At 42.1% G+C, this 72,089-nt stretch overlaps 2 protein-coding genes across 2 annotated transcripts in view; both read right to left on the bottom strand.

The window, feature by feature from the left end:
- LOC134611987 (discoidin, CUB and LCCL domain-containing protein 1-like) overlaps positions 1–4,405 on the bottom strand; it is a 15,532-nt gene extending 11,127 nt beyond the window's left edge. The window contains exons 1-6 of the mRNA XM_063456368.1: positions 4,154–4,405; positions 3,773–3,910; positions 3,385–3,436; positions 2,651–2,723; positions 1,283–1,416; positions 718–758 (exon numbers count right to left, since the gene is read on the bottom strand). Coding sequence (XP_063312438.1) covers positions 718–758; positions 1,283–1,416; positions 2,651–2,723; positions 3,385–3,436; positions 3,773–3,910; positions 4,154–4,340 — 625 coding nt within the window. The 5' untranslated portion in view covers positions 4,341–4,405. The remainder of the gene's footprint in view (positions 1–717; positions 759–1,282; positions 1,417–2,650; positions 2,724–3,384; positions 3,437–3,772; positions 3,911–4,153) is intronic.
- A 22,143-nt stretch (positions 4,406–26,548) lies between these two features.
- Positions 26,549–43,075, bottom strand: LOC134611986 (discoidin, CUB and LCCL domain-containing protein 1-like). Its single transcript, XM_063456367.1, has 11 exons — positions 43,012–43,075; positions 34,920–35,129; positions 34,539–34,676; positions 34,151–34,202; positions 33,418–33,490; positions 32,057–32,190; positions 31,492–31,532; positions 29,902–29,991; positions 28,625–28,709; positions 27,204–27,238; positions 26,549–27,120 (listed from the first exon to the last, which is right to left on the bottom strand). The coding sequence occupies exons 1-11, from the start codon at positions 43,073–43,075 to the stop codon at positions 26,549–26,551; spliced, it is 1,494 nt and encodes a 497-aa protein (XP_063312437.1).
- Positions 43,076–72,089: the final 29,014 nt, after the last annotated feature.

Raw genomic sequence — 72,089 nt, 5'->3', positions numbered from 1 at the left:
GTAGGGGAAACGCCACCGTGTTAAAGTTCTGACCAGCCGCACACGTGGTCCTATGCCCCAAATAGTTTCAGGGCATTTGGTGCTTTTGCCAGTCAGCTCCTGAGCTCCTGAGGCCGCAATACGGGTTGGTCCGTCTGGCTCTTAGGTAGCATTTGTTCCCTTTAGTCTGAGGCACTTTCCCTCCAAAAAGCGCTCTCTTGGCGGATTTCAAAGTGGTTAAAAACTGCGATCCAAGTTGTCTGGGAAACCATTCCATAACATTCGTGGCTAAGTCACCCTGAGGTGATCGAGAACCCACGAAGTTCCCACTGTGCAGTTATAATCAGATTGTCTAAGAGAAACCATCTGATTGGTGCAGCGTAGCGTTTTGCTGCATATTTGCACTAGCCCCCATTGCTTTCCTACGGAAATTAGAGCTCCATTGAGGAAAGCAGAGCTACGAGGGAGAAATTATAAATAAAAAGCCTTTGTTTACCCTGGCAGTGCTGCCCTGGCCACCTAAGCTGTGACTGGGACAATACACTGCTAGGAATACATACTGTATACATATAGTTATATATATTCCTAGCGTTACCGTGTTTCTTTAAGATCAGTATCTTATTTTTTATTGTACATTTTGTAATGCAGTATTTATATAAAGATTAAACATTGTCCACATGCAGCTTAGAGTGTCTCTTTAAGCACATTTTACGGGCATTAACAAGGTATTTTTCTTACCCGGATTGTTGAACATAAACTGGACATTTGAATCGGAGACACTGCAAAAACATAAATCAAATTAAAAAAGCTCCTTTTAGAATTGAGGTAGGTAACGCATCCTTTATTATAGCAGGACAGGTCTGGCACAAGCATCAAAATAAACTACAGGGAGTGCTTTGCTGTTATTTTCAGGTATTTAAAAGCATTGTCCAGCAGTAATAAGTTCAATTAAATAAATAAACTCAATCCTCACGTGTGTCATCATACAAACCCGTATATTTAAACCGCTCTTTTTAAGGGGTTAATATAAATGAACTTGATTTGACAGCCCTCTAGTTATGAAATATATATGGATTGTGTCCCTGTAGCATGAACATATGGGCTATGATGAACATGGAGGATTCTATAGCCCACATTAGGTCTATTAGGGTAGCCGGGCCGGCTTCTCCGGCTAATCAATCACACACAACCAATCAGTGAGAAGCTAGCATCACCTGTCCAATAGGAATTTTACAATCTGCTCTAAATAAGGATATTGTGTATAAATAATCATTTTTTTAATAGCACAATAATTCCAACTTACCCTTTTGGCAAAATCTGACTGGTCACCATCCCTTTGAATTGGAATGTGCGTTGTAATCGAGTTATAAGAACCTGACCGCCCAGATTGTCTGCGATAACGCCGGCATGGACAGCCGATTTGCAAACGAAGGACGACTGCAAAGAAATAAAAAGAGAAAGCTTAATATCTGTCAAATGTATTAACGTCTGTAATATTAACACAGATTGGTAGTAAACAAGCACTTAGATGCCTTGAAATGAAGTCCGTTTATTTGTACGTATTGATACTTGGATCCCTCCTGTAATCTGTGTGATGTGTTAGTTTGGGTAATTAAAGTAACTAATCCCTCACATAACTGGCATTTTATGGGAAAGATCATATTTTGAAATTCTATATCGCACAGTGTAATATCACAACGCGTAGTATGCGATAGCTGTAATTCCCACTGAGATACTGTGAATGACACTGCTGGGCTGCCTGGAGTGATGAGAGTTAGATCAGCTGATGACAATAATTCTTTCTTATTACTACGCGAGGTAAAACTGATGTAGATCATTTGTTTCTGTTGACAATTTATCAGTTTTCAGGAAAATAATAATGTCTGGAACAGCCTACATTTTCTAAAACAGATATTTGTTCCATGGCCTGCGTGCGGAGAGCTGCTTTCTCTCATTGGGAAGAGGGTAATGAAGCTCCTCTACCGCGGTCCACAATCCCACTTAACGCAGAGTGACAGGTGGAAGAAGGAAGGTCTGTGACCCAGGACGGACTCGCCCCCCCCCCCCCCCACTGCTTATTAGTGACTGCTCCGCGCCCGGGGTTCTATACTATTCACAGATATATTACAGCTAAAGCAGGGTCAACTTCCTCTTTACAAATATCAATGGTGTCCCTATCTAGACTTAATTCATTGACCGAGTGTGCCAGCTGACATTTTCAGCCAATGAATTCCATTCAAAAAAGCACCGCGTTGAGATCACTATTAATAGAAATGTCCACTTTATTGATATCTGTGTAGACCTGGGTGTCTATCTAACCATGTGAAAATAATCTAAATCTTAACGATGGCACAGCACAAGGAGACTCCCAACATAAGGACTATAATGGGCTGTGGTGGTTATGGTGTTAGAGTGTTAGAGTGCCCTTGTAGAAATGTTTAGTGCTATTCTATTGGTGATGTTTTTTCTCATGATAGTCCCCAAAGGTTAGTCACGCTCCCCACCAACTTCCATCGTACACCAACTCCACAAGCGAGGGGACTTTACACAGGACCCAGTCACTGTCAGATGGAACTATGGGCAGGGATTACCACTAATGCTTTGATTTAATACTTTGCCCAAAAGAAAATGTGCACTAGGAAGAAATGTTCACACAGCTCAGTTTACACACCTCTTGGTATCCATTAGTCACATCTCCAAATACGTTTCCAGCTACATCCCAGCAGCCGGCTGGACAATAGTTACTGAAATTGTAGAAATAATGTTATTGTTTATAAAATGCTAACTTACTCCGCAGTGCTGTACAAAGGGTAATCAAAACACAGAAGAAGAGATTACGTTTAATACTCGTACTATACACCGGTATATTATCACACTGACATATTGAATTCTAATTCAGATTCCCCAATTCACATACACTCTCCGCTCAGCTGATTTACTGCCTGCATTTTAAAGTTTGATTGACGATTCACCTCATTTCAATGTTGGTGAATAATTCCCTGCATTTACCATAATTTTCTCATAAAACTAATTCTTGTAAAGCAGGCTTGCCCAACAGGTAGATCCCCAGATGTTGTAGAACTACAACTACCATGATGCTTTGTCATTGTAAATGCATTCTAAAGGCATGCAACGCATCATGGGAGTTGTAGTTTTACAACATCTGGGGATCTGGGTTGGGTAGCCCTGTTGTAAAGTATTAGATAAGCGTAGTTTTTTTTTATTGGACATTTTTGGAGTGTCAAGCTTTCAGGAGATCCCCTCTTTGTCAAGCATAAAGTCTAAAGACAGGGATCTCAGAACGCTTGTTGCAGACCAATAGAAAGGTATTACAATATTCTATGATCACATTTTATTTAACATCAACATGTTCTATGAAGGTATAATTAGCCAAATCAAGCGTACCTGAACTCTGGGTCTTCTTTATAGTCACAGCGAGTCAAGCAGGTAATGAAATCTATCAATAAAAAACAGGAGCAGGGTGAGATTCCTGCACAAGTATTTTAACACCTTAAGAGCCGTATTTATTTAAAACGAATTAACTGGCAGCATTCTATAGCAGTAAGAGCCATAGCCGAGAGATCAAACACGGGTCACATTTCTCCGCAGGTAATGTAGCAGTAGTGTTCATGCCTGCAGAGTATGGTCAATCTTGAAGCTACTGTCAAAGAATTATGAATTTAATGCTCTCACTGTCAGTGACGGACAATATTGACAGGACATGTACAAAGGAGCCCCGAGACACAAACTGAATCCTTCGTAACACACATTCACAGTTTAGTAGACACAGTACCTGGATGATCACTGCTGGCATAATTAATCAGAAATCCTCGGCCAGACACGTGGAGGCCACTTTCAAAACGAATGGTGGCAGTATTATCATCTAAGAAAATGTCCGTCTTTGCCTTGCTCAGATCTCCACTGTAACTCACTGAAATAATATATGGAAGTGTCAGTAGCTTAGAGATGCAGAATATAATTTGTATTTTATATATATGGATAGCGTCTGTAATAAACTGTATTCTATAATGCTGCTGATCACGTCTGGTACTTAATCCTAATCTGAAAAAATGATTTCCAATGAACTGTGACAATTTTATAAAACCAGTACATGTTCCAAAGCCCCAGCATTTGCTTTCCATCCCACCATACTGTAGAATTAATAGAGACTCACCATATTCCTCAGTGGATGAACCCTTGTAGATTTTCAGAGATGCAGAGTCAATATCCAGGTCCAAATCAGCCACTTTGATGTACAGCTGTTTACCGCTCTGCACTCTGATGGTAATCTGGCAAACTGAGTGGTCGGGGTATGTTTCAGGGTAGTTCTTTGATGTAAGAGTTCCACCCTCATCATTCATGACCACGTGGCCACATCCATCCACTGTAGGAAACAGAGAAATGTCCCTTGTGAAAAAAATAATGAATATCCGAGGTGTCACCCTGTAATGGACAAGGTGTATACTGCGCGCTTATAAATAATACAGACTCACATAACAATATTGTCCATGTATGGTGTATTTTTTTACAGGATCCTGGGAATAACCATAAACCATCACCAAGGTCTACTAGACACATCATTTTTTAACCAGCAACGTGGGACACTGAGAGGGTTATTCACTAACCAAACTGTAGCCAAATTAAATCCAAATGGCATAATTCAGCCTAAAATGCCTGATCTGGAAATTGTTACATACTGTGACCAATGTCCAGATTTAGGAATGGCCTCGTACTGGATGGTTATGCCCCGTTCGTTACGCGATTCGGATGTTAGTAAGTAGACCAGATAACATTATCCCAACACCAGTCAAATCAGATAGTAGCACAGGTATCACACAATCTGTATGTTCGCTGCCCGCATACTCAGCATAAAGGCCATAGGAGAAGCCCAATTCCAGATAAATCGGTGCTGGTTAAATCATGTTCTCTCTCAGCATTGAGCTGAACAGCATAGCAAAGCGACCAGTACTCACCCAACGTTTCTGCCAGTAGTGATAGAGGGGCACCTAGCAGGAGCCCAATGAAAGACAATAATCCAGCCATTAGGCTGTACTGTGCTGTCTCAGTCCTTAGTCCTGTGAATAACAGTGCTTCCTAATTATTATTATAAGTAATTATCGCTAATATCTTAGCAATGCCTGAATGTTCACCAGCAGTTCGATATATGTCTTAATATCAAAAAGCTCCTTCAGAATGGCGAGTAATTATAGTGATGAGATAGATATTACATCATCACAGTAATGTCATAATGCACTGGTCAGGGCACTGTAACCTTAAGTCATTAACACACAAAATACCCCTAACCATTGTTATTAATATTCTAGCCTAATGTAGACACTGGAGAGGCTATAGAATGCAACTCCCATCACTCTCCAGCCAATATGGGGCATATAAGTTATCACAGAGTATAAATAACAATAAATACATGGTTTAAAGGCAAATTACAAAATATAGTCCGGGTAGATCTCTAAAAAAGAAACAGTATGAGATATAAATGAGTTAAAAGACACAAAGTAAATATTTTACCAATAGGACACCTATCTAGGGGGAGCATATAAGTCAACGCGGTATAGCTAGTTTTCTTTTCCTCAGTTTCTCAGGACATTTGAAACCATTTTTGAACATTTTTGTCCTATAACATTTTTTATTATGTATGTTGTAGTAGTTATAGTACTTGTAGTGTCCCTTTAAATGTTACGATTCTTGGGGGGCTGACAAATACCCCAGGTACGCACCTACTTGGTAACAGAAACAACTTGATATAAAGCTACGGGTAAATGAAATCAGGTACACTGTACTCCCTCCTACAGCCCAATGCACTGACCACTGCTTCGCTCCAGTAAACGTCCTGCTACATTTACAGTCCATTGTACATCGCTACACTACATTCAGAGACATTTACACTTTTTCTCCAAATTGTATACCTTACTAACTATTGAATCAAGCTGAAACTATGTCATTAATTTAGACATATAACATTATCCTAATGGCAGTCAAACTAGATAATAGTACAAGTATCACACAATCTGCACACGTACTCCACAAGCACTTACCCAGTGTTTCTGCCAGCAGTAATACTGGGGTACATAGCAGGAGCCCAACGAAAGGCAATAATCCAGCCATCAGGCTGCCCTGTGCTGCCTCTGTACTTAGTCCTGCGAAAAGTAGCGCCCTCTAATGTCCAATTTCGGGTAAAGATTAGGTATGAAAACAAGAACGTTCTCGAGCAATTTGATATATATCTTAATATCAAAACAGCTCTTTCACAATGGTGAGTAATTCTAGTGATGAGATATGGTTATTACATCATCACAGTGATGTCATAATGCACTGGTCAGCACAGCACACAATATAGAGGTGTAAATCCTGCACTGTAACCTTGACTTATTCCCACAAAGAATACCTCTAACCATCATGGTTAGTCTCCTAATTTAATGTTTACACTAGAGATACTACAGAATGCAACTTCCATCACTCTCCAGTCATTATGGAGCATATATGTTATCACACTATATTATAGACTCTTAAAATATCAGGCCACCTACTAACTCTGAACTCAATTAGTGATTTCCTATTTTAGGGCCCTGTCCATGTGTAAAATTCCAACCAGGAAAATACAATACAATATGGACAACAGGGGACAAAAACGATGAAGTAGTATTTTCAGATAGTTGGTGAGGTAAATAAAAGGAAAAGCACTTACACTTTTTTGGTGCTAGTAATTAGCTCCAAATATATGCGCTCGGGAGGTATAATCCCCGATTATGGATCTGTGGAATATCTTGATCTTGCGTGCGGTAGTCTTTCCGGTTAATGTTTCGTAGCTGGTGTGGTATGAGCTCCCTATCTCGAGATATTCAGCATTTGCGCTTGTCAGTGCCCAGGAGTATAGCAGCAAATGGTCACCAGGATATTCAACATATATAAAAGAATAAAATATATACAGTGATCTCTGTAGTAAAATAAATAAAGGTGATAAAAGGAGATATACTCACTAGTGGAGAGCATCAATGGGTTTTGCCGAATCCTTATAGCTTGGGTGGTATGTTCCCCCACAAGGAATCGGATGTCAGAATCTTCTGGATACAATCATCTGGATAAAATCAGGAAGGTTCAGATATGGTTAAAAATAACTAAATGTATTGAAAATAAAGATGAAAACCATAAAAAGAATAAACACTGATGCATTTCGCCAAAGATAACAGGCTTTCTCTAAGTGTTACAGAGTATGGACCAGTCCTGATTAAATAGCAGACATTTAAATGCCATCACAAAAATTCTGAATGCTTAAAACACATATAAGAGACAGGCATAGTGTAAAACCATCAAATATGTAAATAAAAGAAATAATGCTATGCACTTACAAATATATATGCCACTAAAAGTGGCATAAAAAGCACTTCACTTACAAACGTAGCCAGGGCCGGACTGGGAAGAAAATTCGGCCCGGGCATTTTTTAATTACAGCGGCCCACTAAAAAGGGGGCGGGCCAGATAAGGTGTGTTTTGTCATCACCAATGACAAGCACGCCCCATCACAAAGTAAACATGTTGGTTCAATGCTCTTCCAGGGTAGACCATGCGCAGAGCTCTGCTGAAGAGCTCTGGCATGAGAAAATGACCCTGTATTTGTTCTGCACAGCGCAAGCAAATTCAATAACATGCTTGCACTGTGTTTGCTTGAAATTTGTCTCTGGTGTCTCAATAGTTGGGATACCAGGAGACAAAAATGCAAGCAAAAGCATATTGTGCAGTGTGTGTGAGGGTGCTGTGTGTGTGTGTAAGGGGTGTAGTGTGTGTGCAAGAGGGGTGCAGTGTGTGTGTGTGTAAGGGGTGTAGTGTGTGTGTAAGGGGTGTAGTTTGTGTGCAAGAGGGGTGCAGTGTGTGTGTGTGTGTGTAAGGGGTGTAGTTTGTGTCCAAGAGGGGTGCCGTGTGTGTGTGTGTAAGGGGTGTAGTGTGTGTGCAAGAGGGTGCAGTGTGTGTGTGTGTGTGTGTTTGCGTGAGGGTGCTATGGGGGTAAGGGTGCTGTGTGTGTGTGTGCTGTGTGTGAGTGGGTGCTGTTTGCGTGAGGGTGTCAGGGGTTCAGTGTGTGTGTGTGTGTGTGTGTGTGAGGGTGCTGTGAGTGTCAGGGGTGCAGTGTGTGTGAGTGAGGGTGCTGTGTGTGTCAGGGGTGCAGTGTGTGTGTGTGTGTGTGTGTGTGTGAGGGTGCTGTGAATGTCAGGGGTGCAGTGTGTGTGTGAGTGAGGGTGCTGTGAGTGTCAGGGGTGCAGTGTGTGTGTGTGTATGTGTATGTGTGTGCTAGTGAGGGTGCTGTGAGTGTCAAGGGTGCAGTGTGTGTGTGTTGTGAGTGTCAGGGGTGCAGTGTGTGTGTGCTGTGCATGTCAGGGGTGCAGTGTGTGTGTGTGTGTGAGGGTGCTGTAAGTGTTAGGGGTGCAGTGTGTGTGTGTGTGAGTGAGGGTGCTGTGAGTGTCAGGGGTGCAGTGTGTGTGTGAGTGAGGGTGCTGTGAGTGTTAGGGGTGCAGAGTGTTTGTGTGTGCTGTGAGTGTTAGGGGTGCAGTGTGTGTGAGTGTGAGTGCTGTGAGTGTTAGGGGTGCAGTGTGTGTGAGTGCTGTGAGTGTTAGGGGTGCAGTGTGTGTGAGTGTGTGTGCTGTGAGTGTTAGGGGTGTCTGTAAAGCTGAAAGATATTTGTACTTGTTTGCAGGGACTAGTTACACTCATGGCAAATGATACTTTGAGAGCCAAGAACTCTGTTGCAGACTGCAAAATGCCAATTCTGTACATTGTATGCTAGCAACAGTTACAACAATCTTCTCTGTTGCATGCATCACACCTGCAAGAGGAAGCTTTCTCACACCTCCCTCTTCCCTCCATTACCTTTTTATTTATTTTTTATTTTATAAATATAATTATATATTTCCTTCCTCACTTCACCGGCTCAGAGTGCACATGCTCTCTGAGCCGACAAAATGGTCCAACCACAGGCTTCCCTATGAGCGCGCAAGGCTATATCCCCCCTCCCTGCTTACCTTATGCCTGGGAGGGGGGAGCCTGCTGCTGGCTTCCATCCCTGGTGGTCTTAGTGGGGAGTGAACTCTAGCCTGTGAGGCTAGAGTTTACTCTCGCGAGACCCGGAGCGTTGCCATGGCAACGGTCTGAATCTCGCGAGAGGAAGCCGGCGGAGCTGTAAGTAGGAGCTCCGCCGGGTCCTCTCCTGGCTCCCTCACTCTCTCCCCAGCCGGCGGCCGCAGGATACTGTATGTGGGCCGGTGAGGGAGATCTTTGATCTCCCCACCGGCCCGCCATGGACTACAGCGGGGCCGGCGTTCGGATAGTGCCGGCCCTGCAAAGACCGGCAGGGGAGATCCTGTGATCTCCCTGCCGGCCTCGGCCCCTGGCCACCGCGGCCCACCGGGCATTTGCCCGGTGTGCCCGATGGCCAGTCCGGGCCTGAACGTAGCCACTTTATGGCTACGTTTAGGTATTTGTACGCCTTCAAACAAATAAATGTGACCTTATGAATGTTTCTGTTTTTTGACAAGGAAATCAGTGACATCAAAAGGAGCAACACTGGAATGATGTCTAGACGGGGTTTTGTATATATACATTTGTGATGTTGACCAACAGTGGAGAAATCATTTGTCAAGTCCAATGTCATACACACTGCCATAATAGGGAGGTAGGTATGTTATGTAAAGGACAGATGTTAGGAGGTCTTTATCACAAACTTCCCGAATTCTTTGTTCTTGTTTAACTTTAATAAGCCATAGAAATTCAGAGGCAAGCCATGTATTTGGCTGTTTCTTGCTCTCACACAGTAACACATACATTTCCTGACTTTCTGATTTGCCTGACGTGATATTCACGTTTATATACTTCACAATTCAGTGTTGCTGTTTGGTCTTTGTTTGTTTTTAGGAGCTTTGAATTTTCCTGTACTTTGCCCCTGATTGCCCTCTTAAAAACCCATGTACATAGGCAGAGAGGTCGCATGGCGTCGGAGCTCCTAAGCAAATACCGCAAAAAACAGTGCTACAGCCCGACAAAACCGCTTAAAATCACCACGACCGTCAGCGCAAGAGAGCAGAGCGATTATGGGTCGCAAATCTAAAAAACCAAAACCGGATCGGCCAAGCCAGAACCATGACATTGGGGCAATGTGGAGACAGGCCCTCGAAACCTCCGGGCCCAATATGGCGACCTTCGCCGACAACTACTCGGACTTATCGGAAGAATACTCCCTGGAGGAAGACCCGATAGCAACACCGAGACGACCGGTGGCTGTGCCCAAACCCCAGGACCCAGATGGAGCACCGGTCACAACAGCGGTGTTAAAAAACCTGCTTGTAGGCCTGCAAACCACGCTCCAAGGGGACATAGCCGCGCTCCGCACGGAGCTTCAGGGCATCACCACGAGGCTGGGCACCCTGGAAGTCACCTCGACAGCCCACGAACTAACTATCACCTCCCTGCAATCGGAGGTTACTCACCTTAAACAAACGACCATGGCCCTCGAGCGGCGGTTCACCGCAGCGGAAGACGGGCGCAGAGCCACCAACATTAAGGTACGGGGGATACCGGACGATTTGCCCACAGAAGAACTGCCCCATTACGTGCGCAGGCTACTCACCGGCCTTCACACACCAAAAGCAGCCAAAGCCATGCCTCTGGAAAGTATATTCCGGATCCCAAAGCCGGCCACAGCCCCAGCGACGTCTTCCCGCGACCTCATAATCCGCTTTCAGTTCAGGAAAGACAAGGCCGCAACCATGGCAGCAGCTAGAGAGCAGGAGCCACTTACGTTTGAAGGACATTCATTAGCTTTCTTCCCGGATCTAACGGGCGACACATTGGCCCGGAGAGGCTCATTAAAGCCCTTTACCACGCTCCTTAGACAGAAGAATATACCATATAGATGGCGCCCAGACCGTTCCCTTCTCATCGTACGGGGCGAAAACAGGCATGTGGTCCACGACCTTCAAGATGCCCGAAACATGCTGCCAGTGCTGGGCTTACCTACGGACATCATGCAACAGGCGATGCCCCAGAAGAACGCGAGACCCTCACACGATTGGAACCCAGAGAAGGCTAAAATTTTCGTGCCACGACGATCGAGGCTGGAACCCCCTGAGGGGGCCGGTGCACGTGGACCCTGAAGGACTCTCAAGCTACATGTTGTCGTTATCAGGACTTTTGCATGTATTCTAGTTTACCTATAGCCCTTTGGCACCATGACCTGCCCGCATATAGCCCATCACTTAACTCTGAGATCGCAGATAATCTGCGGAAAACGGCCACAGGAGGCTATTAACACAGTCGCCTCTCTGCTCCCACCACTCACAGCCAACACGACAGGACACACACAGACTCCCCTCCCCTCCCCGTTGGTCTAGTGGCCCACGGGGCGACACGCGAGGAACAACGACGCACACCATGACTACTCATGCATACACCAACTGAGCACTGACCGGCCTGACGCTCACCACATAAGCACGAACCAACCTCAAACATATTGTAAATGTCAGTGTGTTAAGTTAGACCACCTCCCACGACAACCAGACAGGTTGACCAAAAGTGTGAAGTGCCTGGCCCGACTAAGCTTCGCTAGCCGACTACCCGACCGTGAATCTCTTGGGCCCCCACATTTACCCCCACGTATGGCACCAAGCTGTCACCTTACCCCAACGTCAGCTCCACGACAATAGTCTCGAATAACAAATGCCAAAAGTCGACAGTTTTTTTTCAAGAAGTTTTTTTTATTGTTATTGTCCGTTAATCTAATATAAAAATGTGCAATGTTTATATGCCACCACTATATCACAATGTGACATATTCAAGCTTATGACCGCTGTCGTGGCAGAGTAAGCTATGTTGTAATCCTCATGCACTCAAAAATAAAGAATTTAAAAAAAAAAAAAAAACCCATGTACATAGATATTCTTTTGAAACCTAGATGGTTTCATGGATTATATGAGTCCATGAACCTTGTCTCAAGACCTCATAGTTGTGGCCTTCAATATATCTGATGTCTTTACTGGTGAGATACCTACAACAAATGTTTGTCTTGTTGTAGAATTATTAATTCCATAATATTCCTTTAAGAGAAATGTTTTAATAGAAAGAAATGAGCATCAACGGAACAATAAAGTTCCTGTTGAATGAAACATTGTAGAAGCAAGGCCACATACTTTGGTCCTAATGAAATGTACATTCACTAAAAGCCTGAGAACTAACCTTGAAACTAACAGTGCCAAACTACTCAAAATGGCTGCAAAAGCACCCCTCCCATCGAGTAAACACCTCGTGCTAACAAGATGGTGCTGGAATCCGGAGGAGAACTTCATGACGACAGTAATGACATAAGATGGTACACCCAGTAGGGAGGGCATTTAACTAACCACTTAACACCTCAACCAATTAATTATGTTTACTTGTTGTTATCTTGAATTCTTTAGTGATGTAATTATGCCTTTATAAGGGTCTGCGCACCCATTTTTTAACAGATGCCATTAAATTTCCTGAAGTTCTTTCATTAACCTGAACCCTGTGTCTCAGTGTGAATTTACTTCTGCGTGCACGCAACTTTATTATTTTTAATTTGGACAGGAACAGATAGTCATTCAAACTTATTGGTTTGCATAAAATAATCTACTACAGTCTCTACTACAGTCTACACACATTCATAATGACATACAGACATACATACACTGACATTCATACATACACACATTCATAATGACATACAGACATACATACACTGACATTCATACATACACACATTCATAATGACATACAGACATACATACACTGACATTCATTCACACACACATTCATAATGACATACAGACATACATACACTGACATTCATACACACATAATGACATGCATACAGATAGACATACAGGCATACAGACATTCAGACAGACATACACACACAGATAGACATACAGGCATACATTCATACAGACAGACATACACACATTCATAATGACATGCATACATACATACACTGACATTCATACACACATAATGGCATGCATACAGATAGACATACATGCATACAGACATACATTCATACAGACAGACATACACACATTCATAATGACATGCATACATACATACACTGACATTCATACACACATAATGACATGCATACAGACATACAGACATACATACAGATATACATACAGACATACATAGTTACATACATACATTCATACTGGCATACATACATCCATACAGACACTGACATCCATACATACACACATTCATAATGACATACATACACTGACATTCATACACACATAATGCAATGCATACAGATAGACATACATGCATACAGACATACATTCATACAGACAGACGGACATACATACACTGACATTCATACATACACACATTCATAATGACATATAGACATTGTAACGGACCGTTTCAGCATACAAGGGGAAAAATGCGTTTAGGCGATAATCCCCTTTTCCATAGACAGGCACAGCTACTGCAGAACATCAGAACTCACGAGCTGGATACGAAATAACACTCCGAACTGGAACAGCTGAACAAGAAAAGCATACAATCGGCTTACACTCTTGGCAGTCAGCTTACAATCCAATCCCCCCCAAGAACGAGACGACACTTCATTTTGAGGGTTAAGCAGGAACTCTAGACTGGGACACCCAGTCTGGCTTTTATTTCCAACTCACACATACAGGCCACACCCAGGGGGAGGCATAAAAGAACCAATGACATAGATGTTACCTCCCACACATCCCCTCCCCTTAGTGTGACACATAATCCCATTATGCATACAGAGTAAAATATACTTTTACACAACTTTCATAACTTTAAAACCATACATCACATTCACATAAAAATACATATCCACAATCAATCCATTCAGGGGAACAACATATTAAAAAATGGCATGAATCCGACCAGGGGTTTAAAAGTTACTAAAAGTATCTTTTGGGCCCTTGCTTGCAGCATGGCACAATCTGGCCCAAACAGAAGTAAAACATCCCCCACAATGCATCCCGGCTTCCTCCCTTCTGCCCTGGAGATAATTGGAGAAGTAATCCAATTATCTAGGACTAGAGTCAGACTCCATTAACCACATGGTTGCAAAAAGACAGTAAAATACATAAAATTACATACTGATACATTTAACACATAAAACACACATTTCTACATATCCCCAGTTTAACTGAACACAAATACCTACATAATATTTAAGACAGTATTACTGTGATATGTTACAAAGTCTTAAAGGGACATTAGTCCCAAAATGTCCACCGCTGATTTTAAAGGGCCAGTAGCAGCAATATAAATTATACATGCCCAAATATAGTCTTTAAAGTGCAATATGTCCAGGGGCCATAGTCGCAGGGCAGGAGGCTAGCAGCCAGGCTTCTCCAGCCCACAGTGGCGAAGTTGGTTTCGCCACAATTCTCCCCTTTACCAATTAGACTAACAGGGTATCTGACCTCCTGCCGGTCAGTGCCCTGGTTAGTCCAGCAACCCACCCACAGAACAGAAGTAGTAGAGCAGCCCACCCATAATAAACAGTTACCACATCTGGGTGAGAGAGAATTTTGTCCGAGTTCAGGTGCCTCCCCACGGCTGGGTGAGAGACTGATAGGCTGCCTTGGTGGGTTGCTGAGGCGGCAGAGACCAGCGGTACTCTGTCCTGTTGCCAGCACTACCACGGGAGTAGTCTGGTGGGAGCCTGGCTGCTGGAGACCGACTGTCTCCCCTTTAGATATATCGCTCTGTGGCTGGGGGACAGGACCGACCGTCCCTACCCCTGGGGCTGTAAGTGCAGAGACTACGGTCCCATCTGCACAGATGTGGGGCTTAACATCTCCCCTTGGTGGGTTAGGCTGCCGCTTGAGAGAGGGTGTAACAAGCTCCCCTCTCTGGACGGTAAACTGCCGCTGGGGAGGGGGTTTAGCAGGCTCCTCTCCCTGCCACTCTCTCTGCTGGTGGAAAGGGGGACCAGCTGTCTCCCCTTTCATTCTCTTGTCCGGCTGCTGGGGTGCGAGACGACTGACTGTCTCTGCTCCCTGCAGGACACACTGCCGCTGGGGAGGATGGACGACACCATCAGCTCCCTGGGGCACACACTGCCGCTGGGGAGGGAGGACGCTGCTCTCCTCTCCCTTCGCTTCACACTGCCTTCTTGGCATCTCACTTTGCTGCTGGGGGGCAGGAACAACAACCTCTGCCCCCTGTAACTCAGCCTGCCGCTGGGGAGGAAGGACTGCACCTTCGGCTCCCTTGGACACACACGGCTGCTGGGGAGGATGGACGACACCATCAGCTCCCTGGGGCACACATTGCCGCTGGGGAGGGAGGACGCTGCTCTCCTCTCCCTTCCCTTCACACTGCCTTCTTGGCATATCACTTTGCTGCTGGGGGGCAGGAACAACAACCTCTGCCCCCTGTAACTCAGCCTGCCGCTGGGGAGGGAGGACTGCACCTTCGGCTCCCTTGGACACACACGGCTGCTGGGGAGGATGGACGACACCATCAGCTCCCTGGGGCACACATTGCCGCTGGGGAGGGAGGACGCTGCTCTCCTCTCCCTTCACTTCACACTGCCTTCTTGGCATATCACTTTGCTGCTGGGGGGCAGGAACAACAACCTCTGCCCCCTGTAACTCAGCCTGCCGCTGGGGAGGAAGGACTGCACCTTCGGCTCCCTTGGACACACACGGCTGCTGGGGAGGATGTACGACACCATCAGCTCCCTGGGCCACACATTGCCGCTGGGGAGGGAGGTCTGCAAACCCCCTGGCCCGCTCTGATTCCCGCGGCAAGTACTCTCGCACTGCTTTCTTCACCTGCTGTATTAGATCCTCTGAGAGGTTGGGTCCGCATATAGCCAGCACCGCGGTGACCTCTCTGTCATACGCCTCTTGAGTGTAGCTGGGTGCCATGCTTGCTCTGCTGCAGTTGGTTCCTTGTAGATAGGGGCGCTGTACGGGTACTGGCGTTGCCCTCACTTTGTAATCCAGGAATGGTGTTGTCTGTAGCTGTCCCTCTGGTTGTAGGAACGATCCCACCGCTGCCACCAATTGTAACGGACCGTTTCAGCATACCAGGGGAAAAATGCGTTTAGGCGATAATCCCCTTTTCCATAGACAGGCACAGCTACTGCAGAACATCAGAACTCACGAGCTGGATACGAAATAACACTCCGAACTGGAACAGCTGAACAAGAAAAGCATACAATCGGCTTACACTCTTGGCAGTCAGCTTACAATCCAATCCCCCCCAAGAACGAGACGACACTTCATTTTGAGGGTTAAGCAGGAACTCTAGACTGGGACACCCAGTCTGGCTTTTATTTCCAACTCACACATACAGGCCACACCCAGGGGGAGGCATAAAAGAACCAATGACATAGATGTTACCTCCCACACATCCCCTCCCCTTAGTGTGACACATAATCCCATTATGCATACAGAGTAAAATATACTTTTACACAACTTTCATAACTTTAAAACCATACATCACATTCACATAAAAATACATATCCACAATCAATCCATTCAGGGGAACAACATATTAAAAAATGGCATGAATCCGACCAGGGGTTTAAAAGTTACTAAAAGTATCTTTTGGGCCCTTGCTTGCAGCATGGCACAATCTGGCCCAAACAGAAGTAAAACATCCCCCACAATGCATCCCGGCTTCCTCCCTTCTGCCCTGGAGATAATTGGAGAAGTAATCCAATTATCTAGGACTAGAGTCAGACTCCATTAACCACATGGTTGCAAAAAGACAGTAAAATACATAAAATTACATACTGATACATTTAACACATAAAACACACATTTCTACATATCCCCAGTTTAACTGAACACAAATACCTACATAATATTTAAGACAGTATTACTGTGATATGTTACAAAGTCTTAAAGGGACATTAGTCCCAAAATGTCCACCGCTGATTTTAAAGGGCCAGTAGCAGCAATATAAATTATACATGCCCAAATATAGTCTTTAAAGTGCAATATGTCCAGGGGCCATAGTCGCAGGGCAGGAGGCTAGCAGCCAGGCTTCTCCAGCCCACAGTGGCGAAGTTGGTTTCGCCACAGACATACATACAATGACATTCATACATACACACATTTATTTTTTATTTTTATTTTTAATTCTTTATTTTCGTTGTGCAGGGGTTTACAATCATTTGACAATGCCACAACAGCGTGGTCCAACGTGAAAATAGAAACAGGTTTTGAACATACATGGCATGGAAGTAACTGCACATTTTTAAATATTTAAGCAAGCTTATATATGTGTCAGTAGGTATGTTGGTATAAGTGTTATATGGAAACAAGCTAGGTAACTGACCTCTTGTTAGCTATAATAGTAGATTATAACATGAGTAATATAAAGAACACAGGAGTATTGTGTTAAGGGGAGACAGGAAATTTGCCATGCTGTGTTGACTGACAGTTCTGTTAATGATGTTACCACCAAGTACGCGATATTAGGAAACACATTGGCGAGTATGGTTTACATGAGACAGATTTAGTAAATCGGAGGGCAGTGGACATAACAGGTAAAGCAGGGCTGTACATATTGTGATGAGAGTGTACATGTTAAGAATGGCAATTTAGAGAGCAGTATTACAAGGCCAGTAACAGACCCAGTGTCCTCTCACATATAGGTGTCTCAGCCTATGCCCGAGGCAGTCAGGCCCGATCCAGATCGCACCGTAGGGGGGCATGAATCTTCAAGCTTGTCTCTCTGGCTCCTTGCGTCGGCACCAGCTATAGCATTTCCCGCCCGTGGTCGGCAGGAGAGTCGGAGTCTCTATGGGTTCCATGTCGCGCTGCCGCCCGCCTCTCCGCTTTACAAAGGTGATTCCTCTGTGGTTTCTGGGGGTCCTTTTTTACTTGACGACGTGGTCCGTGTGTGGCTCGGTGGTGCAAGCGATATGCTAGTTTTGCAGAGTGTTGCTTTGCATCTGTGTCGGTCCGCCTGGGTCTCATCCGGCGCCCGTTTGTGGCACCATTCCCCTTTGGGAGGGTCTTGGACTGCTGGACTGCAGGAGGTGGGTGTAGCTTCAGGGCTGTGCTGCATTGCCTCTCCCTAATCTTTTGCCAAAATGCTTCAAAGAGTAAGTCCAGTTTTATTAGGGTTGCATACGACGGAGCAGCAATGTCGTCGCCCATTTTGTGCAAACGGCGTGGGAGCTGTTCGCCCGGGTGTGTTTCGAGGGTGAACACTATCTCGGTGGGGTCCGGGATAACCCCCACCGGACCACAGGGGGGGGTGTATAGGGCTCTGGTAGCACCTTCGGAATGCCCGGTCCGGTCCAGAGGATCGGCCGCCTCCTCCGCCAGGCCTCAGGCAAGGCCTTGAGTGCTGTCCGCCGGCCGATGCAGGCCAAAGCTAGATCTCGGTCTGCTGATTACTTGTAGTGATGTCTTTGGATGTTGGTTGTGCGCCTGGAGAGGCTATAAAGTCGTGAAATTGGGCTTTAATGTGAGTCTTGGACAGGAGCCGAAGTGAGTTGCGTCCGCTCGGCTTGGCGGTCAGGCCCCGCCCCCACATACACACATTTATAATGACATACAGACATACATACACTGACATTCATACACACATAATGACATGCATACAGATAGACATACATGCATACAGACATACATTCATACAGACAGACAGACATACACACATTCATAATGACATGCATGCATACATACACTGATATTCATACACACATAATGACATGCATACAGACATATATACACACATACAGACAGACATACAGACAGACATACACAGACAGACATACACAGACAGACATACATACACACAGACATACAGACATACACACAGACATACAGACATACACAAACAGACATACATACATACACAAACAGACATACATACACACAAACAGACATACACACACAGACATACATACACACAAACAGACAGACAGACACACACAAACAGACAGACATACACACACACAGACATACATACACACAAACAGACAGACAGACATACACACAGACATACATACACACATACAGACATACAGACAGACAGACATACACACAGACAGACATACAGACATACACACAGACAGACATACACACAGACAGACATACACACAGACATACACACAGACAGACATATATTCAAACACACACAGAGCTCATTTTCCAGCCACCCTCCTGTTTCTTACCTTGTCTTTGCAGGAGGGTGGCTGGCTGGGGCTGATGGGACTGGCAGTCGGCTGGCTCTCCCTCTTCATTGTCGGGCGGGCGCTGCGGCAGCATTTTTATTTTTTTTAAAGGGGCCCGGTCGCGCTATACCACGGCCACAACGCTGACCGGGCCCTGAAGATATGGGGTCATCGGGTGGCCCTAAGTGCATGGGCCACCGGATGGGCCCCATCAGCGTGCGGGCGCCGGTGCAGGCAGGTCCGCCGCTACATAACCGCCGTTATGGTTGTCACCCCCTGATGGCGGCCCTGACTCACTGTGCTCAGAGTTGGAGGTGCTCTTATCAGTTTCATCTTTTACTGTCTGGTCAGGGTCCTGTTTCGTCTGCACATTCCAAACTAAGGTCCTGGTCACAATTAAGATTTAATCTCTTCCCATACCTTTGCGGATGGCAAAGCAATTTTACTAACTTTTTCAAAATGTTTTCCCTACAATAAGTCTAAGAATTTCTTCCTTAGGAACCTTTGGTACCCTGGGCATTTGTAAAACAATATGGATATGAAATTATGTGATGTCACTTGGATGAATGTAATATGTTCAAATAGAACTTTTATTGATACCGTTTTTTTCTCTACAATTTAGCAATTTGCACTTTTTTGCAATTAGAACTCTTCTGATCTCCTTTTGAAAGTGTTTGCGTTACCGGATCGGCCAAGGTTGAGTAAGTGCGGTATGCACTCTCCCTTTACCTGATAAGACTGTAAACATCTAGGGGGTGTGGAAAGTGGGGGATGATGACAGGTAAGTATTATAAATTTATGTTTTTTATTTTATGTAAAAATGAAACTAGAGTCCATACAGATGTTCAAACAGCAACTAGATGCATACTTGCAAAAATTGAATATTCAAGGATATTGTAACGGAGCTCCGTGTACCCCGACCGAGTACCCTCCGTTGATGGATGCTCCTAGCGCTCTCAGAGGACTCCAAGCACTGCAGACGACACCACAACCACCGCAGGCTCCACAACCGCCGTAGCTTAACTGGAGCCGCGCCGTCTTCCTTCCACCCTGGAATGAACCTTCAGCATTCAGGAACGTGTGGGGAAGATCTCTCCTCCTGGAGAGCGTATCCGGAACAAGCTCTTAAAAGAGCTAAGTGATTAAGAGCTCAGGGGAATATGCAGCGCATAGCAATCCCCAGTGTGATATAGCAGTTCCCTCCAATAACGAGACACGGCTACGTATTGAGGGTCAGAAGAGGTCTGAGGACTGGAACACCCAGCCTGCTTTTTATTAGGATAAGGTACACACAGGACACTCCCAGGGGGAGGATGAAATTAACCAATAACAGCGTAGTACAGCCCACAGGTTCCCTCCCCTCAGATAAACAGTTAAACCAATTATTACATACAATAAAAATACAGTTTTTACACACACACTGTAACTTTAAAACCATACATCCAATTTCAATAAAAGTTGCATATTCAGACTCGGCATACATCAAACATAAACACTTCCAAAAATCAGCCAAATCCCCCCAGTGGATCAAAAGTTAGCTGGAAGTCCTTTATGACCGACCGCAAGCACAATTTCCTGCCCAAAACAGTTCCATAGATTTGGGCTGTGCGGCCGGTCAATTTCATGCGGAAAAACGACTAAGTCCCATTTCGACATAGTCTTAAAGGGCCATTGTTCAGCAAAGTCACAATATGTCCCCAGACGGTTCTTAAAGGGCCATACACACCCAATAAATGTTAATAAGTTTTCAGGGGCACAATCTTCCAGGGGCCATAGTCATGAGGCAGGAGGCTGGCAAACATGCTTCTCCACAATCCAGGGAAGCAGGGCAATTTCTCATTTAAAGGGCCAGTTACAAATAGCGATTTGTAACAGATATAATATTTCAATGTAGGGTAATAGCTTCTTGCTCCAGGGATAAATCTGACTGCCATTCTGGGGTCAAGAGGAAATTTTTTTCCTAGTTTGTTGCAAGATTGGAAGTGCTTCAAACTAGGCCTTTTTTGCCTTCTTTTGGATCAACCGCAAAAAACAAATGTGAGGAAAGCTGAACTTGATGGGCGCAAGTCTCTTTTCAGCTATGTAACTATGAAACAACCATCTCATTCCATTATAATGCTACTGAATTAAACAGTTTTTTGCTAGTGCCTAAAACTATTGGTCTACCTGAGGGTTCCAACAACTTTCTGTGGACCTTAAGTAGACAATAGAAAATTGGGTTGATGGGTCTCTGGTTCAGAAAAAATAAAGTTTGTCCCTGTTAACCAGTTTATCATCAAAGGCACCAGACAGCAGAACATTCAACTCATAAAGATATTGAACGGTAGACTCTTGTTTCAATATGTGATATGTAAATGGTGATTTAATAATTTTTTGGCCATATCAATATATTTCTTCTGATCCATAACCATGATGTAGACCCCTCAGAAGGTTTAGTGACAATATCAGAGTTATCCTAAATTTCCCTCAAAGCAGAGAACTCTCCATGTGTCAGATTCCCTTTAATGATTAGTAATCAATTTTGTTAGGCCACAACGATTCATTTCTCATAACAGATTCACAAATACTTTAATGTTGTGGAAATCTTTGGGGTCTGGTGCAAAGGGACCACGGGTGCATAGACTGATGTTGGGTAGATTGGGGCTGATTGTGCCTTTGCTGAGATCCATAAGATCCAGCAGAGTTTGTAAGCAGTCATAGTCTCATACTGATAGGCCCATAGTTTTGGCCTTATTTTCATTACATGTGAAATTATATTTGTGAAGAGCTAGTGTGTGGAAAATAAGTGGATATCTTATGTCAACTCAAACATGGGATAGTGTTAGTGGGGACAGATTGATAGCTCTAAAACTGGATGGTTTAGAGCCTAAAATGTCCGCCTTCTCCCCATTCTGGACCCCTGTCTTGTTTGCTGTCCCTGGAACTCATCTGGTTGTATCAGCCCTAAAAAATAAAACCTTTTTTTCAGGATGCTTTTGGGTGGGGGCGATCGGTGTGGGGAGTTTTTGTGACTGTGGTAGGTCTTAGTCCATGTCTGACGTGTCATATTACGATGTAGCGTAATGATCAGAGTTTAGTCTGGTGGTATGTTTAAACCTATGGTAGACACATACTGACTTATAGTCTTAGTTATGTCGTAAGAACTTCTGATGTTTTTTGTTCTTAACTGGTAAATCTATCCAAAAAATGTTTTAATCTTATCCAAATGATTTTTTTAATCTCACCTTATTTGTATTAAATGAAGGGTCACTCCTAAATAGTTGCACTTTATCTAGCACTTGTTGCAAAGTCGTAGGTTTCAGAGCTCATATTTACAAATTATATTCATTAATTTTTTTAGAGCACGCAGTCTCAGCCTCCTTCAATTCCTTCTGTCTGTTCAATTTGACTGGCTCATGCTACTCTCGGTATTAGATCTTTTTTGAGATAATTTTGCAATGTGTAAATTTCCCAACTGATTTACTTTGTTTCTTATCAGATCTCTCTCCCTTGTCTTGTACCTTCCTTAACACACATCTGAAACTGCTCTCTCTCTTCTGGCGTTGTCCCTGCTGACCTTAAACATGCCACTGTAGTACCTATCATAAAAAAAACATCTCTTGACCCGTCCTCCCACTCTAACTATCGTCCGATATCCCTGCTCCCTTTTTCCTCAAAGCTTCTGGAAAGACTTGTCTTTACCCATATGTCTCACTTCCTCAATTCCAACTCTCTCCTTGACCCACTTCAATCTGGCTTCCGCCCTCTCCACTCTACTGAGACTGCTCTTATCAAAGTTACTAACGACCTAATTGCAGCTAAATCCAAAGGCCCCTATTCCATACTAATTCTTCTTGACCTCTTGGCTGCCTTTGACACAGTTGATCGTGCTCTCCTTCTTCAAACTCTTCAATCACTCTGTCTCTTCAATCACTCTGTCTCTTTCCTAGTTTGTTGCAAAATTGGAAGTGCTTCAAACTAGGCTTTTTTTTTTTTTTGCCTTCTTTTGGATCAACAGCAAAAAACAAATGTGAGGAAAGCTGAACTTGATGGGCGCAAGTCTCTTTTCAGCTATGTAACTATGTAACTATGAAACAGCCATCTCATTCCATTATAATGCTACTGAATGAAACAGTTTTTTGCTAGTGCCTGTAACTATTGGTCTACCTGAGGGTTCCAACAACTTTCTGTAGACCTTAAGTAGACAATAGAAAATTGAGTTGATGGGTCTCTGGTTCAGAAAAAAATAAGTTTGTCCCTGTTAACCAGTTTATCATCAAAGCCAACAGACAGCAGAACATTCAACTCATAAAGATATTGAACGGTAGGCTCTTGTTTCAATATGTGATATGTAAATGGTTGATTTAATAATTTTTTGGCCATATAAATATATTTCTTCTGATCCACAACCATGATGTAGACCCTTCAAAAGGTTTAGTGACAATATAAGAGTTATCCTAAATTTCCCTCAAAGCAGAGAACTCTCCATGTGTCAGATTCCCTTTAATGCTTAGTAATCAATTTTGTTAGGCCACAACGATTCATTTCTCATAACCGATCCACAAAGACTTTAATGTTGTGGAAATCTTTGGGGTCTGGTGCAAAGGGACTACGGGTGCATAAACTGATGTTGGGTAGATTGGGGCTGATTGTGCCTTTGCTGAGATCCATAAGATCCAGCAGAGTTTGTAAGCAGTCATAGTCTCATACTGATAGGCCCATAGTTTTGGCCTTATTTTCATTACATGTGAAATTATATTTGTGAAGAGCTAGTGTGTGGAAAATAAGTGGATATCTTATGTCAACTCAAACATGGGATAGTGTTAGTGGGGACAGATTGATAGCTCTAAAACTGGATGGTTTAGAGCCTAAAATGTCCGCCTTCTCCCCATTCTGGACCCCTGTCTTGTTTGCTGTCCCTGGAACTCATCTGGTTGTATCAGCCCTAAAAAATAAAACCTTTTTTTCAGGATGCTTTTGGGCGGGGGCGATCGGTGTGGGGAGTTCTTGTGACTGTGGTAGGTCTTAGTCCATGTCTGACGTGTCATATTATGATGTAGCGTAATGATCAGAGTTTAGTCTGGTGGTATGTTTAAACCTATGGTAGACACATACTGACTTATAGTCTTAGTTATGTCATAAGAACTTCTGATGTTTTTTGTTCTTAATTGGTAAAGTTATCCAAATAATTTTTTAATCTTATCCAAATGATTTTTTAATCTCACCTTATTTGTATTAAATGAAGGGTCAATCCTAAATATTTGCACTTTATCTAGCACTTGTTGCAAAGTCGTAGGTTTCAGAGCTCATATTTAGAATTATATTCATTAATTTTTTTTAGAGCACGCGGTCTCAGCCTCCTTCAATTCCTTCTGTCTGTTCAATTTGACTGGCTCATGCTACTCTCGGTATTAGATCTTTTTTGAGATAATTTTGCAATGTGTAAATTTCCCAACTGATTTACTTTGTTTCTTATCAGATCTCTCTCCCTTGTCTTGTACCTTCCTTAACACACATCTGAAACTGCTCTCTCTCTTCTGGCGTTGTCCCTGCTGACCTTAAACATGCCACTGTAGTACCTATCATAAAAAAAACATCTCTTGACCCGTCCTCCCACTCTAACTATCGTCCGATATCCCTGCTCCCTTTTTCCTCAAAGCTTCTGGAAAGACTTGTCTTTACCCATATGTCTCACTTCCTCAATTCCAACTCTCTCCTTGACCCACTTCAATCTGGCTTCCGCCCTCTCCACTCTACTGAGACTGCTCTTATCAAAGTTACTAACGACCTACTTGCAGCTAAATTCAAAGGCCCCTATTCCATACTAATTTTTCTTGACCTCTTGGCTGCCTTTGACACAGTTGGTCATGCTCTCCTTCTTCTCTTCAATCACTCTGTCTCTGTGACTCTGTCCTCTCGTGGTTTTCCTCTTATCTCTCCCAACACTCATTCAGTGTCTCCTTTTCTAATGATACTTCCTCCCTTTGTCCTGTCCCTGTTGGAGTCCCCCAGGGCTCTGTACTTTGTCCCCTTCTAATTTCTCGTTACACTGCCTATCTTGGCACACTTATTACCTCATTTGGATTCCACTACTACCTGTATGCTGATGACACCCAGATATATCTCTTCTCCCTGGACCTTTCCCCTGCCGTCCTGCAATGGGGAATGCTTGCCTTTCTTCCATCTCTGACTAGATGTCCACCCGCTTTCTGAAACTCAAACGCTCTAAACTGAGCTCCTTGTCTTTCCTCCTCTCCCTTCAAGTTAGTGGTATCCACATAAGTCCATCATTGCAAGCGCGCTGTCATGGCATCATACTTGATTCTGGCCTCACCTTTGAGACTCACATCCAGTATGTTGCCAAATCCTGTAGATTCCATCCTAAAAACATAGTTCTTATGCAAGATACTACCAAGGAGCTTGTCCATGCTCTAGTAATTTCCCGCAGGGATTATTGTAACTCTCTCCTAATTGGTCTTCCCAATAGCCGTATTGCCCCGCTACAGTCTGTAATGAATGAATGCTGCTGCCAGACTGATTTTCCTCTCTAGTCGGTTCTCTCACACCTCACACCTCTGTCAGTCCTTACATTGGCTTGTGGTATCCTATAGGAGTCAATTCAAAGTGCTAACCCATATATATAAAGCACTGAACAATTCTCCTTTTATATCTCTTCACAGATCCATAGGTATGCCCCTTCTCGGTCTCTCTGCTCTGCCCGTGATCTTCTCCTGTCCGCTGCTCACACCCGTACGGCCAACTCACGCTTGCAGGACTTCTCGCGGGTGGCTCCCTTCCTATGAAATAGCCTGCCTACCGCCATCAGACTCTCCCCTAGTCTTCAATCATTTAAGAAATGCCTTAAAATCCATCTCTTTAGAAAGCTTATGGCCTCCCAGGAAATCAGCCATTACTAGTAACCAAGTACAGGAAAATGGAGTAGTGACTACAAATGGGTGCTAAATACACCAATAAAAAGAGGACAAACATTAGGTTGCCTTAAAGCAATATAATGTGTGAGATGAAGTGAAACAAAGTGTGCTTTAGTGTATATACAATGTGACTAATTAGGTGTCTGGGGAATGGATACAAGATATCTTTTTATTATTATAAGTTGTTTTATTTTGAGTTATGTTTTTTATTTTTTCCTTCATCCCACCTTCCAAAGACTGGATTGCACCAATCCTAGTTCTTTTTATATAGTGTTTTGCTCTTTCACACTAATACTGTTCAAAAAGCCACAAGTAATGCAAATAATCATCTTTATTGTATTCAATGTTCAGTGGTCACAGTAGTCAGTTGGTATGTACACTTGTGTATCTATGTCACGGGAGATCTACTGAACTCGGTGGGGGGGGGGGATCATCACATCTGGTCTCTGAACTAGTGGACATCATGATGATGAGTTGGAGAAAGAGGACGAACAGGAATTTGGGGATAAAAATTATAAAGATGGGAGGGATGATCATGAAAATGGGGATTAGGATGATGCCGTTGAGGAAGATGATGAAGAAGATGATATTGAGGACATTGAAGTTGGCAATAATCAATGGGAAGATGGTGATGACGACTAGGATAATCTGAAGGGAATCTGTAGTCAGTATATACTGGTTTTCTTTTTGCATCGTCTTCTAAGCATGGCTTTTCATATTGAGGCACAGAGGACGTGACGCACGTTGCATTGTCATGGCTACTGTGACTTGACTGATTATGAGCGAGGCTCTCAGTCTTCCCACTTCCACAAGAATCCTTGATCACTTTATCTATGTACTTGGTGGTGGGCGCCTTTCTTATCAGGAAGCCAGGATCAATCATGGGGAGATGATGAGAATATTGAGGATCCAGAAGAGAGACATGTGGTGTTGGCCTTTTATACTTTTTATCCTCATTCTCGTAGCTGAGATTAGATTCTGTCAAATCCTTTCTTCCAAATGACTTTAGTTGCATATAGACACCTGCAGGAAACAGACAATATATTTGATCTTTTTCTGTAATCTTTGTCCAGACAAGAGCAACATTACACATAGTCTGTACTTACCTGTTTCTATGTCATCACCAAAGTCTCTTCTTTTCCTGTAAATAATGAAAATTCACATTTAAATTATCAGCATCCATCAATGCACCTAGTCAACTGCCCTTACTCTGAAGCATGGTACTTTTCCAAAGCATTGTGTACATAGTATTACCTTAGAAACACAATAGTCCACATGTGATAAAATAGATATGCACTGATCAATATCTACGAAGGATCTGTTGGCTTTCAACAGGAAAGGAAAGAAAATGTGCTTTCTGCCACCTATGTTTATAAACATAAAAAATGGATCTATTTGTGTCAGGGCTGTGAGCCAAGGACCATCTGGTGGTTTATAAATCAAATTTAGTGATTGAGTGTTATTCACTAGTCTGGGAATTGACCCAAGAATCGTACTTTCAAGCACAATACAGCCGAGCTGGACAAATAGCTGAGTGGGATACATGTTCCAATTCAGCTATTTTTTCCGCCAATTTAGCAATTCCCAGTTTAGTTTCTTGTCTGCTGATCAACCCTAACACAGAGCCAACTTATTTTATGTTTCTGAGCTCTTAGTCAGTCTGGATTGATAATCAAAGACTAAAAGTGGTAAACGATGTAAGTGGCAAAAAAATTAAAACACCATTTTCCACGTTTAAGTGTCAAATGAGCAATGCTTTATAATGTGGTAAACGTGAAAAGTGCCTGGTAGTCCTCTAAGTAGTTCAAAAGAGCCTGTAAAATCGAAAAGTAATAATATTTGAATATTTCTGGCTATCACTATATCAGTTATGCCTGAACCATAACTGATAACGTACAGCCTTTAAATTAAAGCTGCTAACAGATCCATTGCTGTTTGTAGCTATAACTGTGGCAAAACAGTTTAAAAAAAAATAAAGTATTTGAGAACCCACCATTGACCCATTCAGTTTTACAGTTTGTAGCAGCTCGATGCATTGCCGTCCTCATTGGCACAAAATGTGAACAAACCCCAGAATTATTATTTATTAAACTACTTGATGACAACTCAGAGACGTGACTTGCTATCTCAATGTGTGGTAGCCTATGGGATCTGTTTTATAACCTCTTGTAAAACTGTTTAAACTGTTTTATATCACTTTCAGTGCCGCAGAGGAGAGAGGTGTATTTCCCATATCTCCACTCTGGCACAGAAAGATTAAAGGATCACTATAGTGTCAGGAAAACATAGCAGTTTTCCTGACACTATAGTGCCCTGAGGGTGCCAAATGGCATTGCATTTCCTATTTATTTCAGTATTTCAGCTTGAAACATTTACTATTTGGCATCAGGGCAAAAGTTACTACAGTCAGAAAATTTCACTTCAATTGTAAACACGTCAAACTGGTAAACTAAAACCTCCATCTCTTTATTTAACCCTGTAATGCAGTGATTTATACATATATTGTTATATATGGTGAAACACATACCTTAGCAACATACACATGGTAATCACACCTCCAATTAGAAACACAATCGGTGTAACTGCCATGACAAGAACAAAGACTGGAAATCCTAGAATTAAACAAACATGATGTTAGAAATTCACTTATTATTACAAAGTTTACAATCAGTGACAAATGTTACAAAAAGCAAATCATCGATTTTCATTCTAACAAGAAGCGTGATTTCTTGTTTTACTGTCTGGGACCTCTGCTGGTAGGACACTACAGAAACATCGAACTTTGTGTACAGGCATACCCCGCTTTGCGGACCCTCACTTTGCGTACACTCGTGAGTACGGACATACCCACGAGTGTGCGTTAAAGTGCCTCGCGAGAACGGACATTCAGCCGCCGCACAGCCGCAGTATGGCCGAAGAGGCGGAGCTGATGCACGGAGTCCCCGTGCAAGCTTTGCAGCGAGCCTCTATGTTAATACAGGCTGAAATTGTCTAAATACAGTTCAGTATTTAAATACACAGCACCATCTGTTGTTACAGCTGAAAAAACAGTTACAGGAGTAGTCTCATACACAGCGCCATCTGTTGGTTGAGCAATGTTTAACCAGTTATGGGTCTGTTGACAGCATTACAAGCCGTTCTTACTCTTATGAAATAAAGGTAAGTATACTGTACAGTTCTTTCCGTAGTCATTCTCAACTTGAGTCACAGCTCATTACAAACTTTCCCAAGCTTTCGAATGAGAGACATGTGGAATAAAACAATGTACAGTATAAGGCTTTTTGGTTTATACAAACAGTGTACATTCACTTCTGAATACATTTTGGATATCCCTGAAGGACACAGAAATTGACAATATTTTTGAATGCAAAAGCTTTCAACATGACCCTAACACGTTACAGCATTACTGTCCAGTACTAATGGTTCCCTGAGGAACTTGAAATTGATCATTGAAATGTATTTTAGTTATCAATGCATTATTTATATCAGTTATTCCTGTAAATGACTATCGCAATGCAGTACATGCATTGGGAAGTGAATAAAGGTATTGCTTCACTTTAAGTACATTTTCGTTTTACATACATGCTCTGGTCCCATTGTGTACTTAGACGTGGGGTATGCCTGTATTAAGTCCTCCTGAACATCTGGCTTCTTGGAACTAAGTTTTGGAATGAACAAGTCCACGTGCTCTTTATGAAATCTTTTGTTCTTTTATAAAGCCAGGCCTGTGGCTGGTAACTATTATTTGTCGTGCTCATTTAAAAGGAAAACTGTGATATCCGAACACTAATGTGAGATCCTCACCTGCTTTGTTTTCATCAGTAGCTATCTGGTCTTTGGTGAACTCTCCCATTTTTGTATCTGTCCATGTGGGACGCGTAGATGAAATGTATCCTGCAGAGGAGAAGATCAAGTAAATAACTGTTTTGCCTGCTTTCTCTACTTCCCAGTTAAATCATCAATGCAGGATGAAAACAGATATTATCAGACTCTCTCATTTAAATGAGTTACCTTTATTGACACACTCTGTGAGAGAACCCGAGCCATTGCTGATAGCATGCACAGAATTGAGCGATCCAAGTATATAACTCCATGTGTAGAACTTCCCATGGATGCTATCAACTTGTTCAGTAGTTCCATCAATGTGGCCCAATTAATGGAACTGCTGCCAAGAGCTAAACTACATTGTACCGGAGCTCCCTGTACCCTGACTGGGTATCTCTGCCAAGGACCGCTTCCTAGCTGGAACAAGGTAAAACCCCAGCGCTTCTGCCCCAGTCGCTGTGGCTTGACTGGGGTCCTCCTAGAGCAGGATAGGAGACTAGCTCTATTCCTTCCCAAGGACTGGACGACACACGGTCCTGGGAGCTCTAGTCCTTATAAGGACTTTCACCGCCGAATCCTCCAAGAGCTGGAACAAGGTGCTAAGCAGTGATTATAGCCCTTCACCTCCCAGTAACTAGACGACACATAGTTCTGGGAGTCAACTTGTTTAATGCATCCAAACACAGCCAATCTCTAGGCCTGGGAGAGAATTGCGTTAAAGATCGGTAAGCTAATTATCTCCCAGGAACAGAGAGGCAAACCTAAACATTTAAACCATAAAAATACCCCAAAACATAATAAAAACATAAAATAACCCCACAAATAATACATTGTTAAATAACCCATGCAGTGTAGGGGAAACACCACCGTGTTAAAGTTCTGACCGGCCGCACACGTGGTCCTATGCCCCAAATAGTTTCAGGGCATTTGGTGCTTTTGCCAGTCAGCTCTTGAGCTCCTGAGGCTGCAATACGGGATGGTCCGTCTGGCTCTTAGGTAGCATTTGTTCCCTTTAGTCTGAGGCACCTTCCCTCCAAAAAGCGCTCTCTTGGCAGATTTCAAAGTGGTTCAAAACTGCGATCCAAGTTGTCTGGGAAACCATTCCATAACATTCGTGGCTAAGTCCCCCTGAGGTGACCGAGAACCCATGAAGTTCCCACTGTGCAGTTATAATCAGATTGTCTAAGAGAAACCATCTGATTGGTGCAGCGTAGCGTTTTGCTGCACATTTGCACTAGCCCCCCATTGCTTTCCTATGGAAATTAGAGCTCCATTGAGGAAAGCAGAGCTACGAGGGAGAAATTATAAATAAAAAGCCTTTGTTTACCCTGGCAGTGCTGCCCTGGCCACCTAAGCTGTGACTGGGACAATACACTGCTAGGAATACATACTGTATACATATAGTTATATATATTCCTAGCGTTACCGTGTTTCTTTAAGATCAGTATCTTATTTTTTATTTTACATTTTGTAATGCAGTATTTATATAAAGATTAAACATTGTCCACATGCAGCTTAGAGTGTCTCTTTAAGCACATTTTACGGGCATTAACAAGGTATTTTTCTTACCCGGATTGTTGAACATAAACTGGACATTTGAATCGGAGACACTGCAAAAACATAAATCAAATTAAAAAAGCTCCTTTTAGAATTGAGGTAGGTAACAAATCCTTTATTATAGCAGGACAGGTCTGGCACAAGCATCAAAATAAACTACAGGGAGTGCTTTGCTGTTATTTTCAGATATTTAAAAGCATTGTCCAGCAGTAATAAGTTCAATTAAATAAATAAACTCAATCCTCACGTGTGTCATCATACAAACCCGTATATTTAAACCTCTCTTTTTAAGGGGTTAATATAAATGAACTTGATTTGACAGCCCTCTAGTTATGAAATATATATGGATTGTGTCCCTGTAGCATGAACATATGGGCTATGATGAACATGGAGGATTCTATAGCCCACATTAGGTCTCTTAGGGTAGCCGGGCCGGCTTCTCCGGCTAATCAATCACACACAACCAATCAGTGAGAAGCTAGCATCACCTGTCCAATAGGAATTTTACAATCTGCTCTAAATAAGGATATTGTGTATAAATAATCATTTATTTAATAGCACAATAATTCCAACTTACCCTTTTGGCAAAATCTGACTGGTCACCATCCCTTTGAATTGGAATGTGCGTTGTAATCGAGTTATAAGAACCTGACCGCCCAGATTGTCTGCGATAACGCCAGCATGGACAGCCGATTTGCAAACGAAGGACGACTGCAAAGAAATACAAAGAGAAAGCGTAATATCTGTCAAATGTATTAACGTCTGTAATATTAACACAGATTGGTAGTAAACAAGCACTTAGATGCCTTGAAATGAAGTCAGTTTATTAGTACGTATTGATACTTGGATCCCTCCTGTAATCTGTGTGATGTGTTAGTTTGGGTAATTAAAGTAACTAATCCCTCACATAACTGGCATTTTATGGGAAAGATCATATTTTGAAATTCTATATCGCACAGTGTAATATCACACCGCGTAGTATGCGATAGCTGTAATTCCCACTGAGATACTGTGAATGACACTGCTGGGCTGCCTGGAGTGATGAGAGTTAGATCAGCTGATGACAATAATTCTTTCTTATTACTACGCGAGGTAAAACTGATGTAGATCATTTGTTTCTGTTGACAATTTATCAGTTTTCAGGAAAATAATAATAATGTCTGGAACAGCCTACATTTTCTAAAACAGATATTTGTTCCATGGCCTGCGTGCGGAGAGCTGCTTTCTCTCATTGGGAAGAGGGTAATGAAGCTCCTCTACCGCGGTCCACAATCCCACTTAACGCAGAGTGACAGGTGGAAGAAGGAAGGTCTGTGACCCAGGACGGACTCGCCCCCCCCCCCCCACTGCTTATTAGTGACTGCTCCGCACCCGGGGTTCTATACTATTCACAGATATATTACAGCTAAAGCAGGGTCAACTTCCTCTTTACAAATATCAATGGTGTCCCTATCTAGACTTAATTCATTGACCGAGTGTGCCAGCTGACATTTTCAGCCAATGAATTCCATTCAAAAAAGCACCGCGTTGAGATCACTATTTATAGAAATGTTCACTTTATTGATATCTGTGTAGACCTGGGTGTCTATCTAACCATGTGAAAATAATCTAAATCGTAACGATGGCACAGCACAAGGAGACTCCCAACATAAGGACTATAATGGGCTGTGGTGGTTATGGTGTTAGAGTGCCCTTGTAGAAATGTTTAGTGCTATTCTATTGGTGATGTTTTTTCTCATGATAGTCCCCAAAGGTTAGTCACGCTCCCCACCAACTTCCATCGTACACAAACTCCACAAGCGAGGGGACTTTACACAGGACCCAGTCACTGTCAGATGGAACTATGGGCAGGGATTACCACTAATGCTTTGATTTAATACTTTGCCCAATAGAAAATGTGCACTAGGAAGAAATGTTCGCACAGCTCAGTTTACACACCTCTTGGTATCCATTAGTCACATCTCCAAATACGTTTCCAGCTACATCCCAGCAGCCGGCTGGACAATAGTTACTGAAATTGTAGAAATAATGTTATTGTTTATAAAATGCTAACTTACTCCGCAGTGCTGTACAAAGGGTAATCAAAACACAGAAGAAGAGATTACGTTTAATACTCGTACTATACACCGGTATGTTATCACACTGACATATTGAATTCTAATTCAGATTCCCCAATTCACATACACTCTCCGCTCAGCTGATTTACTGCCTGAATTTTAAAGGTTGATTGACGATTCACCTCAGTTCAATGTTGGTGAATAATTCCCTGCATTTACCATAATTTTCTCATAAAACAAATTCTTGTAAAGCAGGCTTGCCCAACAGGTAGATCCCCAGATGTTGTAGAACTACAACTACCATGATGCTTTGTCATTGTAAATGCATTCTAAAGGCATGCAACGCATCATGGGAGTTGTAGTTTTACAACATCTGGGGATCTGGGTTGGGTAGCCCTGTTGTAAAGTATTAGATAAGCGTAGTTTTTTTTATTGGACATTTTTGGAGTGTCAAGCTTTCAGGAGATCCCCTCTTTGTCAAGCATAAAGTCTAAAGACAGGGATCTCAGAACGCTTGTTGCAGACCAATAGAAAGGTATTACAATATTCTATGATCACATTTTATTTAACATCAACATGTTCTATGAAGGTATAATTAGCCAAATCAAGCGTACCTGAACTCTGGGTCTTCTTTATAGTCACAGCGAGTCAAGCAGGTAATGAAATCTATCAATAAAAAACAGGAGCAGGGTGAGATTCCTGCACACGTATTTTAACACCTTAAGAGCCGTATTTATTTAAAACGAATTAACTGGCAGCATTCTATAGCAGTAAGAGCCATAGCCGAGAGATCAAACACGGGTCACATTTCTCCGCAGGTAATGTAACAGTAGTGTTCATGCCTGCAGAGTATGGTCAATCTTGAAGCTACTGTCAAAGAATTATGAATTTAATGCTCTCACTGTCAGTGACGGACAATATTGACAGGACATGTACAAAGGAGCCCCGAGACACAAACTGAATCCTTCGTAACACACATTCACAGTTTAGTAGACACAGTACCTGGATGATCACTGCTGGCATAATTAATCAGAAATCCTCGGCCAGACACGTGGAGGCCACTTTCAAAACGAATGGTGGCAGTATTATCATCTAAGAAAATGTCCGTCTTTGCCTTGCTCAGATCTCCACTGTAACTCACTGAAATAATATATGGAAGTGTCAGTAGCTTAGAGATGCAGAATATCATTTGTATTTTATATGTATGGATAGCGTCTGTAATAAACTGTATTCTATAATGCTGCTGATCACGTCTGGTACTTAATCCTAATCTGAAAAAATGATTTCCAATGAACTGTGACAATTTTATAAAACCAGTACATGTTCCAAATCCCCAGCATTTGCTTTCCATCCCACCATACTGTAGAATTAATAGAGACTCACCATATTCCTCAGTGGATGAACCCTTGTAGATTTTCAGAGATGCAGAGTCAATATCCAGGTCCAAATCAGCCACTTTGATGTACAGCTGTTTACCGCTCTGCACTCTGATGGTAATCTGGCAAACTGAGTGGTCGGGGTATGTTTCAGGGTAGTTCTTTGATGTAAGAGTTCCACCCTCATCATTCATGACCACGTGGCCACATCCATCCACTGTAGGAAACAGAGAAATGTCCCTTGTGAAAAAAATAATGAATATCCGAGGTGTCACCCTGTAATGGACAAGGTGTATACTGCGCACTTATAAATAATACAGACTCACATAACAATATTGTCCATGTATGGTGTATTTTTTTACAGGATCCTGGGAATGACCATAAACCATCACCAAGGTCTACTAGACACATCATTTTTTAACCAGCAACGTGGGACACTGAGAGGGTTATTCACTAACCAAACTGTAGCCAAATTAAATCCAAATGGCATAATTCAGCCTAAAATGCCTGATCTGGAAATTGTTACATACTGTGACCAATGTCCAGATTTAGGAATGGCCTCGTACTGGATGGTTATGCCCCGTTCGTTACGCGATTCGGATGTTAGTAAGTAGACCAGATAACATTATCCCAACACCAGTCAAATCAGATAGTAGCACAGGTATCACACAATCTGTATGTTCGCTGCCCGCATACTCAGCATAAAGGCCATAGGAGAAGCCCAATTCCAGGTAAATCGGTGCTGGTTAAATCATGTTCTCTCTCAGCATTGAGCTGAACAGCATAGCAAAGCGACCAGTACTCACCCAACGTTTCTGCCAGTAGTGATAGAGGGGCACCTAGCAGGAGCCCAATGAAAGACAATAATCCAGCCATTAGGCTGTACTGTGCTGTCTCAGTCCTTAGTCCTGTGAATAACAGTGCTTCCTAATTATTATTATAAGTAATTATCGCTAATATCTTAGCAATGCCTGAATGTTCACCAGCAGTTCGATATATGTCTTAATATCAAAAAGCTCCTTCAGAATGGCGAGTAATTATAGTGATGAGATAGATATTACATCATCACAGTAATGTCATAATGCACTGGTCAGGGCACTGTATCTTAAGTCATTAACACACAAAATACCCCTAACCATTGTTATTAACCCCTTAAGGACAGAGCTTCAGAAGCTTGACTTATGCTTAATGACACAAGCAATTTTTGCATTTTCTTGCTGTTTGCGTTCAACTGCAATTTTCATCTCTCTCATTTATTGCACCGACACATATTATATACTGTTTTTTAAAGGACAGAAAGGGCTTTAATTTGATATAACATATAAATATATAAATGCTTACTTATTATAAAAAAATACAGAAAAATGCAAAAAAAATGAAAAATATTGTTTTTTTTACAGTTTTTGCAATCATAATGTGTGCATAATTAGTGCAGGTTAAGGAAAGTAATTAAAAATAAATTCATTTATTTGTTCTGATTTACAGAATATATAATGTGTCTGGGATTTTAAGTTTGTTTTGGTAGTTACAGGTCACAAAGCACAAGGAGTAAAATAAAATTTTAATATGGAGCGATTTTAGAATTTGGTATGTTTGTCTTGTAAGCTTAATAGCCATAAAAGAAAACAAAATTGCCACACAAAAGTATATATTTATATAAAGTAGACATCACAGGCTATTTACCTAAGGTTGTTTTGACACTTTCTACGTAGCCATTTTACCGCCAACCTCTGCTAAATATTGGAGTAAAATTGTGTTTTTGGGGGGTTTTCGCACACAAACGTATAACAAAGAACTTCTCATGTGTATTTTGTAAAGTTGTTGTGTGCTATTCCTGTACAAAGTTTTATTATGTGTTCAGTTACTTCTGCTGAGTACAACGGTACCCCCATTGTATGTCTTTGGCACTATTTTGTGAAGCTACAGTGCCATATAGGAGACCTGTCCTTTTCAGTATTCACAGTAGAATTTTGAGAGACGGATATAATGAGCCTATGCTTCCATTTGGGGTATTATAACAGTTTGACTGTTCAAAACCCCCACAAAGGCCTACCATTTGTAAAAGTAGACACTCCAGGGTATCTCATAAGGTGCATATTGTGCCTTAACATGCCCCCATTTTTTTACCATTACATGCCAAAGTATGTGGTAAAAAATTATTGTGTGCATTTTTTACATACGGATTGCATTTTTGCTGGGCATTTTGTATATTTCATATGTGCCACTAAGTTCAAACTCCCCAAATTATGCTCAGCTAAGTCTTCTGAGTAAAAGGACACCCCCATTGTATGTCTATGGCACTATTTCGTGAAGCTACAGTGCCATACAGGAGACCTGTCCTTTTCAGTATTCACAGTAGAATTTTGAGAGACGGATTTAATGAGCCTATGCTTCCATTGGGCTTTACAGATCGATTTAGCGCGTTTTTTTTGGTAACTATTATAACAGTTTGACTGTTCAAAAACCCCCACAAAGGCCTACCATTTGTAAAAGTAGACACTCCAGGGTATCTCATAAGGTGCATATTGTGCCTTAACATGCCCCCATTTTTTTACCATTACATGCCAAAGTATGTGGTAAAAAATAATTTTGTGCATTTTTTACATACGGATTGCATTTTTGCTGGGCATTTTGTATATTTCATATGTGCCACTAAGTTCAAACCCCCCAAATTTTGCTCAGCTAAGTCTTCTGAGTAAAAGGACACCCCCATTGTATGTCTATGGCACTATTTCGTGAAGCTACAGTGCCATACAGGAGACCTGTCCTTTTCAGTATTCACAGTTGAGTACCATTTGTAAAAGTAGACACTCCAGGGTATCTCATAAGGTGCATATTGTGCCTTAACATGCCCCCATTTTTTTACCATTACATTATTATTTATTATTTAAATTATTTAAAAAAATAATTTTGTGCATTTTTTGACATACGGATTGCATTTTTGCTGGGCATTTTGTATATTTCATATGTGCCACTAAGTTCAAAACCTTCAAATTATGCTCAGCTAAGTCTTCTGAGTAAAAAGACATCCCCAATGAATGTCTTTGGCACTATTTTGTGAAGCTACAGTGGCATATTGGAGACCAAGCCATATCAGTTTTTACAGAACTTTGAATTTTGACGCTGGACCTATGTGCAATTTCCAAGCATCTTCGTAAGTTTTAAATTCAAACTACCCCACAAAGGCCTACCATTTCTTAAAGTAGACACCCCAGGGTATTTCAAAAGGCATATTTTGAACCTTAGCGTGGGATAATTTTTCCGCTAGCTTGTACCAGGTGTAGTGGTAATAAGCGTTTTTTCTGCCTTTTTGACACACAAAGTGAGTTTGCACAGTATATTTTGCAAACCTTATGTGTACCACCACTCTATAATACTTTATATGTTGCTCAGCTATGTCGGCTGAGTACAAAAATACCCCCGTATGTACCTTTGCCAGGTATATGTGGACATCGGAGGGGCACATTTGGGACACAGCCATTCCATTTTTTTCAAACTTTAAATTTTTACGCTGTGCCCATGTCCCATTTTAGAGTATTTTACCAGGCTATATAATCCAAATACCCCATAAAGCCATACCATTTCTTAAAGAAGACATCCCAGGGTATTTCAAAAGGCATATTTTGAACCTTAGCGTGGGATCATTTTTCCGCTAGCTTGTACCAGGTGTAGTGGTAATGAGCGTTATTAAATGTATTTTTTTACTTTTTAAAACTTTTTTACTTTTTAAAACTATTTTTTAAACTTTTGTTTTGCTTATTCATTTTTTTAAAGTTTCCTAAACTTTCGTAAAACTTTTTTTTACAGATTTAACATTTTTCTAAGCTTTTTCTTTTACCGTTAACCCCTAACTAGCAGTAAGCAGCACTAACAGTAAATTCCCCATTTTCCCATAACTCCCACCCACCCCAGCTAGCAAAATATTTAATTATACAATATTTAAATTAGTTAATTAAATTAATTTAACCCCTGAGTGTTAAAAAATAAATAAAAGTTAATCGTCAGGGGTTAAAAAAAAATTAGATCACAGTATAATACTGCGATCTGTATTTTGATCACTGTAGGCAGTGATAGACTGGCAGGCAAGGGGGTAATTTGTATTTGGACTGGGTAAAGGGTTTATTTTTTTTATTTTTTACTTAAACGTTATTAAAACTTTTTTTTTTACTTAATTTTTTAACTTTTTAAAGCTTATTTTAAAACTTTTTTTAACGTTAACCCCTAGTTAGCCTAACACTAAATCCCCCAATTCCCCACTAACTTCCACCCTCCCCAGCTAGCTAAATTTATAATTTTAAAATATTTAAATTAATTAATAAAATAAATTTAACCCCTGAGGGTTAAAAAAAAAAAAAGAATTAACCCTCAGGGGTTAAAAAAAAAATCAGATCATATTAAAATTTAATCCCTGCCAATTGATCACTGTAGTCAGTGATCAATTGGCAGGGAAGGGGTTAATTTTTTATTAACATGGGTAAAGGGGGGTGGGATTTTAATTTAACTTTTTTTTTTAACACCAGGGGGCAGGATCACTGAAGATCCGTCTCCCTGCACTTCACACTGAACCCGGAAGTGCAGGGAGGCGGAGGTGAGTATACAGAGCACATGTGCCCGCTCTGACATGCTGTCAGAGCGGGCACATGAGCTGGGACAGCCCGATCCGGTGCTCCCGGTCTGCCTCTAATGCAGAGGCAGACCGGAGCACCATTAACCCCACGATCGCCGCGATTGCGGCGATCTGGGGTTAATTTTACCGCGTGACGGACGAGGTCCGTCACCCGTCGTTAAGGGCATCCCCAGGATGACGGACCTCGTCCGTCACCCGTCGTGAAGGGGTTAATATTCTAGCCTAATGTAGACACTGGAGAGGCTATAGAATGCAACTCCCATCACTCTCCAGCCAATATGGGGCATATAAGTTATCACAGTGTATGAATAACAATAAATACATGGTTTAAAGGCAAATTACAAAATATAGTCCGGGTAGATCTCTAAAAAAGAAACAGTATGCGATATAAATTAGTTAAAAGACACAAAGTAAATAGGACACCTATCTAGGGGGAGCATATAAGTCAACGCAGTATAGCTAATTTTCTTTTCCTCAGTTTCTCAGGACATTTGAAACCATTTTTGAACATTTTTCTCCTATAACATTTTTTATTATGTATGTTGTAGTAGTTATAGTACTTGTAGTGTCCCTTTAAATGTTCAGATTCTTGGGGGGCTGACAAATACCCCAGGTACGCACCTACTCGGTAACAGAAACAACTTGATATAAAGCTACGGGTAAATTAAATCAGGTACACTGTACTCCCTCCTACAGCCCAATGCACTGACCACTGCTTCGCTCCAGTAAACGCCCTGCTACATTTACAGTCCATTGTACATCGCTACACTACATTCAGAGACATTTACACTTTTTCTCCAAATTGTATACCTTACTAACTATTGAAACAAGCTGAAACTATGTAATTAATTTAGACATATAACATTATCCTAATGGTAGTCAAACTAGATAATAGTACAAGTATCACACAATCTGCACACGTACTCCACAAGCACTTACCCAGTGTTTCTGCCAGCAGTAATACTGGGGTACATAGCAGGAGCCCAACGAAAGGCAATAATCCAGCCATCAGGCTGCCCTGTGCTGCCTCGGTACTTAGTCCTGCGAAAAGTAGCGCCCTCTAATGTCCAATTTCAGGTAAAGATTAGGTATGAAAACAAGAACGTTCTCGAGCAATTTGATATATATCTTAATATCAAAACAGCTCTTTCACAATGGTGAGTAATTCTAGTGATGAGATATGGTTATTACATCATCACAATGATGTCATAATGCACTGGTCAGCACAGCACACAATATAGAGGTGTATATCCTGCACTGTAACCTTGACTTATTCCCACAAAGAATACCTCTAACCATCATGGTTAGTCTCCTAATTTAATGTTTACACTAGAGATACTACAGAATGCAACTTCCATCACTCTCCAGTCATTATGGAGCATATATGTTATCACACTATATTATAGACTCTTAAAATATCAGGCCACTTACTAACTCTGAACTCAATGAGTGATTTCTTATTTTAGGGCCCTGTCCATGTGTAAAATTCCAACCAGGAAAATACAATACAATATGGACAACAGGGGACAAAAACGATGAAGTAGTATTTTCAGATAGTTGGTGAGGTAAATAAAAGGAAAAGCACTTACACTTTTTTGGTGTTAGTAATTAGCTCCAAATATATGCGCTCGGGAGGTATAATCCCCGATTATGGATCTGTGGAATATCTTGATCTTGCGTGCGGTAGTCTTTCCGGTTAATGTTTCGTCGCTGGTGTGGTATGAGCTCCCTATCTCGAGGTATTCAGCATTTGCGCTTGTCAGTGCCCAGGAGTATAGCAGCAAAGGGTCACCAGGATATTCAACATATATAAAAGAATAAAATATATACAGTGATCTCTGTAGTAAAATAAATAAAGGTGATAAAAGGAGATATACTCACTAGTGGAGAGCATCAATGGGTTTTGCCGAATCCTTATAGCTTGGGTGGTATGTTCCCCCCCAAGGAATCGGATGTCAGAATCTTCTGGATGATATAGATTTCTTTTATGCAAACCAATAAGTTTGAATGACTATCTGTTCTTGTCCAAATTAGAAATAATAAAGTTGCGTGCACGCAGAAGTAATTTCACACTGAGACACAGGGTTCAGGTTAATGAAAGCACTTCAGGAAATTTAATGGCAAGAGCCCAGAAAATGGGTGCGCAGACCCTTATAAAGGCATTATTACATCACTACAGAATTCAAGATAACATAGAATTATAAATCAGTAATTGGTTAAGTGTTAAGTGGTTCATTCAAATGCCCTCCCTACTGGGTGTGCCATCTTATGTCATTACTGTCGTCATGAAGTTCTCCTCCAGATTCCAGCACCATCTTGTTAGCACGAGGAGTTCACTCGATGGGAGGGGGGCTTTGGCAGCCATTTTGAGTGGTTAGCACGTTAGTCTCAAGGTTAGATTCTCAAGGCTTTTAGTAACTTCACATTTTATTAAGACTAGCTGCTACAATGTTTCACTCAGCAGGAACCTAACATTTCCTGCTGACACACAATTTCTATGAACAAAGCATTCTTATAAAACTATGAGAGCATGAGAAAGAAATATAAGGGTATAGATTTAAAGGGGCCTAATAATTCTACAACAGTCCCCCCTTAAAATGTTAATTACTAAAAGATAAAACTTTATTTGTTAATACCGGAAGACTTGTTAGCCCAAAGACACAGAAACCCTGTGGCCGCTAGCTTGGTGTTAGTGCAAAGTGCAGTCGGATGTAATAAATATAGTACAAAATATCATTAGCAGTGATGGTTGTGGACTCAACCCTCGTCTTTTACTGTGAAATCATCTGGTACCCCCCTTGGCACACCTATGGCATCAATATATATATATGAAGGCTTGGCCTGTAGTTGTGGGAGTGGCTTGGTTTCCCTACGGTCAATAACGATCAATAACGATACTACACACAAAATTATATATATTTTTTTCCCTCTCTCCCCTCTCTCTTTCTCTTATTATATATACCTAAAATTATGCTACACCTTAATTGTGATTTCTGACATCTTCCCACAGGTTTCTTTATCAGAAGTTATATTAAGAATTGGGCACTTGAGTCGGTACCATTTATACTTTATTTATAGGTTGGTAATATTGTCATATGATTTATGTAATGGCCATATAACATATGATATTAGGTTAAAAATATTATTTACTCTCCTAGGCTTAGTCAGCAGAACGGTAGCTTTTACAAGCAAGAAGCCGGTTTCTCTCGGTTATATCTCCTCCGCCAACATCCGATTTGCGCATGTGGAGAATTTTCCTCACTTCTTGGAACGGGCGTGCCATGTTTATACCACCTCACTCAGACACTTCACCTACACTATGGACAGACGCTGCAGCAAGCACAGGGTTCGCAGCCATATGGGGAGGCCAATGGCTTGGGGGGCCATGGCCAACTGAGGTCAAGTCACTCACAAATTTCACAGAGACCTCAGCTTTATTTGAGTTGTACCCAATTGTGGCAGCGGCCGTTACCTGGGGCCACCAGTGGTCCGGTCACACGGTTTGGTGCTATTCTGACAATATGGCTACTTGCCATATTGTCAATAAAGGGCGGTCATCATCCCTGGTAATTATGAGGCTCTTGAGACGACTCACATGGGTAGCAGCCACTTGTCAATTCTTTCTAACATGTTTTCACGTTCCAGGGTGCACAAACATCACTTGTCTCGATTTCGTTTTCAGGAATTCTTCACGACACTACCCACCGCCTCCAGACGGGCAACTCCAGACCCACTTTTCACAGACATGATAATGGATTAAAAGCTTTGTTAAATCACGCACGTCACATTTCTCACCTGGCACTTTCTGTAAATACAAGAAACACTTACGACAGAGCATTTCACATATTCAGGAAATTCATCACTGATTTTCACATTCACGATATGTTCACGATAGAATCAATATTGGGTTTCACTTCTTTTTGCCACATCAACCTAAAACTATCATTTAACACTATTAAACTATACCTCACGGGAATTCAACACCACATGCTTATTCAACAACCCAAAGCCACCAGTTTCCTGTCCTCATATCAAATCAAGACAGTTCTTAGAGGCATTAAAAAATTAGACACACATGTCCCCGCAAAACGACTACCTATAGATAACCATATATTTTATGCACTAGTCAACTTGTTAGATTCCTCCCCTTTTGAGCCCAGGACAAACACGGTAATAAAGACAGCCATATATCTAGCTTTTTATGGATTCCTCCGTCCCAACGAATTCACAACTAGGACTATTACGACCACCGATTACTTAAGAACCATGGACTTGGAGAAACAAAACGACCATTACCTACTCATACTTAAACACTCAAAAACCAGCACCATGGGTCATACCGTTACGATCCCCTTGTACCCTACTCATAACAAATGGTGCCCGGTACAAAATGTTGACAATTATCTGCAATCACTCCACAAACAACCATTACAACCTTTGCTAGAACTGCACGGTAACGTTCTTACTACAGCAAGGTTTATGCTCTATGTAAGACTGCTGCTGACTAGACTCGGCTTGAACCCTAGTCAATTTTCAGGTCATTCTTTTCGAATCGGGGCAGCATCTACAGCCTCTGCTAACCACATACCTCCGCACATCATCAAAACAATGGGACGCTGGAAATCTTCCGCGTATACTCTCTATATACCCAATCCTGTTAAAGAATTAAGACTAGCTTTCTGTGATTTATCTAAATAAAGTTTTGGTTAACGTATTATGTCTTATGGTATTTTATTTTTGCCCACTTTTTACAGGCCTACTGCTCTGTCGGTTTCGGCACACCACAACCGACTAATTCCAACTAATTGGTATTTATGTTATTATATGCTATGATCTCATATACGGCTATATTGCCACGACCACAAATATGAAGGCTTGGCCTGTAGTTGTGGGAGTGGCTTGGTTTCCCTATAAAAGGGCTACCAATCCACTCTCACATTACCGTCAATGGTCTGGCGAGTCACCCCACCCGCCACTCCCTCTATTACAAACACCCTCTAAGGTGGGCCCACTTTTTACAGGCCTACTGCTCTGTCGGTTTCGGCACACCACAACCGACTAATTCCAACTAATTGGTATTTATGTTATTATATGCTATGATCTCATATACGGCTATATTGCCACGACCACAAATATATATATAGGTCAACCTGTCTTTTACAGGGGTGCTCCTTTTTGTTCTGAAGCATGAATGTGGTGTGTCAAGAGTACCTTGTCATGTATTATGTGTATGGGCATAATAACCTTGGCTAGGGCACATTTACTTATTCATCATAGTATGAACCCTGTCCCATGCTATGTCAGTGTAGGTGGACTTAAATCATTTAGTCAATTTTGATATCACCACAAACTCAAGATGGGCAGATAATCCTAAAAAAGCTTGGCGTCTGAATCTCTTTAGCTTCACGAGGTCTCCTTTTTGGGGTCCTCGGCTTTCCATCGATGGCAGGTGGTCAGGCGTTATTATGGCCATCAAAACACCTACTCGTTGACATCTTTTTAAGCAACTTTTCCTTTAGAATCAAAGGTTTGTCAAGATCAACAAATGTTACTTCCCATGTTGCAGAGATAGTCTTGAGTCTGGAATGGTGAATCCACTGAGTGATCTCTGCAACTTTCACGATGTATTACTGGGTATATGGTCTTGGTTGTCACATTGATGACCGGCTAGGCCTCTGGTCATCCTGACAAAATGTCTATTATAAATATAGCATATTTGAACCAGCAACTCTCTGGCACCTGGATATAGTCACTTGGATTCTTGAAAGGGATAGTGAGAGTTAGCTAGATGCTTAGGATTCTCCTCCTCTTCTGCCTGTGCTGTCCTTGGCACAAATGACACAGGATCGGCAGTAACTGTTGATTAGAGGAGTAATTATAGGTGCTTCAGAGTATTTAGAGATCAAAGAGTTCATGAGGATCTTGGATAGGTATAAAACTCCATGGGCCCACTGCCCAGTACATGTTTTTTCAAGGGTTGCCCTTTTCTGTTTTCCAGCTTTGTATTTCTTCAGGGTCAGCAGCTGCTTGTCATTCTTTCAGGAGCTTGAGATCTGTGGATAGGATCTACATGGTGAGTATAGAAGTTTCTTCAGCGGACACCCTTCTGTCCACTTCCCTTGGTGCACTTTTGGCTTGGTTGGCAGCTTGGTCAGCTGAGTGGTGCTTCTTCTAAATTCAGTTTTCCGTGGGACACTCCAGGGTATATCATAAGGTGCATATTGTGCCTTAGCATGCCCCCATTTTTTCACCAATATATGCCAAAGTATGTGGTAAAAAATAATTTTGTGCATTTTTTGACATACGGATTGCATTTTTGCTGGGCATTTTGTATATTTCATATGTGCCACTAAGTTCAAAACCTTCAAATTATGCTCAGCTAAGTCTTCTGAGTAAAAAGACATCCCCAATGAATGTCTTTGGCACTATTTTGTGAAGCTACAGTGGCATATTGGAGACCAAGCCATATCAGTTTTTACAGAACTTTGAATTTTGACGCTGGACCTATGTGCAATTTCCAAGCATCTTCGTAAGTTTTAAATTCAAACTACCCCACAAAGGCCTACCATTTCTTAAAGTAGACACCCCAGGGTATTTCAAAAGGCATATTTTGAACCTTAGCGTGGGATAATTTTTCCGCTAGCTTGTACCAGGTGTAGTGGTAATAAGCGTTTTTTCTGCCTTTTTGACACACAAAGTGAGTTTGCACAGTATATTTTGCAAACCTTATGTGTACCACCACTCTATAATACTTTATATGTTGCTCAGCTATGTCGGCTGAGTACAAAAATACCCCCGTATGTACCTTTGCCAGGTATATGTGGACATCGGAGGGGCACATTTGGGACACAGCCATTCCATTTTTTTTCAAACTTTAAATTTTTACGCTGTGCCCATGTCCCATTTTAGAGTATTTTACCAGGCTATATAATCCAAATACCCCATAAAGCCATACCATTTCTTAAAGAAGACATCCCAGGGTATTTCAAAAGGCATATTTTGAACCTTAGCGTGGGATCATTTTTCCGCTAGCTTGTACCAGGTGTAGTGGTAATGAGCGTTATTAAATGTATTTTTTTACTTTTTAAAACTTTTTTACTTTTTAAAACTATTTTTTAAACTTTTGTTTTGCTTATTCATTTTTTTAAAGTTTCCTAAACTTTCGTAAAACTTTTTTTTACAGATTTAACATTTTTCTAAGCTTTTTCTTTTACCGTTAACCCCTAACTAGCAGTAAGCAGCACTAACAGTAAATTCCCCATTTTCCCATAACTCCCACCCACCCCAGCTAGCAAAATATTTAATTATACAATATTTAAATTAGTTAATTAAATTAATTTAACCCCTGAGTGTTAAAAAATAAATAAAAGTTAATCGTCAGGGGTTAAAAAAAAATTAGATCACAGTATAATACTGCGATCTGTATTTTGATCACTGTAGGCAGTGATAGACTGGCAGGCAAGGGGGTAATTTGTATTTGGACTGGGTAAAGGGTTTATTTTTTTTATTTTTTACTTAAACGTTATTAAAACTTTTTTTTTTACTTAATTTTTTAACTTTTTAAAGCTTATTTTAAAACTTTTTTTAACGTTAACCCCTAGTTAGCCTAACACTAAATCCCCCAATTCCCCACTAACTTCCACCCTCCCCAGCTAGCTAAATTTATAATTTTAAAATATTTAAATTAATTAATAAAATAAATTTAACCCCTGAGGGTTAAAAAAAAAAAAAGAATTAACCCTCAGGGGTTAAAAAAAAAATCAGATCATATTAAAATTTAATCCCTGCCAATTGATCACTGTAGTCAGTGATCAATTGGCAGGGAAGGGGTTAATTTTTTATTAACATGGGTAAAGGGGGGTGGGATTTTAATTTAACTTTTTTTTTTAACACCAGGGGGCAGGATCACTGAAGATCCGTCTCCCTGCACTTCACACTGAACCCGGAAGTGCAGGGAGGCGGAGGTGAGTATACAGAGCACATGTGCCCGCTCTGACATGCTGTCAGAGCGGGCACATGAGCTGGGACAGCCCGATCCGGTGCTCCCGGTCTGCCTCTAATGCAGAGGCAGACCGGAGCACCATTAACCCCACGATCGCCGCGATTGCGGCGATCTGGGGTTAATTTTACCGCGTGACGGACGAGGTCCGTCACCCGTCGTTAAGGGCATCCCCAGGATGACGGACCTCGTCCGTCACCCGTCGTGAAGGGGTTAATATTCTAGCCTAATGTAGACACTGGAGAGGCTATAGAATGCAACTCCCATCACTCTCCAGCCAATATGGGGCATATAAGTTATCACAGTGTATGAATAACAATAAATACATGGTTTAAAGGCAAATGACAAAATATAGTCCGGGTAGATCTCTAAAAAAGAAACAGTATGCAATATAAATTAGTTAAAAGACACAAAGTAAATAGGACACCTATCTAGGGGGAGCATATAAGTCAACGCAGTATAGCTAATTTTCTTTTCCTCAGTTTCTCAGGACATTTGAAACCATTTTTGAACATTTTTCTCCTATAACATTTTTTATTATGTATGTTGTAGTAGTTATAGTACTTGTAGTGTCCCTTTAAATGTTCAGATTCTTGGGGGGCTGACAAATACCCCAGGTACGCACCTACTCGGTAACAGAAACAACTTGATATAAAGCTACGGGTAAATTAAATCAGGTACACTGTACTCCCTCCTACAGCCCAATGCACTGACCACTGCTTCGCTCCAGTAAACGCCCTGCTACATTTACAGTCCATTGTACATCGCTACACTACATTCAGAGACATTTACACTTTTTCTCCAAATTGTATACCTTACTAACTATTGAAACAAGCTGAAACTATGTAATTAATTTAGACATATAACATTATCCTAATGGTAGTCAAACTAGATAATAGTACAAGTATCACACAATCTGCACACGTACTCCACAAGCACTTACCCAGTGTTTCTGCCAGCAGTAATACTGGGGTACATAGCAGGAGCCCAACGAAAGGCAATAATCCAGCCATCAGGCTGCCCTGTGCTGCCTCGGTACTTAGTCCTGCGAAAAGTAGCGCCCTCTAATGTCCAATTTCAGGTAAAGATTAGGTATGAAAACAAGAACGTTCTCGAGCAATTTGATATATATCTTAATATCAAAACAGCTCTTTCACAATGGTGAGTAATTCTAGTGATGAGATATGGTTATTACATCATCACAATGATGTCATAATGCACTGGTCAGCACAGCACACAATATAGAGGTGTATATCCTGCACTGTAACCTTGACTTATTCCCACAAAGAATACCTCTAACCATCATGGTTAGTCTCCTAATTTAATGTTTACACTAGAGATACTACAGAATGCAACTTCCATCACTCTCCAGTCATTATGGAGCATATATGTTATCACACTATATTATAGACTCTTAAAATATCAGGCCACCTACTAACTCTGAACTCAATGAGTGATTTCCTATTTTAGGGCCCTGTCCATGTGTAAAATTCCAACCAGGAAAATACAATACAATATGGACAACAGGGGACAAAAACGATGAAGTAGTATTTTCAGATAGTTGGTGAGGTAAATAAAAGGAAAAGCACTTACACTTTTTTGGTGTTAGTAATTAGCTCCAAATATATGCGCTCGGGAGGTATAATCCCCGATTATGGATCTGTGGAATATCTTGATCTTGCGTGCGGTAGTCTTTCCGGTTAATGTTTCGTAGCTGGTGTGGTATGAGCTCCCTATCTCGAGGTATTCAGCATTTGCGCTTGTCAGTGCCCAGGAGTATAGCAGCAAAGGGTCACCAGGATATTCAACATATATAAAAGAATAAAATATATACAGTGATCTCTGTAGTAAAATAAATAAAGGTGATAAAAGGAGATATACTCACTAGTGGAGAGCATCAATGGGTTTTGCCGAATCCTTATAGCTTGGGTGGTATGTTCCCCCCCAAGGAATCGGATGTCAGAATCTTCTGGATGATATAGATTTCTTTTATGCAAACCAATAAGTTTGAATGACTATCTGTTCCTGTCCAAATTAGAAATAATAAAGTTGCGTGCACGCAGAAGTAATTTCACACTGAGACACAGGGTTCAGGTTAATGAAAGCACTTCAGGAAATTTAATGGCAAGAGCCCAGAAAATGGGTGCGCAGACCCTTATAAAGGCATTATTACATCACTACAGAATTCAAGATAACATAGAATTATAAATCAGTAATTGGTTAAGTGTTAAGTGGTTCATTCAAATGCCCTCCCTACTGGGTGTGCCATCTTATGTCATTACTGTCGTCATGAAGTTCTCCTCCAGATTCCAGCACCATCTTGTTAGCACGAGGAGTTCACTCGATGGGAGGGGGGCTTTGGCAGCCATTTTGAGTGGTTAGCACGTTAGTCTCAAGGTTAGATTCTCAAGGCTTTTAGTAACTTCACATTTTATTAAGACTAGCTGCTACAATGTTTCACTCAGCAGGAACCTAACATTTCCTGCTGACACACAATTTCTATGAACAAAGCATTCTTATAAAACTATGAGAGCATGAGAAAGAAATATAAGGGTATAGATTTAAAGGGGCCTAATAATTCTACAACAGTCCCCCCTTAAAATGTTAATTACTAAAAGATAAAACTTTATTTGTTAATACCGGAAGACTTGTTAGCCCAAAGACACAGAAACCCTGTGGCCGCTAGCTTGGTGTTAGTGCAAAGTGCAGTCGGATGTAATAAATATAGTACAAAATATCATTAGCAGTGATGGTTGTGGACTCAACCCTCGTCTTTTACTGTGAAATCATCTGGTACCCCCCTTGGCACACCTATGGCATCAATATATATATATGAAGGCTTGGCCTGTAGTTGTGGGAGTGGCTTGGTTTCCCTACGCTCCCTAACGATCAATAACGATACTACACACAAAATTATATATATTTTTTTCCCTCTCTCCCCTCTCTCTTTCTCTTATTATATATACATAAAATTATGCTACACCTTAATTGTGATTTCTGACATCTTCCCACAGGTTTCTTTATCAGAAGTTATATTAAGAATTGGGCACCTGAGTCGGTACCATTTATACTTTATTTATAGGTTGGTAATATTGTCATATGATTTATGTAATGGCCATATAACATATGATATTAGGTTAAAAATATTATTTACTCTCCTAGGCTTAGTCAGCAGAACGGTAGCTTTTACAAGCAAGAAGCCGGTTTCTCTCGGTTATATCTCCTCCGCCAACATCCGATTTGCGCATGTGGAGAATTTTCCTCACTTCTTGGAACGGGCGTGCCATGTTTATACCACCTCACTCAGACACTTCACCTACACTATGGACAGACGCTGCAGCAAGCACAGGGTTCGCAGCCATATGGGGAGGCCAATGGCTTGGGGGGCCATGGCCAACTGAGGTCAAGTCACTCACAAATTTCACAGAGACCTCAGCTTTATTTGAGTTGTACCCAATTGTGGCAGCGGCCGTTACCTGGGGCCACCAGTGGTCCGGTCACACGGTTTGGTGCTATTCTGACAATATGGCTACTTGCCATATTGTCAATAAAGGCCGGTCATCATCCCTGGTAATTATGAGGCTCTTGAGACGACTCACATGGGTAGCAGCCACTTGTCAATTCTTTCTAACATGTTTTCACGTTCCAGGGTGCACAAACATCAGTGCTGATCACTTGTCTCGATTTCGTTTTCAGGAATTCTTCACGACACTACCCACCGCCTCCAGACGGGCAACTCCAGCCCCACTTTTCACAGACATGATAATGGATTAAAAGCTTTGTTAAATCACGCACGTCACATTTCTCACCTGGCACTTTCTGTAAATACAAGAAACACTTACGACAGAGCATTTCACATATTCAGGAAATTCATCACTGATTTTCACATTCACGATATGTTCACGATAGAATCAATATTGGGTTTCACTTCTTTTTGCCACATCAACCTAAAACTATCATTTAACACTATTAAACTATACCTCACGGGAATTCAACACCACATGCTTATTCAACAACCCAAAGCCACCAGTTTCCTGTCCTCATATCAAATCAAGACAGTTCTTAGAGGCATTAAAAAATTAGACACACATGTCCCCGCAAAACGACTACCTATAGATAACCATATATTTTATGCACTAGTCAACTTGTTAGATTCCTCCCCTTTTGAGCCCAGGACAAACACGGTAATAAAGACAGCCATATATCTAGCTTTTTATGGATTCCTCCGTCCCAACGAATTCACAACTAGGACTATTACGACCACCGATTACTTAAGAACCATGGACTTGGAGAAACAAAACGACCATTACCTACTCATACTTAAACACTCAAAAACCAGCACCATGGGTCATACCGTTACGATCCCCTTGTACCCTACTCATAACAAATGGTGCCCGGTACAAAATGTTGACAATTATCTGCAATCACTCCACAAACAACCATTACAACCTTTGCTAGAACTGCACGGTAACGTTCTTACTACAGCAAGGTTTATGCTCTATGTAAGACTGCTGCTGACTAGACTCGGCTTGAACCCTAGTCAATTTTCAGGTCATTCTTTTCGAATCGGGGCAGCATCTACAGCCTCTGCTAACCACATACCTCCGCACATCATCAAAACAATGGGACGCTGGAAATCTTCCGCGTATACTCTCTATATACCCAATCCTGTTAAAGAATTAAGACTAGCTTTCTGTGATTTATCTAAATAAAGTTTTGGTTAACGTATTATGTCTTATGGTATTTTATTTTTGCCCACTTTTTACAGGCCTACTGCTCTGTCGGTTTCGGCACACCACAACCGACTAATTCCAACTAATTGGTATTTATGTTATTATATGCTATGATCTCATATACGGCTATATTGCCACGACCACAAATATGAAGGCTTGGCCTGTAGTTGTGGGAGTGGCTTGGTTTCCCTATAAAAGGGCTACCAATCCACTCTCACATTACCGTCAATGGTCTGGCGAGTCACCCCACCCGCCACTCCCTCTATTACAAACACCCTCTAAGGTGGGCCCACTTTTTACAGGCCTACTGCTCTGTCGGTTTCGGCACACCACAACCGACTAATTCCAACTAATTGGTATTTATGTTATTATATGCTATGATCTCATATACGGCTATATTGCCACGACCACAAATATATATATAGGTCAACCTGTCTTTTACAGGGGTGCTCCTTTTTGTTCTGAAGCATGAATGTGGTGTGTCAAGAGTACCTTGTCATGTATTATGTGTATGGGCATAATAACCTTGGCTAGGGCACATTTACTTATTCATCATAGTATGAACCCTGTCCCATGCTATGTCAGTGTAGGTGGACTTAAATCATTTAGTCAATTTTGATATCACCACAAACTCAAGATGGGCAGATAATCCTAAAAAAGCTTGGCGTCTGAATCTCTTTAGCTTCACGAGGTCTCCTTTTTGGGGTCCTCGGCTTTCCATCGATGGCAGGTGGTCAGGCGTTATTATGGCCATCAAAACACCTACTCGTTGACATCTTTTTAAGCAACTTTTCCTTTAGAATCAAAGGTTTGTCAAGATCAACAAATGTTACTTCCCATGTTGCAGAGATAGTCTTGAGTCTGGAATGGTGAATCCACTGAGTGATCTCTGCAACTTTCACGATGTATTACTGGGTATATGGTCTTGGTTGTCACATTGATGACCGGCTAGGCCTCTGGTCATCCTGACAAAATGTCTATTATAAATATAGCATATTTGAACCGGCAACTCTCTGGCACCTGGATATAGTCACTTGGATTCTTGAAAGGGATAGTGAGAGTTAGCTAGATGCTTAGGATTCTCCTCCTCTTCTGCCTGTGCTGTCCTTGGCACAAATGACACAGGATCGGCAGTAACTGTTGATTAGAGGAGTAATTATAGGTGCTTCAGAGTATTTAGAGATCAAAGAGTTCATGAGGATCTTGGATAGGTATAAAACTCCATGGGCCCACTGCCCAGTACATGTTTTTTCAAGGGTTGCCCCTTTCTGTTTTCCAGCTTTGTATTTCTTCAGGGTCAGCAGCTGCTTGTCATTCTTTCAGGAGCTTGAGATCTGTGGATAGGATCTACATGGTGAGTATAGAAGTTTCTTCAGCGGACACCCTTCTGTCCACTTCCCTTGGTGCACTTTTGGCTTGGTTGGCAGCTTGGTCAGCTGAGTGGTGCTTCTTCTAAATTCAGTTTTCCGTGGGCCTTCACCTTCAGTATGGCCACTTCTTCAGCAGGAGTAGGGCATCCACCAACTTCTTAATAGCCGTGCTATGCTTAACTGGCGTGCCAGTCGCTGTGTGAAATCTTCTTGTCTTCCAGATTGATCCAAAATCATGTGCCACACCCAGGGAATATCTTGAGTCAGTGTAGGTATTAGCACGTCTTCCTTCAGACATTTTGTATGCCACTGAGAAGGCTGTCAATTCAGCGTCTTGAGCAGATGTGGGTGAGGAAAGTGAAGATGCTTGACGTTCCTGATCTTCTGTAGCAACAGCAAATCCAGTATGGTACCTTCCCTCTTCATCCGCAAACAGAGTGGAGTCAGGATCTGGCAAAGCGACTGCATGCACTGTTGAGAGGTGTCTTGTTTCCTCTTTCATCTGTTCAAAGCAACCATGAGGAGCAGTAGGAGAGGTATCCTCACCTATTTCTGTGTGGGATTGAGGGTATTTGTCTTTCCATTTACAGTTCTCTTGCTGACCCCCCCTCTGTAGAGAGCTGATATCGGTTTTTAGTGTTTCATGTTTCTAATGAGCCAAGTTCCTTTCATGAGATTTCTGGGGACTTAGTGAAGAAAACATGAGGGACAGCCACCTCCCAGTGATGATACATGTGTCTTACTTCCATGGGTATCTGGATCAGGACCGCACTATTTCCTTGAGAGTGCCCAAAACAGGTCTTTCATGATGAGGTGTACCTCCACCAGTCTGAATTTTTCGTAGTGTGGTATTCCCCCCTGGGAAGTGGCAGAAGAGTGGCCGGAGCAACTTTTCTTCAAAATATGATGTCAGGTAGAGGCAGAGTTGTCTGTGGGCGGAAATGTCTTAGAGAAGTAAGGTGCTTTGGCTGGATACAATAGAGAATAGAATTAATATCATGAGGAGCAAGAATTATTAGGACCGGCACTAGAGGTGCCACACCACTGGGGGCTGCCATATTGGATGTGGGCACGACTTGAGCAAGTTGAGGCAGGGTAGGCGTGATCGGGGTAGGGGGTGTGGCAATGGAAGGTACATGGGAAGTGGCTGAATAGGGCGGAGTTGAGTGGTAAGGGTAGGAGAATGGCCAGGCCATTTGGGCAGATGCCAGGGCTGGGCACGGGTAGGGCGGAGGAGATGGGTAGGGATTAAGAAGGGAGGAAGCATATAAGGGATATAGATATGGTGGTGGGGAGATGGAGGAATGAGTAGCGGGTGGAGTAGGAGGGACGGGAGGAGTAGGAAGAGGAGAAGGTGGAGTGGGAAGGAGAGGAGATGAGGGAGAAGGAGGAGAAGGTGGAGTAGGAAGGACAGGAGATGAGGGAGAAGGAGGAGAAGGTGGAGTAGGAAGGACAGGAGATGAGGGAAGAGGAGAAGAAGGAGCAGTAGGAGGGGAGACAGACGGAGGGGAGGGATCAGTGGAAGGAGTAAGAGGAGGTGGGCAGGTAAGGGAGCAGACAGGTGATGTAGCAGTGGAGGTGGGCAGGGTGGTGGATGGGCGGAAGGGAGGAAGAGCGGACGGGAGAAATGGAATGGAGGGGGAGGGTGGTAAAGGAGAGGATGAGGGTGAGGAGATCTATAGGACTGATGGGGGGTGGGGGGAAATAAGGATCCATCAGCATTCAATACCAGGTAGAAATGAGGAGGCAGGTAGGATTCTCTTCCGCTATGGAGGCTGCAAATAGCCCATTTACAACAACTATTAATTGACCCTATGCTTTCCCTATAGAAAAATAATAAAAGGCTAACATGCTCATCTGTCTGAACAGGCCTCGAACGCTTCACTCCGTGGGTATCCCGCAGTGGCTAGCCCACTACATCTCCCACACCAGACTTGTGCCCGTGGAGACAGACGCTATCCCTGACTCTCTCCCTTTTTTTTTTTTTTTTTATATATATATATATATATAGCATAGCTCAAAATATAATTCTTACATACATCACAAATATACATTATCACAATTTTATGTCTCGCAAAAGGGATAAAACTTATTTTACTCTTCACTGATAATGTATTAAAACATACAAAATAGACAAATAACATTGTTTTCTGCGAAATAAATGAAAAAGATAATGGAGATTTTGTTAAGCTTTATAAATAGCTACACATTAATTTACCTTTTTTGGTTTCCAGTTTCTGGCTGTTAATGTATTTGCTGCTAGTAACAGATGTGGAATCAATACATTATAATGCCCAAAGTCTCGACTTATTGGTATATGCAATAATAAAATATCTGGGCTTACATCAACATTTATGTTAATCAATTTTTGAATCTAGGTGGCTATCATTTTCCAATAAAGACAGATTGGAGCACACTCCCACCTTCATAGTTTATACTAGTATCTAAATCCTTATTCCATTTGTAAATAGTTAGGCTTATAATGTTTTCTGGTTCCTTTTCAATTAGATCAAAACTTTTTTAGACTAATCCTTTAACTGTATAACCATTTGTTCATGAAATCTTTGTTTATTAGAAATTTATTTTAGTAAATATTCTTTAAGATAACCCTTTTCCAGCATATTATCAATTTTTGTACACAAAGTTAAAACACATTTGTTACTTACACGTGAATCAATATATATATATTTTCTATCTATATATATTCTCCATCATTTAACCATCACTTGTCACAGACACATTTCTGATACAGGGAAACAAATAGCAGGATTATTTTAGTAACTGTAACTTTCTTGTTCATAATATGTAGAGTTCAAGGAGAACAGCATATCATAAGACAGGATGAACATGATAGAAACATAGAAACATAGAAACATAGAATGTGACGGCAGATAAGAACCATTCGGCCCATCTAGTCTGCCCAGTTTTCTAAATACTTTCATTAGTCCCTGGCATTATCTTATAGTTAGGATAGCCTTATGCCTATCCCACGCATGCTTAAACTCCTTTACTGTGTTAACCTCTACCACTTCAGCTGGAAGGTTATTCCATGCATCCACTACCCTCTCAGTAAAGTAATAATAGGGGTAGGCCTCTTGATGGAGGCAGCCATGACAGGGGCGGGGAAGGAAATGATGACCAGGGTGGAAGTGACGACCATGATGTGTGTGCAGGAGGTGAGGGCATGGTAAGGGCGGAAGTGACATCAGTTTAGGAGCGTACGTGACTGTAGATAATGGTAATTAGGTGGAGGTCACGGGACTGGCAGAGCCAACCTCCTCTGGCAGGGCCAACCTCCTTTGGCAGGGCCAACCTCCTTTTGTACTAGGATGACGTACTTTCAACATTACACTATATTATGACTAATAAAATAAGGCAGAGAAGCAACATTCTGTTCTGCAAAAAAATGAAATACTAAACTATGAACAGACTTGACGGGTTAAATAAGACAGTTGAAAACATTATGCATTTAACATGGTTGAGTCCATAAAGCTGTCTCTAGAAACATGTACTTTAAAATAACATGATGCAAAATAAACTCACGGAATTCAACCAATTTCCCTTATCCTCCACCAGCCATTAATCACTTAACACGTCCAAATATTCCTCTATTCTTGTAGCAGATTCATTTTCCTAACCTCCGTAATCATATACACCAGTCTTTACTTTGGACCGCGAAAGAAAATACAGCGCCTCGTGAGCGAGTCTCCCCCACAATCCTCACTGCCTTATCACAAAACACAATATATATAAAGCGCTACGGAATCTGTTGGCGTCATATAAATGGCAACAACAATAACAATATACAAACCCTAGAAACCTCTTATACGACACATCACTCCTTAACCATCCTATCAACTTCTATGTAAATAACAAAATACACAATTAGAATATCTTCTAGCAAAAATCCCATTTCTAACTCTTATCAGTAGCTCTGAATAATCTTCACTGAGCACATTCTCGCTGAAGGCAAACATGTCCCTCCTCCGCTAAAGAGAGGGAGGGGGGAAGAGAAATTGAGACAGAGTGCAAACAGGGGAGAGAGAGAAACGAGAGAAACTGCAGGCATGAAAGTTAACCATGTCACTGCTGTACAGTAACAAGACAGAAGGATAGTTACATTACAATTATTGCGAGCAAAGAGACACAAAACACAACATTTAGACAATACACACACCTAGGGTACCCATACTATAGCAGAAAGTAATATGGCCATGTACATATTAGAACGATGTGCATATAAACAGTAAAACACAGCAAATAACTCCTGATCCAGTCCGGTCAATCATAACACAGTAATAATCTCAGTGAAACTCAATACAAAACCCCAACCCTCTATCAGGGTGGTACCGGCTCCTAAATCGGCCAACAAGCAATACAAAAACCCCACAGCATTTAAGACTGGGTAAACAGGGGCAGTGGTAGGGTGGGGACCAGGGGTGGTGACCATGGTCAGCTACATTTCGGTCATTGCTCCTGGTCGCTGGCTGGGAGAATTTCCCAGTAACACAATTATTATGATAAACATACAATCTTAAACCTTTGTGATCAATCTCCTCTCCTTCTCTATCTTCAACCAGATCACATGCTAACCAACCCTTATTGGGTTTATCTAACTTCTGTCCCATCCTCCCTATATAAGGCGTCCCAGATATAGAGATAGAAAAAGGAACACAATGTCTACAGTGCTCGACTGCTACATAAGAGTAAGCTCCTACGTACGTTTTCCCAAAACGTAGACTAGTCACTGATTCCGCCTACCCAAGGTAGCCGCGGATTGGAGCGTGGCAAGAAGTGTGTGACCAATCACTTCTCTCATCAGAAAAAGAGAAATAGGAGGGGAAAGTGCAAATAGTACAGAGAGTAAGATAAAAGTAACCACCTCTTCCCTCACTCCCGTAGTGTCCTTGTTGCGGGACCACCCGCAAGTCACACTACCACGCGGTGATGGAGACAGCAATGCCTGCCCGAATCCAATCCCACCATCAAAACAAATGTTAGTAGCCTCAGCGCTCGAGGCTGGAACGTATCACCTCTCTGCAATCCAGTCAGAGAAACCAAGTGTCCAATGAGGCTAGCTAAGCTGTCAGAGCGACACTATGGGGATCCCCCAGGAGGCAGTGAGTCTACACCCCTCCACAGATCCCCCCCCTCTTTTTCCTTACTGCCGTAGCTACTCGGCTACTAAAAGAGGTCAAACAGGCAACAGAGGACCCCCAGGAAAACCTCCACAGGTCCACCCCCCTCTTTCCTTACAGCCACAGCCACGTGGCTCCTAAAAGGGGTAAACAGGCAAACACTCTACCCGGGCACTAAGCTAAGGACAAACCAAATCAGACACACCCAGGCAACAGATAGTCAACATGCAGGTAAAATAGGTATCAAATTAAAAATACAAGGTATCTGGGCAAGTAATTACCTGACTTTGATGTCCCCTCGGAAGCAGTCTCAGACACTGGGACAGGTAAATCACAGGGGGCAGGAACATACCGGCTAGGTGCTGCAGCAATCTCTACTGTGTATTTCAGAGGTGATCAAGCTCCTTCCGTCCCCCAGGATTAACCCTCCCCCCAGGGTCTTCTTGGACAGCTGTCCGATAGGTCATAACCCAGAGCCCCACGTTGATGCGCCAACTGATATAGATTTCTTTTATGCAAACCAATAAGTTTGAATGACTATCTGTTCCTGTCCAAATTAGAAATAATAAAGTTGCGTGCACGCAGAAGTAATTTCACACTGAGACACAGGGTTCAGGTTAATGAAAGCACTTCAGGAAATGTAATGGCAAGAGCCCAGAAAATGGGTGCGCAGACCCTTATAAAGGCATTATTACATCACTACAGAATTCAAGATAACATAGAATTATAAATCAGTAATTGGTTAAGTGTTAAGTGGTTCATTCAAATGCCCTCCCTACTGGGTGTGCCATCTTATGTCATTACTGTCGTCATGAAGTTCTCCTCCAGATTCCAGCACCATCTTGTTAGCACGAGGAGTTCACTCGATGGGAGGGGGGCTTTGGCAGCCATTTTGAGTAGTTAGCACGTTAGTCTCAAGGTTAGATTCTCAAGGCTTTTAGTAACTTCACATTTTATTAAGACTAGCTGCTACAATGTTTCACTCAACAGGAACCTAACATTTCCTGCTGACACACAATTTCTATGAACAAAGCATTCTTATAAAAATATGAGAGCATGAGAAAGAAATATAAGGGTATAGATTTAAAGGGGCCTAATAATTCTACAACATGGATACAATCTTCTGGATAAAATCAGGAAGGTCCAGATATGGTTAAAAATAACTAAATGTATTGAAAATAAAGATGAAACCATAAAAAGAATAAACACTGATGCATTTCGCCAAAGATAACAGGCTTTCTCTAAGTGTTACAGAGTATGGACCAGTCCTGATTAAATAGCAGACATTTAAATGCCATCAAAAAATTCTGACTGCTTAAAACACATATAAGAAACAGGCATAGTGTAAAACCATCAAATATGTAAATAAAAGAAATAATGCTATGCACTTTCAAATATATATGCCACTAAAAGTGGCATAAAAAGCACTTCACTTACAAACGTAGCCACTTTATGGCTTCCTCTGTACTTACAGGTATTTGTACGCCTTCAAACAAATAAATGTGACCTTATGAATGTTTCCGTTTTTTGACAAGGAAATCAGTGACATCAAAAGGAGCAACACTGGAATGATGTCTAGACGGGGTTTTGCATATATACATTTGTGATGTTGACCAACAGTGGAGAAATCATTTGTCAAGTCCAATGTCATACACACTGCCATAATAGGGAGGTAGGTATGTTATGTAAAGGACAGATGTTAGGAGGTCTTTATCACAAACTTCCCGAATTCTTTGTTCTTGTTTAACTTTAATAAGCCATAGAAATTCAGAGGCAAGCCATGTATTTGGCTGTTTCTTGCTCTCACACACTCACACATACATTTCCTGACTTTCTGATTTGCCTGACATGATATTCACGTTTATATACTTCACAATTCAGTGTTGCTGTTTGGTCTTTGTTTGTTTTTAGGAGCTTTGAATTTTCCTGTACTTTGCCCCTCTTAAAAACCCATGTACATAGGCAGAGAGGTCGCATGGCGTCGGAGCTCCTAAGCAAATACCGCAAAAAACAGTGCTACAGCCCGACAAAACCGCTTAAAATCACCACGACCGTCAGCGCAAGAGAGCAGAGAGATTATGGGTCGCAAATCTAAAAAACCAAAGCTGGATCGGCCAAGCCAGAACCATGACATTGGGGCAATATGGAGACAGGCCCTCGAAACCTCCGGGCCCAATATGGCGACCTTCGCCGACAACTACTCGGACTTATCGGAAGAATACTCCCTGGAGGAAGACCCGATAGCAACACCGAGACGACCGGTGGCTGTGCCCAAACCCCAGGACCCAGATGGAGCACCGGTCACAACAGCGGTGTTAAAAAACCTGCTTGTAGGCCTGCAAACCACGCTCCAAGGGGACATAGCCGCGCTCCGCACGGAGCTTCAGGGCATCACCACGAGGCTGGGCACCCTGGAAGTCACCTCGACAGCCCACGAACTAACTATCACCTCCCTGCAATCGGAGGTTACTCACCTTAAACAAACGACCATGGCCCTCGAGCGGCGGTTCACCGCAGCGGAAGACGGGCGCAGAGCCACCAACATTAAGGTACGGGGGATACCGGACGATTTGCCCACAGAAGAACTGCCCCATTACGTGCGCAGGCTACTCACCGGCCTTCACACACCAAAAGCAGCCAAAGCCATGCCTCTGGAAAGTATATTCCGGATCCCAAAGCCGGCCACAGCCCCAGCGACGTCTTCCCGCGACCTCATAATCCGCTTTCAGTTCAGGAAAGACAAGGCCGCAACCATGGCAGCAGCTAGAGAGCAGGAGCCACTTACGTTTGAAGGACAGTCATTAGCTTTCTTCCCAGATCTAACGGGCGACACATTGGCCCGGAGAGGCTCATTAAAGCCCTTTACCACGCTCCTTAGACAGAAGAATATACCATATAGATGGCGCCCAGACCGTTCCCTTCTCATCGTACGGGGCGAAAACAGGCATGTGGTCCACGACCTTCAAGACGCCCGAAACATGCTGCCAGTGCTGGGCTTACCTACGGACATCATGCAACAGGCGATGCCCCAGAAGAACGCGAGACCCTCACACGATTGGAACCCAGAGAAGGCTAAAATTTTCGTGCCACGACGATCGAGGCTGGAACCCCCTGAGGGGGCCGGTGCACGTGGACCCTGAAGGACTCTCAAGCTACATGTTGTCGTTATCAGGACTTTTGCATGTATTCTAGTTTACCTATAGCCCTTTGGCACCATGACCTGCCCGCATATAGCCCATCACTTAACTCTGAGATCGCAGATAATCTGCGGAAAACGGCCACAGGAGGCTATTAACACAGTCGCCTCTCTGCTCCCACCACTCACAGCCAACACGACAGGACACACACAGACTCCCCTCCCCTCCCCGTTGGTCTAGTGGCCCACGGGGCGACACGCGAGGAACAACGACGCACACCATGACTACTCATGCATACACCAACTGAGCACTGACCGGCCTGACGCTCACCACATAAGCACGAACCAACCTCAAACATATTGTAAATGTCAGTGTGTTAAGTTAGACCACCTCCCACGACAACCAGACAGGTTGACCAAAAGTGTGAAGTGCCTGGCCCGACTAAGCTTCGCTAGCCGACTACCCGACCGTGAATCTCTTGGGCCCCCACATTTACCCCCACGTATGGCACCAAGCTGTCACCTTACCCCAACGTCAGCTCCACGACAATAGTCTCGAATAACAAATGCCAAAAGTCGACAGTTTTTTTTCAAGAAGTTTTTTTTATTGTTATTGTCCGTTAATCTAATATAAAAATGTGCAATGTTTATATGCCACCACTATATCACAATGTGACATGTTCAAGCTTATGACCGCTGCCGTGGCAGAGTAAGCTATGTTGTAATCCTCATGCACTCAAAAATAAAGAATTTAAAAAAAAAAAAAAAAAACCCATGTACATAGATATTCTTTTGAAACCTAGATGGTTTCATGGATTATATAAGTCCATGTACCTTGTCTCAAGACCTCATAGTTGTGGCCTTCAATATATCTGATGTATTTACTGGTGAGATACCTACAACAAATGTTTGTCTTGTTGTAGAATTATTAATTCCATAATATTCCTTTAAGAGAAATGTTTTAATAGAAAGAAATGAGCATCAACGGAACAATAAAGTTCCTGTTGAATGAAACATTGTAGAAGCAAGGCCACATACTTTGGTCCTAATGAAATGTACATTCACTAAAAGCCTGAGAACTAACCTTGAAACTAACAGTGCCAAACTACTCAAAATGGCTGCAAAAGCACCCCTCCCATCGAGTAAACACCTCGTGCTAACAAGATGGTGCTGGAATCCGGAGGAGAACTTCATGACGACAGTAATGACATAAGATGGTACACCCAGTAGGGAGGGCATTTAACTAACCACTTAACACCTCAACCAATTAATTATGTTTACTTGTTGTTATCTTGAATTCTTTAGTGATGTAATTATGCCTTTATAAGGGTCTGCGCACCCATTTTTTAACAGATGCCATTACATTTCCTGAAGTTCTTTCATTAACCTGAACCCTGTGTCTCAGTGTGAATTTACTTCTGCGTGCACGCAACTTTATTATTTTTAATTTGGACAGGAACAGATAGTCATTCAAACTTATTGGTTTGCATAAAATAATCTACTACAGTCTCTACTACAGTCTACACACATTCATAATGACATACAGACATACATACACTGACATTCATACATACACACATTCATAATGACATACAGGCATACATACACTGACATTCATACATACACACATTCATAATGACATACAGACATACATACACTGACATTCATACACACACACATTCATAATGACATACAGACATACATACACTGACATTCATACACACATAATGACATGCATACAGATAGACATACAGGCATACAGACATTCAGACAGACATACACACACAGATAGACATACAGGCATACATTCATACAGACAGACATACACACATTCATAATGACATGCATACATACATACACTGACATTCATACACACATAATGACATGCATACAGATAGACATACATGCATACAGACATACATTCATACAGACAGACATACACACATTCATAATGACATGCATACATACATACACTGATGTTGTGGATCAGAATGTTGATCTTTGTTATATTCAGAGGAAACCCAAATTGTTGTTACAAGTGCACTCGGAGAAGCAAGAATTAGACACCAGACACCTGTTGGTATTCAAAATAAGCCTCTGACGTTTTTTATTCATCAGCTGGGTTTTATACATTAAAAAGTAAGTGCTTACGTGCAAATACTCTTAGAACAAAAATAGCAAGGGAATACAGATAAGACATAGGAATGAGCGCCATGTATACATAACAAATAAGTTTCTGGGTAAGAGAGAACAACAAGATTAGAGTAGAGACATCTTGGGTGGGGGCTCTCTGCTCCCGGGACTTAGACATATATGGTCTTAAGTGTTGTTCAAGCATCAAGCAATCAATCCTGATTCCAAGTTAGCCAATTTTAATACAGGATATCATTATATGACACCTATAAGCTTGAGCCTTGGAATCGAGATAAATTCTATCACAATCCCCTCTTTTGATCCAAGGGTCACCCAAATGTCCAAGGTATATCCAGGCCTGCTAGCCAAAGCCTGTGGGACTTTCATTTATTGCTTCACCACGGTTCCCTTGGACTGAGCGACCACCAGAATCAGCGGAGGAGAATTCCTTCATTTGTTAGGCGAGGTAACATCATAAAACCTTTCCGAGGTCGGAGCTGGAATGTAAGTTAAGGTACGACCAACAGTAGGTTTGCTTTTACATAGAGAGGTTAGTAGACATGAAAAAAATCTAAAGGTTAGAAAAATAGCCATAATGACAAATATAGCTAATAGCAAAAAGTACAACATTTTCTTAATTAGTAAAGTCAACCATGTTCCTAGCCCAAATGTCCAATCCCAATCCTCAAAGAAGCCGTTATCTTGTTTGATATCCTGTACTAAGTCATGTAAATCTTTTATATGTTTATGGATCATAGTGCCATGGTCAGATAGGTTAAAACAGCACATACCTTCAATAGCTTCACATCCTAAGTCATGTTTCATTAGTAAGTAGTCAATGGCTGCTCTATTCTCAAGGATTGCCTTCTTATTTGCCTGGTTGTCCATAAGTAGCTCTTCTAGGGCCTGTGAAGTGGCATTTAAACCTTTTGCAAGGGAACAGGCTACAGCATTAACTACTCGGGTATTATACAGTGCTAAGCCTGGGACTCCTACCAAGGTGTACGCTAGGGCAGAGTATTCGGCTTTGGATAAGAGAGTGATTTCAGAGTTACAATCAGAAGTAAGGGTGTTTTTAACATCTCTCCTGTCTCTCAGCAGTTTGTGTAGCTGGGTAGTTTTAGTGATCAGGTCAGATTTGGAAAACATGGTCATGGTTAGTCGAGAAATTGCACAGGGACCTCCTGTAATGTTACCTGGGACATAAGCATAAGTAATATTTCCACAGGAGAAAGTCCATCCTTTAGGAAGATAGACATTGTAGTGGTAACTCATAACTTAGTGAGTTTTGGTACAATTCATAGTGGTGCTCAGGGCTCTACAATTCGTGGTATTTTTCCACCATGTGGGGCAAAACAGGGATTCAGTATTAGGGTCTCTTGAACAATTACATGAAAAAGACCAACATAGTTCAGCACCTGTCACATTAATTGTCTTCAGGGATAGGGGGGGCATGCCTACCAGTGGTTTGAAGGCATAAGAATATAGTTGTAGAGATTTATGGGGTCTATGGGTATGTAGGTACTTCCTCAACAGTGAGATTGGTGTGGGGACAGCTATAAGACAAGATTCTATGGCGTTTTCAGTACTAAGGAGAGGGTTGAGGCAAAAGGAGGTTAAATTGAAAGCCTTTGCTATCTGCAACCATATATTTTCCTGCCATGCATTATTATTTTCTGGTCTCAAGTCAGAGTAGCATATCTGAACAGAGCATAATATGGTAAAGGATATGAACAGCTTCATGTTGGTGGATCAGTCGGAGTGACTTGTTTACAGTGACTGGCGTGTATCCACGTGGCTTTTCCTTCTAGTTTTACCGAGGTAGCCGTAGTCAAGAGCACTTGGAATGGACCGTCAAAGTGTGGTTCAAGTCCTTTCCTCACATGCCTCTTTATCACCACCCAATCACCAGGCTGCAGTTTGTGAGTTGCAGAGTCAGAGTCTGGATCTGGAATAGAATCAAAGACTTGTTTATGCACCTTGTCTAATCTTTGGTGTAGGGCCTGAACATAGGCAGTCATACTACCATGCTGCATCTGGAGGGTTTGGGGAAAATAGAGGCCTGTCTTTGGGGCACATCCAAACAGGATCTCAAAAGGGGATAGGCCATGTCTGGAATTGGGGGTGAATCTCATAGAAAAGAGTGCTAGGGGAAGGCATTCAGTCCAGGGCTTCCCTGTGTCTTGCATGGCTTTTGCAATCTTGTTCTTTAAGGTGCCATTTGCCCTTTCTACTTTCCCACTACTCTGGGGGTGATAAGGGGTGTGGAAGGCCTGACTGATCCCTAAGGCTTTCATAATTTCTTGCATTATTTCCCCAGTGAAATGGCTACCTCTGTTACTTTCAATCACTTCAGGTACTCCATATCTACATACCAGTTCCTTCAGAAGCTTACTCGCTGTTATCTTTGTTGTGGCTTTCGACACTGGGTAGGCCTCTGGCCAACCTGAAAAGAGATCAATGCACACCAACACATATTCATACACTCCTACCTTAGGTAGTTGAATATAATCTATCTGCAGTTTTTGAAACGGGTAAAGTGGCCTTGGTGTGTGCTTACTCGGTGTTTTGACAGCCTGTCCTGGATTGTTTCTAGCACAAATCATGCAAGCTTGGGTGTGTTTAGCTGCTACAACAGTAAATCCGGGTGCTACCCAATGGGTGTTTACTAAGCTGTTCATGTGCATCTTGGATAGATGTGTAGGTCCATGGGCAATCTGGGCCATCATGGGGTACAATACTCGTGGCAAACACAGTCTTTTACCTTTCCTCCACATTTTGTCATCATCAGGTTCTGCATCTTGTTTCCTCCAGAGGTCATGTTCTTCCTTGCTTGCCTGTCTTTGTAAGCTCAACAGTATATTGTAGTCAACGGCGTCATCTGTAAGAACAACTTGTAGGAAGGTTTTACCTTTAGAGGGATGAACTTGAATTGCTGCTTGCTTGGCAGCTTCGTCTGCTCTGTGGTTTCCTCTTGAAATTTCATCTGTGATCTTCACGTGAGCTGCCACCTTGATGATGCCTACTTGAGTGGGTAACAGGATAGCGTCCATAAGTGCACTCACGGCTTCAGAATTCTTGATTGGAGTTCCTGCTGAGGTGAGAAAATCACGAGCCCGCCAAATAGGGCCAAAATCATGGGCTATACCAAAAGCATAGCGAGAGTCTGTAAAAATATTAGCAGTCTTACCAGAAGCAATTTTACACGCTTCAGTGAGTGCCTTCAGCTCTGCCTCCTGTGCAGAGCAGTGAGGAGCGAGTGGTTCAGCTTTTATTATCTCATGTGCAGAGACTACAGCATATCGTGTGGTGTGTATATGGTCACCGGATTATCTAAAACAATATCAGTGGCTTTGTCCAGGAGGGCAGTAACAGCCGCCACTGCCCTAACACATGAGGGGGCACCTCTGGCAACAGGGTCCAATCTGGTGGAGTAGTAAGCTATTGGTCTTTGTTTACCACCATGGTCCTGTGTAAGGACAGATGTAGCATAACCTGATTGCTCAGTACAGAACAGGTTAAAATTCTTTCTGTAATCTGGAAGACCCAGTGCTGGAGCTGACGTTACCAGTATCTTAAGTGTATAGAAGGCATTTTCTGCCGCATGGTTTAATTTAAATGGTTTGTTTTCGTTGGCAAGACAGTCATACAGTGGTTGCATGTAGATAGCTACTGAACGCAGCCAAGGACGACAGTAAGATATCAAACCGAGATACGTGCGAAGCTGGGCTAGGCTGCGGGGGGGTTTAATATTTTGAACTGCAGTCTTTCTACTCTCTGTGAGATGTTTTATGCCCTGGGAAATGCAATGTCCTAGGAAAATAACTTTCTCTACACAAGCTTGCAGTTTCGTTTTTGACGCTTTACAGCCTGCTTTTGCCAGGAATTTCAGCAAGGAGAGAGTGTTTACAATACAAGATTCCATATTATCGCAACATAGGAGTAGGTCATCGATATACTGCAATAAAATTACATTATTTGGCCTCTCCCATTCTTCAAGAATCTGGGCCATTGCCATGCTGTACATAGTGGGTGAGTTTTGTGCGCCCTGTGGCAATACTGTCCAAGTGTACTGTTTGTGTTTATGTGTAAATGCAAATAAAAACTGACTGTCGGGATCCAGGGGGACACTGAAAAATGCATTTGCCAAGTCAATAACAGTAAATACCTTAGAGGAAGGTGGTATTTGTGCCAACAAGGAGTGTGGGTTGGGAACATTAGGGGCAATCAGTTCAGTTACAGCATTAATTGCCCTCAAATCATGTACCATACGGTATACCACAGGTTTACCTTTCTCTTGCTTTTTCTTAATTGGGTACAATGGTGTGATACAAGGGGAGGTGGTCTGGACAACTCTGGACAACTACCCCTGCCTGCAGAAACTCTTGCACAGATTGCGAAATAGCATCTTCCTGTGCTGGGCTTAGGGGGTATTGTTTTTGGTATGGAGGTTTGGCTCCGGGCAGGAGATTCACCTTGACTGGGGGCACAGAGAGTCTGCCTGTATCTGTCTTCCCTGTAGCCCATAAGGAATCAGGGACTGAGGACAAGTCAATGGTAGGTTCTGGCACATGGCTGGGCATAGTGAGAGTTGCCAGAACATTTGAAAGAGATATCATTTGTTTGTCCTCTAAAGGCACAGACAATGTTACTTTTCCAGTGGGGCTATACTGGATATTTGCACTAAGAGCAGACAGTATATCACTGCCTAGTAGATTAACAGGGGCATTAGGGCTGACAAGTAGCCTTGTCACAAGGGCAGTAGAGTCGTGTAGCTTCAATTTCAGCTTGTGGGTAAGGGGAATGTCATTTTCGATACCATCCACCCCTACACATGATAATACATCATTAGATTTCTCATACGGGAACACATATTTTTCCTGTAACATCGATTTAGCAGCGCCAGTGTCCAACAGGAAAGGGACTATTCGGCCCCCAGGTAGTGTAACATCGAAAATGGGTGAGGGTCCTGCAGAGTCAGGGATATTTATAATATGTAGGGACACTGGTTTGCCAATTTCCTATTGGGGAGGGGGAGGTGGTGGAGGTGGTTGGCTGTCTTGGGAGTTATCATTAGAATCCTGGGGTTTTCTATTTTTAGGAGGACACTTGCAGTTACGTTTAATGTGTCCTTTCCTGCCACAATTCCAGCATTCTACCTGCCTTCTGTCTCCGTCAGCTCTAGGGACAGTTACAGCCATTAGAGGTGTGCTCCTCTTTCTAGTATTTAGATTAGCTTCCACTCCCCTAGCCACCTTCACCAGATCACCATAGGGTAAACTTCTCCACTCAGGTCTAGCATTTTGGAGACCAGTCCTTATGGGTATGTGGATACCATCCATGAAGCAGTTAATAAGCAGTCTGGTCGAAGTGGTTTCAATATCTGTGTAACCCAATGCCTCCCAAGCCATCTGTAGTCTGGTGAAAAATGTTTCTACAGGTTCATCTTTCCCTTGTAATATATCTCCTAATTTATGGGCTAGTTCCTCTGTCTTTACCTTAGCCCATTCTCTTATTGCAGTGACATAGCATGCTCCAGATGCAGACTTGGTTCTAAACCATTCATCTGTTTGCATGTTGCTTTTCCTGAGGTTATCTTCATGGGCATCAGTATATTTAGCAATTATTCTAGCCAAAATGGGGCCAGCTTTTAGTGCCACAATCTGTTTTAAATCCATCCAAGTACACTGGTAAGTAGCTTGAATTGTGGATAGAGACTGAACTAGAGCTAAGGGGGCCTTTTCAACATCTGCCAGCTGCTGTATTATTGCCAGTTGTTCACTGGGTGTCCAGGGCTTATATTCTTCCCAGTATTTGATACTTGAGCTCGGCTGTCTGTTCTCATGGTACATGCTCTCAACTTTGGGTATCATTGGAGTAGAAAATTGTGGAGCTAATGGCCCCACTGGGGTGTCTATGGGGGCAACTAAGGGTTCCTTTAAGTCTGGACTATCTGCCTGCTCTAATGAACCCATAGGTCTTACAGGGGCTGCTAGGGGACCATATGAAGTCCCACTGCGTAATATTACTGGAAAGAGAGGTTTTGATCTCTGTAAAAGGGAAAGCGCCTGTCCTTTAGGGACCAAAGGAGTCCCTGCATTATCCTGGTAAAGGGGTGGGTTTACAAGATTTTTCCCAGGATCCTGCCTACTCTGGGACCCTAGAGGTCCAAAACATTGATAATATGGTACACCTTTCCTGGTGGTTTCTCTACAACCACATTTAGTTAATTCAACAGCAGTATCATGCCATTTTTGTGCAACTTCTACTAAGTTATTATCTTCTAACCAACCTCTGTAATTTGCCATAAATTCACTCCATATATGTGGGTCTAGAGTGCCCTCTGAGGGCATGCCAGCTTTCTTAAGTAACCTCTTAACATTCTTAATTGCTCCTTGTCCTTTGTGATGCTTGACAATAGTCAAAGCCGTAAATCCCCCTTTGGTACTTTCAGAGCTACCCATCTTAAACTTGTAAGGGTTAATTACTTCCTTACCAAGACAAACTGTACAATAACAGTGTATTTAAACACTTATGACCGCTGCAGTGGAATTTTCACAGTTCTGTCTTCTAAACACAGATCAGGAGATCTGCCCTTGGAGGATTCTAACTCAAATTATAAAACAAATGACAAGGCAAACAATAAAAATAACTTACAACCCACAGTTCTATTCCACTATCTCAAGATTCCTTTCACAAGACATAACACAACCTCCACCTGAATATAACCATAATACCACAGAAAACAAGTTCTTTAGATCAGACGTTTTTAAAATCCTTACCCACCCGGACCGGGGTCTCAAAGAGCACCAGAGAGTCTGAATCATTTATAGGTAGAAAAATAAAAGCTTTTTCTTACCCGCTGCAGCTGATTAACCGTCTGGGCTCCGAGCCAACCCTTCTGGGTCCGGATGAACTGGATTCGTCTGATCCCGGGTTTCGGCACCAAATTGTTGTGGATCAGAATGTTGATCTTTGTTATATTCAGAGGAAACCCAAATTGTTGTTACAAGTGCACTCGGAGAAGCAAGAATTAGACACCAGACACCTGTTGGTATTCAAAATAAGCCTCTGACGTTTTTTATTCATCAGCTGGGTTTTATACATTAAAAAGTAAGTGCTTACGTGCAAATACTCTTAGAACAAAAATAGCAAGGGAATACAGATAAGACATAGGAATGAGCGCCATGTATACATAACAAATAAGTTTCTGGGTAAGAGAGAACAACAAGATTAGAGTAGAGACATCTTGGGTGGGGGCTCTCTGCTCCCGGGACTTAGACATATATGGTCTTAAGTGTTGTTCAAGCATCAAGCAATCAATCCTGATTCCAAGTTAGCCAATTTTAATACAGGATATCATTATATGACACCTATAAGCTTGAGCCTTGGAATCGAGATAAATTCTATCACAATCCCCTCTTTTGATCCAAGGGTCACCCAAATGTCCAAGGTATATCCAGGCCTGCTAGCCAAAGCCTGTGGGACTTTCATTTATTGCTTCACCACGGTTCCCTTGGACTGAGCGACCACCAGAATCAGCGGAGGAGAATTCCTTCATTTGTTAGGCGAGGTAACATCATAAAACCTTTCCGAGGTCGGAGCTGGAATGTAAGTTAAGGTACGACCAACAGTAGGTTTGCTTTTACATAGAGAGGTTAGTAGACATGAAAAAAATCTAAAGGTTAGAAAAATAGCCATAATGACAAATATAGCTAATAGCAAAAAGTACAACATTTTCTTAATTAGTAAAGTCAACCATGTTCCTAGCCCAAATGTCCAATCCCAATCCTCAAAGAAGCCGTTATCTTGTTTGATATCCTGTACTAAGTCATGTAAATCTTTTATATGTTTATGGATCATAGTGCCATGGTCAGATAGGTTAAAACAGCACATACCTTCAATAGCTTCACATCCTAAGTCATGTTTCATTAGTAAGTAGTCAATGGCTGCTCTATTCTCAAGGATTGCCTTCTTATTTGCCTGGTTGTCCATAAGTAGCTCTTCTAGGGCCTGTGAAGTGGCATTTAAACCTTTTGCA

This window comes from Pelobates fuscus, chromosome 5 (assembly GCF_036172605.1).
Source record: "Pelobates fuscus isolate aPelFus1 chromosome 5, aPelFus1.pri, whole genome shotgun sequence".
In the NCBI taxonomy this organism is placed as follows: domain Eukaryota; kingdom Metazoa; phylum Chordata; class Amphibia; order Anura; family Pelobatidae; genus Pelobates; species Pelobates fuscus.
The sequence above is the reverse complement of the archived record's forward strand: the minus strand, read 5'-3'. Positions and strand labels throughout refer to the sequence as shown.

Excerpts from the sequence above, each read along its gene's own strand:
- LOC134611986 (XM_063456367.1), bottom strand. The coding sequence starts at position 43,075 with ATGGCAAGTAGCCATATTGTCAGAATAGCACCAAACCGTGTGACCGGA. Across the intron at positions 34,203-34,538 it reads TGCCAGCAGTGATCATCCAG|ATTTCATTACCTGCTTGACT; the intron begins GTACTGTGTCTA and ends TTTTATTGATAG. Across the intron at positions 28,710-29,901 it reads TACTGATGAAAACAAAGCAG|GATTTCCAGTCTTTGTTCTT; the intron begins GTGAGGATCTCA and ends GTTTAATTCTAG.